Here is a 72,089-nt window from a genome sequence, read left to right on the forward strand (position 1 = left end):
TTGCCCCTAATAGAAGAGTACCATTGATTTCCATAGTTAGATGGGGACTCCAGTAATTTGTGAGAGAGGAGTTGATCACCAGCTGATACCCATGCATCCCGCAATGCATACACCCTCAAGAAGAGATGGCCCACCATTGTAAGGCTGTCCACCACTCGAATTTGGTGGCGTACAGTCTTGCTCCTCCAGGAGGGCACTGAGATGTTGTCACATGCTGGGGCTCATCTACAAAAAATCAAAAGGTTTCACTGCCACCTTACAGTCCCTTAACAGATCATGAATGGAGAAGACTGGAGGACTGAGTCTTGGGCTGTGCTAGAAGGAAGATGAAGCTAGTCCTTGGAGATCCCTGAAAGCTTGCAAGGACTGATCTATGATGTTGTGGGGGATTGGGATAGTGACATCTTCTTGGTTATCCTCTGGGGTGTGCATTCGGCATGGCCTTCTTCTGTGCATGGGTGACCACTATGGCTATTGGTGGTTCATCTGGGCAGATGGTGTGGGAGTAGGAGACACTCCAAGAGTGGGATAAGATGGGGTAGGTACAATGGAGGAAGTGGTTGGCAGAGTTCCCACCACCATGGGTGGCTGGGGCTCCTTGGAAAGTGAAGTGTGCTGAGGTGGATTCCTGTTGCTTGGGACAATCCCAGGTATAATGATGCTTGGATTCGGGGAAGTGCCAACATGGTGGTGTTCCTTTAGGTTGGGGAAACATTCTTTGGTAGTGACCAGACTCCCCGCATTTGTAACACATTACTGGCTGGTTGTGGGGTGGAGGGGGATGAGTAGAACTCTTGTAGTGTGCTGGGCAGCTGACCTTGCTACAGGTACCCTAAAATTTGACACACTGGGTGGGACGCCCAAACTTGGAAACGTGTTAGCTCACCCTTATCTTTGTGTCCCTCGTTATGCCCAATACATATTCTTGTGGTAGTTCGATTAGCCCATCCAAGAGTCCTCTCTCAATATGCTGCCACAGCTGGAAGTTAATTACATCCCACATAGGGATCCCCTTCCACACTTCCCTATGGCAGCCAACCTTGGTAACAATCCTGGAAGCTAAGCCAAATCTCTTGGTCTAATCCTCCTGGCACGGAACCCCTTTCCATGCTGTTGGGCCAGATTTCAAAGGATCCTCCACTGAAGATGTAGATGACCACATCTGGCAGTTCATCTCTATATGCAAGAGCTGAGGCCTTGAGCAGGAGGATGCCTTCTTGGTACTCATTCCATCCACTCTACAAGGCTCTGCAGACAGTGGTTCAGCCAATTTTCAACTGACCACTTTGCGGATTGGGCCACCCTAAAAAACACCTTCCGTCCTGGTAACTATGAGGATCACATTCTCTAGGAGCTAGGGAAGGTATAATTGCTACCAAGGGAGAGGGTGTTAGAACTTATGACATGGACCAGAGTGTTAGTGTGTCAGAACTTATGACATGGACCAGAGTGTTAGTGTGGTCCACCTACTAACTTACCCAATGATTTTATGGTGCGTTAGTGGTGGGTGACACAGGCATTACCTAGGACCACCCACAACAGAAGATCTTGGAAAGTAGGCCAACATCAACTACCTTGCTAGAGTTCTGAGAGAGCTTCTCAACTAGAGAAAATGCATGCCTAATGTTCGAATATGAGGTGAGCTCTTCACCTTCTCCAACCACATCACTGAATGACCCAGTGACTTAGCTGAAGAAAGAACTAGAGGCTCTGAGACTGAGTCAGAAGTCTCAAAATGAATAGAGAACCCTGGTCCAACTCAAAAAAGAGATTGAAGAATTGAAGACCCAACAACAAGAGGCTAAGAAGGGGCTATTTGGTGTGCCATATGCCAGTCTCCTAGACACAGTGCCCAAGGAGACAATACCTTCTGCGAGAAGGGTGGAAATGAAGATAAAGATTGTTACTGTCTGAAAGGATTCTGTCAACTTCATCACCAACAAACCCCAAATCCTGCTACAATAGCAGCGTCCAACCCTAGCCACTATGCCACTGCCGCTTCCTTCCAAGTTGTCACACCTTCCCAACCTTCTCCTCAGATGTCTTACCTTCCACCACTCATCCCTAATCCACTGGCACCTGCCACCATGGTAGGCTACTCCCACCAACAACCCGGTAGTTCTATAGTGGACAGTATGTCCCAGAGTCCTCAGCTCACACACAACACAAGAACACTTGAACAAACTTGAATAAAGAGATACGTCAAATGCGAAGAGGACTAAATCCCTTGTATCACTTTCACACGCTGTTACAACTCCTCACTGCACCATGCACACCGAGTAATGGCAACCCACAAGACATAATGACAGTCTACAGGATTCACTGAATGGACGACAATGACAATGACAATGACAAAGAGGATGAGCCAAAGATGTGTGGCATGAACAGTTGGATCCCTTAGTTCCTTTGATGTGTCTTTAAATGTTCTAGCAAGTCTCACCACCAGTGATGTTGGTGAGAATCCTCTACCTTTGGTTCAGAGGTGCATCTATGGAAGATGCCAATTAGCGGCATTAATGAGGAAGATGCCAATCAGTGTGTGGTGCCTTCAATGATACGCGAGCCTTCTACTTTTCGAGGTTCTTGGAATCCATTCCAATCTAGCTGGATGGTCTAGGTGCACTAGTCCAATGAGGATGTTCCAAGGAGGATGGTCCAGGCTGCAATAGTCACAGGTCACTTCCACATGCTGGTACAACTCCTCACTGCACCATGCACACCCAAAAGTGGTCATAGTGAGGTGGAAACCCACAAGACAAAATGATAGTAAAACTACCGGACTCAATGAATCGATGACAATGACAACGATGAAGAGGATGAGCCGAAGGTGTGTGGCAGGAACAATTGGATTCCCTGGTTCCTTTGGTGTGTCTTTAAATGCTCTGGTGAGTCTCACTGCCAGAGGATGTCGTTTACTGAGAATCCTCTATCTTTAGTCTAGAGGTATGTCGCTGGAAAGATGCTCCCTCCTCGCATGGTCCCTCTGGCTCTGACGGGGCAGTAACTTTGACATCCATCCACCTCCCGTTATCCTCGGCCTATACCTTGGCTCCTCCCATGGTCCCTCTGGCTCTGACAGCAGTAGCTTTGACATCCATGCACCTCCCTCGATGAGCTCTTGGCTAAGCCCAAGAAGGAGCTTGAAGATTTTAAGAGGTCTTATCCTGCTTGAAGATTTTAAGAGGTCTTAGTAGGAGAATGCTTGCGATGGCAGGACTGAGAAAAGAGATTGAAGAGCTCAAAGCCAAAGATCCCGAGTCCAATCCATCCACCTCCCCGGGATGAACTCTTGGCTAAGCTCAAGAAGGAGCTGGAAGATTTCAGTAGGAGAGGAAAGAGATTGAAGAGCTCAAAGCCAAAGATCCCAGGATGGATCTATGCTGCACACAATATGCAACTGACAAGGCCATCTCTGGGGTAACTGCAATCCCTCTAAGAAGTGCTGTTCTTTATGCTCAAAGGTCGGCCATGAGGACAAGGTTTACTATTACCTCAAGGGTTTTGGCTAATGCAGTAAAGATCTCAAAGACTGCATGAGCTGCACACCATGGGCCATGATCTTGGGAGCTTTGGCTTTAATCTCTACACAGTGTCGATGAACCTGGTGGCGGCACCCTTCTTGCAACATTTTGGCACAATATCTTTTAACATTCACCAATCGACCAATACCCCTGAGAGTTGGGCATGACACTATGTCAGAAACTAATACAAGGTCGACTCCCAAGCCCCAAGCACCTTCGGAGAGTCAAGTTTCCCTCTTAGCTCTCTTCATAATTTCCAAAAAAAAAAACCCTCGACCCCTCTCACCTGGCCTGCCACTCGCCCTCTTTCCCCCCTCCTGTTTGTTCTACCGTTAATCCTTTCTTAGTGGTTTTTGTTTAGGGTTTCTCAACAGTAGGGGAGTTTTGTCGCCGTTAAGACTTTATCATCCTCTGTTTTTAGGGTTTTACCCTTGAGTTTCTTTGTTTAGGGCTTTTCGTCATTAGTTTCATTACGACAACTATTTTTGCAAGGATACTCATCCTCAGCATCTGTCTGTGTGTGGCCGATTCACGTCCTGGGCGACTAAACGAGCCACAATCTCTCTTTGCTTCACAATTTCAATGCTACCCATAGCTGAGAGCAAGAGGTGGGATAGCATTGAAAGAGCCACAGGACTCTGTTCTAGCATTGTTCTAGAGTTTTACTACTACACAAAGGCTTCATAATCAGTGTGGCTTTAGAGAATATGAGTGCTTCTTGACGTTCTCGACAGAGGGCTATATGGCCATTCGCACTACCAAGTGATGTGTGCTTCCCGCTTCTTGGGGAACCAGATGCCTCATTAGGAAAGTTCCACCCTATCAATTGATAGTGGTAGGAATGCTTCTTAAGAAGGGACAAGAATGCATCATAGGATAAAACGTATTCATTAAGATAAATGAGTCATCATGCCATCTTTGATTGTCACAGGGTAGAGGATAATTTGGTAGGGACATAATAGCCTATAAGGTTCTCCAAGCTGGCCTATGGTAGGCCTGCACTCTTTGGAGATGTAGTTGAATTTGTCAGTGCTGCAAATGCCAAAGGTTTTCCATGGTCCAACAGAAGGATCGCATGCCCCTGACTTGGGTAATCTCAAAATGACTATTTAAAAATTTGAGCTTAGGCTTCATGGGTCCAGTTGCTCTGCTTCTGCCTGCTAAGGGAACCTAAGCATATGCTTTATCATAGCCTCCACTGCAACTATTTCACCAAGCGAGCTGAGGCCAAAGCTACACTAAAAGGTGGCGTGAGGTCTACTGACAAGTTCCTATATGAAAATGTGTTTACTCGCTTTGGTTGTGAACTAGAAATAGTGAGTACATATTTTATAAATGAAGTGGTGGAGTCCTTGCTCAAATAATTTCTTGTGGTGTATAGAAAGTTGACACCTTACTACCCACAAGTGAGCAGCTAAGGCGAGAGTACAAACAAAACAACATTCTCACCAAGATACTAGAGATATCTAGAAGTGATTAGGATTATAAATTTCTCTACTCACATTACGCACCCCATAAACATCACACCTTTCTAGCTTACATTTGGGCTTAATGTAGTCATGCTAATGGAACACTTGGTTTTGAGCTTTGAAATTACAGCATGACAAAATCTTAAAAGGAAACCCCCTCTCACTAGAGAAGTTAGCCAAAGAAGTTAGTTGCCTTAGAGAAACTAAGTGAGAAAATATTGTAATTTGATTTGATGATGTAAACACTAAAATGACCAACTTAAGGACAAATGCAGGAAAGGTAGGAAACATGGTACTCATGCACAACATTAAGAACACCAAATGAAAATTCAAGTGTAGAGGCAAGGAGTCACATAAATTGCTTATCAAGATGCATTGAAGGTATAGACCTTGGATGGAGTTGAGATGGAAGGATACTTCAATGCAAGCAAGCTGAAAATGCTACTATGGACGTCCCATCCAGGATATGCTCTATCAAATCCACAAGAAAAAGGATGAAAAATAAGAGGCTCACAACAAAAAATGGAGGACACACCTCGAGGCAATTACTTCACGATAGAAAAAGAACCAAGGGGGTGACAAGCCCACAAGTGTATAAATCTATATACACATAAAGTCAATCTTCATTATATGGGTAAAAAAGAAACAACAGTGGAACCTACTCACCTTTGAGCTAGAGTTCCCCAAGAAAGACCATGTAGCTTTGTGGCTAGCCTTGGTTGACACCAGGTCTAATCATAACATATTATCTTAGGAGACATGGACTTCAGCCTCCCTTCACACGATTCAATTCCCAATCCATAAAACATCGATTGTTTTAAAGAAAAAGTTTAGCTTGGAACTAAAACTTCATCTCTTACATGTATATGTAACCCTCATAGAGAGCATCATCCTTGGAAGGGTATGGATTATGACCATTGATTACATAGTTAATTGGTGAAGAAGAACCACTACACTCAAGATTCCCCATGGAGTGGTTATCGTACTTTGAAGAAGAAGGACACCCCAAACCTTTCAACATCGCAAGCCTCATCTGCTAATTATAGGCCATCACCTTCTGTAGAGCTAGCCCTTAACACCTTACACTCCTCTTGCCTCATCCTATCCACCATCCCCTAAGACCACCCTTATAGAGACCACCTCCCAAAAGCCTTAACCTGAACAATGCTTCAAGGAGGTCACTAAGTAAAGTGGATACGTAGACCATTTTAGCAAGCCAAGGAACCTATAATACTCGAGCAAAAATCTAGCTTATCTAGAAGGCTACCCATGAGAATAAATATGCAAAGTGGGAGCCTCAAGCAAATGAGTTTTACCCACAACCCGAGCCTCGTTGGATCCTCTTCAAGATGTAAGAAGCTCAAGGCTTCTACAAAGAAAACTATCCAGGTCATAAATAACTATGCAAAGCAAGAGCCTCGAGCAAATGAGTTTTACTCACAACCCGAGTCCTGTTGGATCCTCTTCAAGATGTTAGAAGCTCAAGGCTTCTACGAAGAAAACTGTCCGGGTCATAAAAACTATAGTGAGCCTTCTGCTTTTGGAGGTTCTTGGGATCCGTTCCAATCTAGTCGGATGGTCCAGTTGATTTAGTCTACTGAGGATGTTCCAAGGAGGATGTCTTGGAGTAGTCCAAGGAGGATGGTCCAAGTTGCAAGTCACACTGTGGGCACCCTTGGTGGCTACAGACATGTAGCCATGTGAGAAATTATTTATGGTTACAACCTTACTTGTAAAACTGACGATTATTTTTATAAAAGACAAGCTCAATTTTGTAAGGAAAGCTATTTATGATTCCTTGGGCTATTGTGAAATAAATACCTACGTGTGGAAAGTGGAGTTGCTCATGCCAGGGGAGGGATTTTGTACCCAATGCATTGTGTTATGTTAATTTCTTCATGCTTTTATGTGATTTCATATGATTTAAGCAAGGTTGATTCATTTACACATGTCGTTTAATTCTAGTTTGAAAAGTAAGTGAGTGGTGAGAGATTTCTCCTTATACCAAGATCTTGTTATGGCATCAGAGCCAAGGTATTTATCGAGGAGAAAAATAAAAAGCTTACAAATGGGGAACTAAAGTTCGAAGGAATTCTTATGAAGGATCCTTGGACAAAGAAAAAAGTAAAAGAAAGGACCTTTGGGCAAACTAGGTGCTAGCAAAGGCTTGTGTAGTTGAAACGTTTGAAGAAAACAGGGACGTCCACATGTATAACAACTCCTATCATTTATCTTAACAACTATGGTGCATCTCTTCAAGATCTAACTACACAAAAAGTTTAACAATGTCTTAAAGGTCCCAAATTTACAGAAATTTGATGTGGTGCATCTCTTTAAGATTTAACTACACAAGAAGGTTAGAAATGTCATAGAGGTCCCATAATAAAATTTGTTAAAGTGCATCTCTTTAACATCTAACTAGACAGGAAGTTTAGCAATGTCTTAGAGTTCCCATAAGGAAATTTTATATGATGCATCTTTTAAGATCTGATTCACAAGAAGTTTAGCAATGTCTTAGAGTTCCCAAATTTACAGAAATTTGCTATGGTGTAGGTCTTCAAGACCTAACTACACGAGAAGTTTTGCAAATTATTTCTATTAAAAAAAATTCTATGGTGCCTCTTCAAGATCTAACTACACAAGAAGTTTAGTAATGTCTTAGAGGTCCCAAAATTTGCTATGGTGCATCTCTTCACGATTCGACTACACAAAAAGTTTATTAATGTGTTAGAGGTCCCATAACAAAATTTGGTATGGTGCATCTCCTCAAGATTTTACTACACATGAAGTTTAGCAATGTCATAGAGGTCCCAAATTTGCTATGGTGCATCTCTTCAAGATCTGACTACGTAGGAAGTTTAGTAATGTCTTAGATGTCCCATAACGAAATTTGCAATGGTGCATCTCTTCAAGTTCCGACTACATATGAAGTTTAGTAATGCCTTAGAGGTCCCATAACAAAATTTGTTGTGGTGCATATCTTCAAGATTTTATTACACAAGAAGTTTATTAATGTCTTAGAGGTCCCCTTGAAGAGATACACCATAGCAAATTTTTGTAAATTTTGGACCTATAAGACATTAATAAACTTCTTGTGTAGTCAAATCTTGAAAAGATGTACCATATAAAATATCGTTGTGGGACCTCTAAGACATTGTTAAACTTCTTGTGTGGTCAAATCTTGAAGAGATGCACCATAGCAAATTTCGCTATGGGACCTCTAAGATATTGCTAAACTTCCTGTGTAGTTAGATCTTGAAGAGATGCACCATATCAAATTTCTATAAATTTAGGACCTCTAAGACATGGCTAAACTTCTTGTGTAGTTAGACCTTGAAGAGATGCACCATAGCAAATTTTGTTATGATGAAGAGATGCATCATTATATGTCTAGAATTTCCCAATTTTCTTCAAGCCTTTCAACTACATAAGCCTTTGCTTTAAGGTTTCTCCTTCCTTTGGCTTTCTTCTTTGTCTCAAATTTACAGAAACATTGCTACCTTATGTGGAGAGATTAAGAACCAATCCTTCAAGAAAAACAAGAAGTTTAGCAATGTCTTAGGGATCCCAAATTTATAGAAACATGACTACCTTGTGTGCAGAGATCAAGAACCAATCCTTTAAGCAAAAATTGTCAAGTATCATGAAATGTGATTACGTTTTTCTTAATCCATATAAGGTGATTAAGCTACCTTCATAGCTCTTGTACACATGAGCTTTCTCTCATTGTGATTACATTTTTCTTAATCCATATAAGGTGATTAAACTATCTTAATAGCTTTTGTACCATGAGGCTTTAAAAAATAGTCTTTCTTACACTCAGGCCCAAAGGTTGTGTCCTTCCATTGGGAGCCAACTATTAGAGGTTATTTTTCCACAATATTTTGCATAGTCTGGGTGCCTAACAAATAAGAGAAAACATCTCTAGAAGGCTACCAAATCATCTCAACTTCCAACGATGGCTTGAAGGCTAATTTTCCTGTACTATTGCAAGTGCCTTGAGAAAAAACTTGGCTTTTCTACCACTCGGATCAAATCACTTGAAGTTTTTGACACCCATCTTATCCTACAAACAAAGAGTGAAACTCAACTTTTTTGCGAGCAAATCAACTCAATGTGGGGTGACAACTCTTTATTCCATTATTCGAGTAAAAGATAAGGTCTTTATTTTCTTTATTTTTCTCTCCACAAAATCTATCGTTTATCTTCTATTTTTCCTTAAAATTTCTCTATCTTGGGAAAAAATCCACAACTTCCATCTATCCAAGAGAGACTTTACACTTTGCATATTCAAATAGATACTCAGAGCGAGTTGAGGAGGGAGCTAGAAGATAGATTATCCCAAAGAAAGAGAAGTAGAGGCACATATTCATCAGATTCTTGAGACTCCAAAAATCGTAGAGATTGTTGAGGTCACATTACATGCCTAAGAGAGGTCAGATTAGCTGTAACGCTTTTAGTTTTCAAATTTATGATGGCAAGAAAGATGCACATGCTATACTTTCTTCACTTAGCCAACTTCACAATTACTATTCAGGGGAGAAATTCCCTAGACCGGATAAATTTAAGTACGCTACTAACTATCTAGTGTATTACTTTATGGTGGAATGTCATAAGAAAAAGTTGTCACAAACCCCAAACTTGAAAATCTTTAAGAAGTTGATCAAAAAGAATTTTCACCACAATATAAGGCTAGGGTAAGGAAATAGTGGGACATCGTACACCAATTGAAGAAAGAGTCTATTTCCACCTATATTGATAGATTTTGGTAGACCCTTCTTCACAACCCATAGACAACGTCCATGAGAAGGAACAAACGATGAACTTTATAGTAGGACTTAGACCACTATTAGAGCGGAAGTAAATATGTTCCATCCACATTCCCTTAGCTCTGCAAGTTATGAGAGGAAAAATGGATTTCAAAAAGAGGCAAAGAAATTTAAACATCAAGTGACAAAACCCCAAAAGTCGGGATTCTTTCTACAAAACTTTGACAAACCCAAGGACAATACTAATGACAACAATGCCAAGAGGGTTGATGCTTCTAGCAAGCCTAACAAAGGGAACCCCTAGCCTCATGTCATTCGGTGTGTTACATGTGTATAGCAAAGAGGGTCGTATTGCAACAACAGAGTCCAAAGGAGAAGAAGAGCAACATGGCAAAGATGCACATGATCGAGGAGAGCAATGAGGACGGTTCACTCAAGCAAGAGGGTAACAACAATCATGAGTATTCTGAATATGAAGGTAAAAGTAAACCTCATTTAGAGAATAAACTAGTAATGGTAAAGATGTTACTATTCTACATGATGATGATAGCACACATGACTTCATTTTTGAAAGAATTATGAGATTGCTTAACCTAGAGTCTATTCCCTCACATTATAAGGTTAAAGCTGCTTTCACTAGCACAAAGTATAATTGCACTAAGATAGTGAAAGATATAGGTCTATGCACTATACAAGACTTACGACCATTCTTAGGATTATGTAGCTATTATAGGAAATTTGTTCAAAACTTTGCATGCATTGCACATCTGTTGAAAGATCTCTTAAAGAAGGCGAAACAATTTTATTGAACTAAAAGACATCATAAATCTTTTCAAGATTTTAAAGAAGCTCTTACTTATGCCCCTATGTTACAATTTCTTGACTTTTTTAGATCATTCTTTGTAGTTGTATAATTGATACAAGTGGCAATGGGATCGGACTTGCATGTCGATTAGATCTACCATCACACTAGTACATTCATAATTTTTTCCACACTAGTTTGTTGAAACCATTTAGAGGACCACTTTCTTCACATCCTACTTATGATTAATCACCTCTAAAATTGATGATCAAGAAAAAATGATTAAACCTGACACAATCATTGATCATCAACACACTACCACACACTCACATGAAACATGTACACTAAGTGTCTTTGACTTTCAAGAACCATCCTATAGAAGATGCTCGGTAGATGCTTGAGTGATACTTTTGCACTTATCTAGACCTCATATGCTCATATGAGCAAACACGCAATTTAGGACAATTGCAAACTCAAGAGAAATGTTAGCTAGATCTTTCTGATTGGAAACGCATGAAATACAATTGCACCATACTAGTAGTTGGTATCATGGATAATTCCATTATTAAATACTAATGGGCTGGTGTTATTGGTGTATGCACATTTGGACCATGCTAGTGTTACTTGATTCCATGTTAATTACGGAGCTAGTGTTATTGGTGTATATGTTTGTGCCTATCATATGTTATCATGCTGGGAATGTTTGTGAGAAGTTGTATATAACTAACATGGTTGGCATTGTTGAGTAATAGGTGATGAGCACTACAAGACAGAACCGATTGGTGTAGGGTTGGCATAGTGTATATTTATCGTTTGCGGTGTCATGCAGTTGCGTCATTTATTTGACTTGACATTTTGTTATTATGCTTGTCGCCCATTTTGTACAGTTGAAGCATGTAATATTTTGTGCACATGTGAGTGCAAAAAATATTATATTTTTGAAAGGCAAGCCTAATTTTGTCACGAGGAAAGTTATTTATAGCTCCAAGCAAGCCTATTTTTGTAAGGAAAGCAATTTATGGCTCTTTTGACTATTTTGAAAGAAATATAAAAAATATCCATGTGTGGAAAGTGGAGCCACTGGGGGCATTTCGCACAAATGCTTTGTATTGTGTTAATTTCTTCATGCTTTTATGTGCTTTCATATAACTTTAGTCATGGTTGATTTATTTGCATGTCATTCAATTCTAGTTTGAAAGGTTTGTAAATGGTGAGAGATTTCTCTTTGTACCAAGATCTTGTCACCTCACTCGGCATGAGATGACATAGATCTTGATTAGCTATACTCCCCCCCGCAAAGTTTCCCATTCCTCAAGGTTTCAGGGCATGGATTAATTGAGAAACCTAAGGGCAATTTCGGTGCAAAAACCGTTCCTCAAGGTTCCAAGCCATGTATTCATTGAGAAATCCAAGTATCTTAGCCAACACAAGTCGCATGCCATGTCAATAACAATTAGCCAATTGGTAGTGGCTTAACGTCATCTTTGGATAGAGACAAGGAGGACAAAGGACATCCCTAAGAAAGAACAAATATACAAAGTATGTACCATGAGGGAGACAGATGCAAAAAATCACCATTTATTCAAATGTCCAATATATTATCAGATAGAAGGCCAATTCCATTACTTCTTTCAAGAGGATTTCGGTCCACTCTCTTGAGTCACGGATTATCGATACCAGATATGTCCAAGCCTCTTATCTTCTAGAGCTATGCTGCCATAGGGATACTCTCCACATGTACCTTTGGGTTCACTAAGAGTAACACCATGATCCAACTCATACAATTGTCACAAATTTATAGATGGAACATTAAGGAGCCGCTTCAAAGCACTAGACCACATCAAATGGCGGCATTGGAGACGATGCCCCAATGCACCTGAGAATATCATTAGGTTTTGTGAGGAGGTGATACCTTTCTTCCATGAAAGTAAACACACAAATTTGTGCTACACACACATGAACAATCACCCACATTCATACAATTACTTAAAGAGCTCAAACTACACATCCTACAAAACAATCAACAAACCCATCCAAATACACATCCCTTAAAGCATTCTGTCTACAATACACAACAAAATAGCCAACACTATTTGATACCATGACATGGATTAACTTCTAAGACATTGCATCACAATAACACGACAACACAAGATGCAACTACAAGAGTCTAATCAGACCGTATAGTCTAGCCGGACCAGAAACTATCCTACATGGCATAGACTCCTTGCTTTGGCATCAATCAAATGTCTGTGTTAGGGGAGACATATACCTAGATGAATCTAGGAATGTGCCCAAATTCACCTTATAAAAAAGTGCAATTTATAACCTCATGATAGTCATCCACAAGACAATAAACCATCAACTCATGCATAGTATGGACGACATCCCCACTAACGTCATTAGTGCCCAATAGTGGGTGTAGCACTTGGTATCAATATATGCTCCCACATACCCCCTCCCTCCCCACACACACACACGCACACAGACATAAGAGCATACATTCATACAAAGATCTTGGTACTAAGTTTTTGTCGGAGCTCCAGAGATGCAAGGTAGACTCATCCATAATGAAGCCTAGCACTAATGATCATAACAAATAGAAAGAAGTATTACAACAAAAAGATAGTTGATAGGGCATATGCACCACTAAAGATAGAAAGAATTAACATAATATCAGCAGGCTTCAAAACTTCACAAAGTGAAATCTGCATGTCCGTTAATAAAGTATAAAGATATACCTAGATGAATCCAAGAATATGTCCAAATTCATCTTATAAGAAAGTGCAATTTATAACCTCATGGTAGTCATCCACAAGACAATAAACCATCAACTCCATCATGCGTAGTATGGACTAGATACTACGACATTCCCACTAACGTCATCAGTGCCCAATAGTGGGTGTAGAACTTGGTATCGATATATGCTCCCACATACACCCCCCACGTGCACACACACACACACACACACATAATAGCATACATTCACACAAAGATCTATGTATTGAGTTTTTGTCAGAGTTTCGGAAATGCAAGGCTAGCACTAAGGATCATAACGAATAGAAAGAATAGTTGATAGGACATATGCACCACTAAAGATGGAAAGAATTAACACAATATCAACTGGCTACAACTTGGACAAAAACTTTACAATGTGAAATTTGCATGTCTGCTAATACAGCATAAAGATATACCTAGATGAATCTAGGATCATGCCCAAATTCACCTTATAAGAAAGTGTAATTTTTGCCCAAATTCATGGTAGTCATCCGCAAGACAATAAACCATCAACTCCATCATGCATAGTATGGACTAGATACTACGACATCTCCACTAACGTCACCAGTGCCCAATAGTGGGTGTAGAACTTGGTATTAATATATGCTCCCACACACACACACCCCACACGCGCACGCGCAACACACACACACACACATAAGAGCATACATCCATACAAAGGTCTGTGTACTGAGTTTCTATCAGAGCTCCGGAGATGTTGATATATAAACTGATATATGTTGATGTATAAACTGATATATGTTGATGTTTGAACTTCCGATTCTCCAAACATTTGAGGCCAATCACAGCCAAGCATTGGTATACGTGCACAATGGCCCCATTTATGGCAATGGAAATCTCCTCTAATAGAGGTAGGTACTGCCAAAGGAACATATTTATAATTTCAGACCCTGGTTGTTATATACAAGGAACATACTTTGAAGAGCTTCAATTTCGCTCCATACAATATATGTAGTTTCGCCTAGCAGGCTCTAGCAGTAGCCCTCATACCTCCCAAATTGGAGATACGGAATGCTTTGAGGCATGTGTGCTTGGATGGGTTCAAATCTACCAAAGGGAATCTATTTTCAGTAACCATATTCACATTTAAAAAAAGAGATAAATGTATTTTCAAATGAAGCCCACTTGAAAAGTCAGGCATTGGTATTGTACAGATTATTTGACTTGATATAATCGATAACACTGGCTGGTGTCAAGTGCTCCACTGGTAAATCCTTTGCCAAGTTTTCCCTGTCCACAGAGGAAGAAGTGTATCCTTCATCAAATTGCTCAGCTGATTATTCAAGAAAGTGAAAGTTGTAGGACACACATGCCTTCATACATACTTACATGCATGCATGCTTACATACAACCAAAGTTTAGCAAATCAATCCACAAACCAGCTAGCTTCTCTTTTGTATACTTGATTTATTTGTCCCACTTAGAGCAATATTAAAGAACCCCTATAACATAACCTAAGGGAGTGATCTTGCGTGGTAGATTTGATTACCTCAGAGGTGCATAAGAAGAGTAATCAAGCCTCCTGGGCTTTAGCCCAATGGTTGTGCCCTTACCTCTCAAAAGAGAGAGAAAGGGTTCGAATAAAACCTTGTGGCATGTATTTCAGTACCCCCTCTCGCATCAAAAAAAAGGAAAAAAAGAGAGTAATCGACCATACATACAATATGCTTTATGTTTATATAGCCCATGTTGACCTGTCCTGTGTCATTTCCTAAGCCTTAACATTGGCATTCAAATTTAAGCTAGAACCTTGGTATGACTCTTTGGCCTTCAATTAGTGCTATTTTCGGCCCTCATTAAGTACTGGTTGCCTCCAATGTAACTTCTCATTGGTCACATTGATATTAAAATTAATGCTAAGATGTACTTTGTTTTTGTTATCTAATGCTAGGATAGCTGTACCTAACATTTCTTTTATCACAGAGTAGAACAAAAATGTAAAGCACTTGTTGATAGCACTTCATTATAATGCAATCTAGTAAAGGTTTGAACGTCCTCATAATTACACTTAATAATCAACCTCTTAGAGAACTTCTAGAATTGGTAGGGCTAAGGCATTCAAGATTATCAACGTGGATAATGGCACTTCATTCAAGGTGGCAGTGTGTCACCTTGATACTGAAATGTTCTCTCAGCAAAGATTAAGAAAAACTGCCTTGTGATATATATCATTAACTCTAAACAAGCCAATAGAAATGAAAGCCACAAACCTGACTCTAGTAGAGCTGATGTCACTTTCAAAATCGTCGACAATAATTATGTTTTCCTGCAAACAACACCGATGAAAACAGTTTGCATGTAATGGAGGGTTAGCCTTTTGAAAACATGAGTTGTCTTAACACCAAATATCATCCAAAACAATAAGTGGATGCACATAAGGGCTCAGCATTGTGCATCCACACAGCTACAATTGTGTGCAGCCTACTTAAGCCCATGGGATGCATGGATCTTATGAGGAAAATGGGGGAAACAACAAATTAATAGTTGATACAGCATCGCAAGTTCAGCAACTTGGATCAAAATTATGGTCACAGTAGCTTAATTTTTTTATATATAGATGGAAAGATGCTTTTACCCACCTTGTACTTCGATAATGGATCACTCTCTAATATCAACTTCATCAAGTCCCGCCCTCCTCTTCGAATGCAAACAAGACCGTAATCCCGACAAATAGTTTCCACCTGCAAGCCCAACATTCATGAAATGATCAGATTTATACAATTAACACTTCTTGCAAAGCTCCCACACAATTTTGGCCAAGTTTTGAACATAAATTTTTTTATCAAAAAAAAAAGTTAATAATGTCCCCACCTGATCAGGAAGCCAAACTCCTGGAACCGTAAAGGATTCTAATAGGTCAGCACCGCATAGTAGCAAAACCCGTATCATCCCTACAATTTGATGATCATAAAACATACTATAAGGATTTGCAGAAGGGCTTAAGAGATAGGTGTGCCTGATCTAAAACGTTTGGCAAGAAATCATGAAATAGCTGCATAGAACATACCTTAGGTTATCCATTCACTCTGCATATAAGTAATTTCTCTACATTCTAATGGACTTACATGAGCAATCAACACTTAAAACTGCACAAAAATTGTTCAAGAAATCGTTGCTTTTACCAGCGTTGATAGATTGCCCATTTTGTAGTGCATCTGCCACTCGAGCTAGCACCTTCAAGGTTCGTTGATAGGTTGGCTGCAAGGCCTGTATTAATCATCACTTCCATCAATAACCAAGAGTGCTTCTGTTACATGTTCTTGTGCTCGGACTGAAAAATCATCCTTGCTTCTATAACTGGTTTCTTTCTTTGTTGGGTGAGTTTTAAGTGTTTTTGTTCTCGCCGCATACCTCCCAAGTATCCACCATAATGAATGATGACCCCTCAACTGCAAGCTGGCACATTTTGATTCTGTGCTCTGCGTGAACCAAACCCTATCAAAATTGTAACGATCAGTGTAAATATATAAGCAAAAAATCAGATTCCAATCTTAATCTTCCTGTAAAACACAACTAACCAATAATTTGAAACAAACCAAGTTAAACTATGTAGCCAAACTCTTGGAAACCAAGAGCTGCCACACTGCCCATGATGTGTCATGGTTCACACACCAAGGAAGAAACTGACGGTTGGCTAACATATGTGCCCAACGGGCCCTTCCACTAGTACCCCTGGACTCGCATAGTTGTTTGCATTCGTCGCATTCGTGCATTCACATACGAGTTTACATAGTTTGCTAAAGAATGCTTCAACCTCGGAAAGAGTTGCATTCGTGACCTTATAATGCATGCATAAAATCATGAAACTTATGATTAGATTACTAGTTGTTTTCCCCTTTTGGCCAATATTTTCGTGACCTTATAATGTATGCATAAAATCATGAAACTTATGATTAGATTACTAGTTTTTTCCCCCTTTTGGCCATTTATTTGTCCCGATTTAGGTGTTTTCTCATTTTTCCCCACTCCATATTTTCCCCTATTTTTTCCAGGTGTGGGAGCCTGTCCTGTGGCTATTGGCTGATCCAGATGATGGCCGACTGACTTTGCTGCCCCCAAGCTATCCCCTATAGAGCTGGCCGACTTGATTTGCCACTGGCCGACTGACAGATGCTGGCCGACTGGAGGGCTGAGTAAGTCATGGACCTTTTGCCTGCTGTCGGCTGCTTTTCAGCAGGCCGACTGGTCATCAGGGGCCATATAATATGGCCTCTTGGCCCCCACACTGTGTATTCAGTATCCGGGATTTTCTTGTGTATATAGCAGAGTTATACGCTTCTCTCTCTCCCTCTCTATTTCTGTGTTTTTCTGCAATGCACTTGCTCTAGTGTTTTCAGATCTTGTCTTCATTTCCGTTGCATATTCTGACATGGTATCAAAGTTCTAGGCTTTTTGAAGATCTTGGGAATGTGTGAGCAAAAGGGTGGCTGTTTGTGTTGCTGATTGGAGGACTGTTTGGGCCGTACGGGAAGAGGAGAAGCAAGAGAAAGGTGGGCTGATTTGCTGGACAGCCACTTGCAGGTTTAGTTCTTCATTTTTTCCCACCCACCCTCCCTTTTCAATTACACCCCCGCAATGGCAGATTTACTTGAGATGGCTGAGAAGCACATGAAGATCCCGACACTCCCCACGTTCCCAATGGACCGTCAGTTGGACGGGAACAACTACGGCATATGGAAGGTAATGATGGAATTTGTTTTGGAGTCTTACGACCTTGCTGATTTCATTGTTGTTGGGGTTCCACGGCTGGAGTTAGAGGAAGGGGAGTTACCCTCTATTCGGAAGGAACGTGAGGCACAGGCACAGTTATGGGATCGTGTCAATGCCAGAGTCCGTTCTTTCATTTTTCTCAATTGCACACCACAGGTAATCAATCATATCAAGCATATGACGCTCGCCAGAGGTATATGGCAGCATTTGGCTTCTCTCTACAACAGGGTATCGCCCATGAAGAGGATCTCCTTGGAAGCTCAAATGCAGGTGATGAATCCTGCAAAGTTGTCGACAATGCGGGAGCACATCAACAAGCTGCAGGCTCTTCAGCAGGAAGTTCTCTAAGCTGGGAAAAAGATATCATCGGAGGATATGGCCATAACGTTGCTGTCACATTTTCCCTCTCAGTACTTAGCATTTTACTCTTCGTTGATTACCAATGGCAAGCTCAGCACCATCACATGGGAGGAGCTTGTGCCCATGGTCTTGGACTAGGAGGAAAGATTTACGAACCCTCCACAGGGCGGAGGTTCTGAGGCCTTAACTGGCCAATGGTCGAAAGGCCGGAATAACAACAACAAGGGCAAAGGGAAGGCTTCATCGGAGAAGTCTTCTGAGAAGAAGCCTAACTCAGACCGAGAGAAACTGAAGGCCGAGAGGACCTATAATGATTGTGGCGAGAAAGGCCACTATTGGAGGCATTGTCCCAAGCGGAGCACCGACAAGGGTGCAAAATCCTCAGCAGAACCGTGAAGACTCCAGCTTTTGTGCGCCTGGAGGTTATGGACACTGATGTTTCATTTTTTTCGTACTAGGAGGAGGTTGGAGGACTCTCTGCTATGGATACTCGGGAGTGGATTCTAGACAGTGGCACTTCCAGGCACATGACTCCTTCCCGCATGTCTTTACAGGATCTTTGCAGGTATTCTGGTCACATCCATATTGGGGATACATCCACTATCCCAGCTCATAGTTTAGTGAGGGCAGGTTGGAGATAGTTCCCGATGGCAGAGAGGGGAAGCATTCCTCGCAAGTGTTCTATGTTCCATCACTTGGTTTTTATCTGTTGTCAGTGCATCAGGTTTGCAAGGCTGGCATACGGGTGGAGTTTGATGAGCATTTTGTTGCTCTCCGGGACAAAGCAACAGGCCAGGTAGTTTGGGAAGGCGAAGTGGAGAATGGAGTTTACAAACTTTCAGCACTCTCTCTCCCAGGTCCTCAGTTTTGTGATGAATGGCAGTCTGGTAATGGCCACTTTAGTGTGGATACGCTGCAGGAGCAGGCTTTCCGGTCCAGATGGTGGATGGCTTGCCAGATGATGGCAGCAGTTGGCAGGAACTTTCCAACACGGACAAAGAAATTCCTGTAGTTGAGGAAGCTCTTTCCACGGGGACCTATTGGAAGGCCAAGCAGGTGGCAGTTGATTACTTGAGGCATTTTGTTCGTGAAAAGATTGTTGTTGATGACATCTTGCTAGAGTTCTGTTCAACAGAGGACAGTGCGGTGGACCTCTTCACGAAGTCTCTATCTCAAGCTATGCTCTAGCGGCACTCTAGCTCACTAGGGTTGGTTACACATCCAGGAGCTGAGAGGGGATGTTAGCAATCATCTCCTGTCTGTATATTTACACTAGGGCCTCTGTTGTGGGTGTGCCTGCCCGATTTAGGTGTTTTCTCATTTTTCCCCTCCTATTTTTTCCAAGTGTGGGAGGCTGTCTTGTGGCTGTTGGCTCATCCAGATGATGGCCGACTAACTCTGCTATTCCCTGTAGCTGGCCGACTTGATCTGCTACTGGCCGACTGACAATGCTGGCCGACTGGAGGGCTGAGCAAGTCGTGGACCTTTTGCCTACTGTCGACTGCTTTTCACTAGGCCGACTGGTCATCAGGGGCCATATAAAATGGCCCCTTGGCTCCCCACACTTTGTATTCAATATCCGGGATTTTCTTGTGTATATAGCAGAGTTATACGCTTCTCTCTCTCCCTCTCTATTTCTGTGTTTTTTCTGCAGTGCACTTGCTCTAGTGTTTTCAAATCTTGTCTTCATCTCCACTCCATATTCTGATAGAGGAGAGTCTGAGGAGCGGCCTAGCCTCTTTACAGTGTCTTCGGGAGAGTTCCCCGGACAGCCCGTGGATTGAGAGTTAGATCCCTGCTGCCCGCACGGAGATTCAGTCCATTGAGGAGAGGAGGGTGGAGTATAGATACCATGCCAGGGCCTCATTCTGGACTCAGGCCGGTGACACAGTTACTGGAGACTTTTTTGAGATAGTCGGCCCTCACAAGAGGAGAGACGGTATTCACAGGCTACATGGCCAGGATGGAGTTATTGTTTCCGATCCCTCGCAAGTGAGAGCCATCACCACGGATTTCTTCTGGTCTCTTCTCATTGGTGCCCCATTATCCCCCCAGGTGATGGATGTGCGCGAGAGAGTCTGGAGACACACAAGAGAGGTGGTTCCCCCCTCCCTTCGGTCTTTCTTATTGACTCCTTTCACTGCAGAGGAGCTGGCGGAGGCAGTGAAGGCATTACCCGAGGACGGATGGGCTTCCTGCTTCTTTCTTCCTTCGCCATTGGGACCTCATGGAAGGTGGCCTTCGCACTACCTTCAATGAGATTATGCTCACAGGTGCCATGCCAGAGAGGTTGTCACTAGCCTGGACATTTCCCTGTATGAAAGGGGTCTGGTGGACTCCAAGATGTCTAAATATTTGGAAAGTACAAGCTTTGGGAATGGGGGATTATCCTAGAATACAAAGGACTGCACTCCTAAAATTTAGGAGAGTGGCTATTTTTGGCCCAACTCCGATGGAAATTCTGTTCGCATCATTACATTTGGAATTGAGCAGATACCAAGAGTTGGCAAAGTACCTATGACAGAATGTCTACTAGTTGGGATATTTTTAGAGGTAAAGATTATGGGAGAAGCCATCTCTTAGATTGGGACATGTGGCAAGAAAGTGGATCAAAGTGAGACAAGTGGCCTCACACTTGTCACTCCAGCTATTGTGTGGCTCTCCACTTGTCATCATAGCCTTCTCTTTCCATTTTCACTCATGGGAGCCCCAAATCTATAAATTGGAGCCCTCTCTCTTCATTAATAGAGGCTCTCTTGCTACACACTAGCCTCTACCACCGTTACAAGCTGCCCTAATGATAGCTACTCTCTTTCTCTCTCTCTTGAAGGCTGCCCATGAAGAATACCGGCTGTTGGGGACTGTTTTGGAGGCTTCCATCGCGAAGAAATACTGAAGGCAAGGGTATTTAATCATTTATTATGATTTCTAGCCATTGTACTTGCTGTACCAGCCACTGTACTGGCTATACAAGCCCTTGTACCTACTATACCAACCACTGTACTGGCTGTACCAGCCCTTGTACTTTTGTACCTGCTGTACCAACCATTGTACCTGCTGTACCAGCCCTTGTACTGGCTGTACCAACCACTGTACCTACTGTACCAACCATTGTACCTATTGTACCGGCTGAATGGAGAGCTAAACCTGTTGTACCAGCTCTATTGCATGAAGACCTGTGGTTTTTGGGGAAGAATCACAACCCACACGGAGGTATATGGATTATATTGTTGGCTCGGCATTTCTACAGCCTGTGTTCCGGCTTGGTAGCCTCGTGTTGGGCTGTGTTATGGCATTTGTATATGGATAATCCTGCATCTCCCGTGGGGAGAGTAAGGCCCTCAAAGCTTGTACATGATATTATTCTCCTTGGGTAATAAAATACTCCAAGGGGGGGGGGGGGTTGGCCCATTCCGGCCTCTATGTGGTGTCACATGTGCAAGCTCCATTTTCAGCACTGTTGTACCAGCTGAATGGAGAGCTGAACCTGTTGTACCAGCTCTATTGCATGAAGACCTATGGTTTTTGGGAAAGAATCAGTACCCACACGGAGGTATATGGATTATATTGTTGGCTCGGCATTTCTACAGCCTGTGTTCCGGCTTGGTAGCCTCGTGTTGGGCTGTGTTATGGCATTTGTATATGGATAATCTGGCATCTCCCGTGGGGAGAGTAAGGCCCTCAAAGCTTGTACATGATATTATTCTCCTTGGGTAATAAAATACTCCAAGGAGAGGGTCGGCCCATTCTGACCTCTATGTGGTGTCACATGTGCAAGCTCCATTTTCAGCATTTGTGGATGTTTTGTCCAGCTTTTATGCTTTATGCAAAGTGATGATGGATATGTGTTAAGGCTATGGCCATGTTTAAGTGTTTTAATATGCATTGATGGTATCAACAAGTGTGTCAAAGGCCCTAGTCCCCCGAGCGCTACCGCGAGTTACATTGGTATCAGAGCATAGGCTTTCTTGTAAGCAAAGACTTCCTTCTATCAACAAGGAAGAGAAAAGATCTCAAGTGGGGACCACACTTACCATCATTGCTGTTAAGCATGGCCAGCCACTTCATAGCTTATGAAGCAAGAGCATGAGCAGTAGACAGCTTGTTGATCTAAGGATTTATGAATTCACAAAATTTTATCTTGGAAGTGTGGAGTTGGCTTTATGTGCACACGTTTAGCACTCTTTCCATATGGATATTGTGGATTATATTATCAAGCTTACAAGCAAGCTATATGGAGATATATCTCGGGATATCTTAATGATATCCTATGCAAGGAGAAAGGTGGTGTTGTTTGCCTTGAGATGGTTCCAGGGAAACATTGTTTATGGCTCCCTTTTTTGGGATGGATTATATATATGGAGATTTCTTTCTTGGACGAGATTTATATAGATATTGGGCTTCACAAGCAATTTCTATGGACGAATCTGTCCCAGTTTATAGAGAAGAAATATTTGGATATCTCATGGATATAATGCTTTTATGGATAAAAGTCCACCTCTACTCCAAGGTGTGTGGTTAGCACGAAGTATGTGGTAAGAGTTATGGTATACAAGGATTATGGTATACAGGTCTATGGATTACCGGACTTCTTTTCTAGGGATTTGGATCCATCCTCAGGTTTATGGATTATGTTTATGACTCCCTTTTACTGGGATGGATTATTATTTATGGCTCCCTTTATTTGGGATGCATTGGACTTATGGAACTCATGGTTCACATACCTTGTGTAGTGCTCTCTTGTCCTACGTGCTCTCTTGAAGATTGTTTCGACCATGTGTGGGTGGAATAATAGAGAGCAAATGGAAGGGAACATGGGCACTTCAAAGGGTAGTGACAAGCACAACATACCCTGTGTAGTGTTCTCTTGTCCTACGTGCTCTCTTGAAGATTGTTTCTACCATGTGTGGGTGGAACAATAGAGAGCAGATGGAAGGGAGCATGGGCACTTGAGAGGGTAGTGTGAGTTGGTGGCCGAAATGCCTACAAACTATTAGCGGCCGAAATGCCTATAAACTATGTGTAGCAGAAAAGGCTCAGCAGATTTGGCAACGGATTCTCCGCATCTTTGCTATGGACAAGGCATCGACCCGGATTATCGCTTGGGGTACTGTCGCTTGGGCCATCGAGGCTAGAGTGGTCAGGACTTACGAGGAGGATGGGGGAGGCCATGCCCTTCAAGTCTCCCACCATCCTATTGCAGTAGTACCAGTCACAGCCCCACCTGCAGGTGTTTGGCGTCCAGGCTCATGCCAGTGCTGGGAGATTTGCAATAGCGTAGCAGCGTGGCACATGTGGCGTGCTAGATGTAGCGAGGCCATCGAGGGTACCCACACTCCGCTGGCTGAGACCATCAGGAGCATATGGCGCGACATCATTCACACCCTCCGTAGTCAGTGAGGGAAGCTGCAGGGAGGTTCTGACCGCATGCGGAAGCGGCAGGAAGCCTTTTTGAGACTTTGGAGGCCTGGCCCTTTCCTCACAGATAGAGGCGGTGACCCCATTTGGCACTACAAACCACCTGTGTGGCTGTTTCCCCCCCCTCCCCCTGTATGTGATAGCCTTCTCCTCATAGAGCGGCCAGCAATTGCCCTCACTGTGAACTGGGATAGTGGATGTATCCCCAGTAAGAATGTGACCAGAATACTTGCAGAAGAGATAGTTCCCGATGGCAGAGGGGGGAAGCATTCCTCCTAGGTGTTGTATGTTCCATCACTTGGTTTTCATGTGTTGTCAGTGCATTAGGTTTGCAAGACTGGCGTACAGGTGGAGTTTGATGAGCATTTTGTTGCTCTCCGAGACAAAGCAACAGGCCAGGTAGTTTGGGAAGGCGGAGTGGAGAATGGAGTTTACAAGCTTTCAGCACTCTCTCTCCCAGTTCTTCAGGTTTGTGATGAGTGGCTGTCTGGTAATGGCCACTTAAGTGTGGATACGCTGCAGGTGCAGGCTTTCCGGGACCAGATGGTGGATAGCTTGCCAGTTGATGGCAGCAGTTGGCAGGAACTTTCCAGTACTGATGCTGGCAGTTCTTGTGTTCGTCAGTCAGAGGAAACTGAACAGGTAACTTATGCTCTGATGTCTCGTAGTATTCGAGACAGAAAAACTCCTGTAGATGAGGATGTTCTTTCCATGGGGACCTTTCGGAAAGCCAGGCAGGTGGCACTTGATTACTTGCAAAAGGAGGCAGTTTCTCCAGGCTTTGTGGTTCCGGATTCAAAGGGGGTGGTTGACAGGTTTCAGAAGGCCTTGCGTGGTCTTCAGCAGGTTTCCAAGACTTGGTTTTGCACCGTAACAAGTGTTGATCCTTGTGAGCAGTATGATGCCTCTTTGACTCAGAAGCAGAATGGTTCATTGATCTGGTTGATGGACACCAGATTGGACGGGAGCTTCCTGATGAGGTAGTGTTGCGGATGACTCTTTGGGAGGCACGATTGCATTTCCTGTGGTTTGTGCGGCATGCGAAGGATCATGGACTCTTGTACACAGGAGGGGGATTGATTGATGAAGTCCGACTCCACGGTTGGAGTGACTCAGTTTGGAGAGGAGATCCGGACATGAGGAGATCTACTTCAGGCCCAGGAGCAGTTTTATGGCGCAGTAATGAATGGGAGAGTTTTAGGGTTTCAGTTATTCATGTGGGAGACATACACAGAGAAAAGAGGGAGAGAGAGAGAGAGAGAGAGAGAGAGAGAGAGTTGTGGGGATAAGTCAACTCAATAGCATTGAGTGTGTGACTCCCCTATCACACATGTATATTGCACTAGTACACATAGTGCACTTAGTACATTAAAAGTACTAAGTGTACTATGTACTATAACTTATGGGCTTGTACACACTATAAGGGTGGGCATAACGCCTTTACCCCAACAACCTCCCACTTAAAGGCAAAGTGCCCTTAAATGAAGGAAAAGAAAAATCAGCATGTACATGATAATATACAAGGCCATATCAAGGCTGAAACTGGCCTCATCCAATGCCCATCAAGTGTCTGCAATGAGCGAACCGCTCCGGAGGCAAACTCTTTGTCAACAGATCAGCCGGGTTGTCATCCGTATTAATCTTAACAAGCTGAATTTGCTTGTTCTCTATCACCTCTCTGATGAAGTGATACTTCACATCCACATGCTTCGTCTTTGCATGAAAGACAGGGTTCTTTGCCAATTGAATGGCACTCTGACTATCACAATGCAACAATGGAATATCCCCTGTATAACCCAAATCAACCACTAACCGAGATAGCCATAATGCCTCCTTGCAAGCCTTTGTGGCTGCAATATACTCGGCCTCTGTAGTAGATAAGGCAGTGCACTTCTGCATCCTGGATATCCATGACACAGCACCTCCTGTGAATGTAAACACGTAACCGGTAGTAGACTTCCGGTTATCTGGATGACCAGCATAATCCGAATCCGTGTAACCATGCACTAATGCATCCTGTTTGCCAAAGCAAATGCACATATCCTGTGTGCCCTTCAGGTATCTCATGACACCTTTCACTGCTTCCCAATGCTTCTTGCCAGGGTTGGCCATGTATCTAGAAACCACTCCCACTGGAAATGCAATGTCCGGCCTAGTAGCAACCATGGCATACATGAGACTGCCATACGGAATCTTGGCCATATCAGCCCTGTCACTGTCCGACTGTGGGCTGTCCATAGCACTGAGTTTCACATATGGAGGCAAAGGAGTACTAGTCTTCTTCCCCCCGTCCATATTGAACCTCTGCAAAACTTTGCCAATGTATTCCTTCTGAGACAAATACAACACATGCTGATTTCTGTCCCGAAGTATCCGCATACCCAAAATGTGATTTGCATCACCCAAATCCTTCATATCAAAGGTTTCATGCAGCCTCTTCTTCAAGGCATCCATCTCTTTACGAGATTTCCCGGCAATCAACATATCATCAACATACAAGATGAGGATCAATAGACTGCCGTCCAAAGCTTTCTTGGTGTACAAGCAGTGATCTATGTCACTTCTCCTGAATTTCTGGGATTTCATGAATGTATCAAATTTATGATACCATTCCCTTGGTGCCTGTTTGAGCCCATAGACTCTTTTTCAGCTTGCATACAAGCTTCTCCTTTCCATTTACTGCATAACCCTCTGGCTATTGCATATATATCTCCTCATGGAGATCACCGTGAAAAAAAGCAGTCTTCACATCCATCTGAATCAAGTCCAGATCATCATGTGCAACCAAAGCTAACACAGCTCTAAGTGTGGTCATTTTGACCACTGGAGAGAAGATCTCCTCAAAGTCCACACCATATTCCTGCTTGAAGCCCTTAGCCACTAACCTGGCTTTGTATCTTGGCTTTGCATTTGGTGCAACTTTGAGCCTGTAAACCCATTTGCATGGCAAAACCTTCTTGCCTGCAGGCAAATGCACCAACTTCCATGTTCCATTTTTGTGCAGAGAATCCATCTCTGACTTCATGGCACGCTCCCAAAGAGCCTTGTCTGCCCTCTGTAAAGCCTCCTTATAACATGAGGGCTCCCCACAGTCAGTGAGCATCAAGTAGTCAACCCCTGGAACAAACCTGTCAGGGGCTCTGGAGGGTCTTGTGGACCTCCGAACCCAATGACCATCATTTGCAGGTTGCTGTCCAGCCTGCATATCACCTATTGGTGGCTCCTGTTCCATGCCATAAGGCTGAAAAATCATGCCCGGTATCTCCTCTAACTGTGGTATATCCATAGGGATATCTTCTGCCATGTCTGGCTGTCCATTTGGACCATTTTCAGCACCATTTAAGGGCTGGTTTTGCTGCTGTAATGGCTGATTTACAGCCCTTGGTTGTTGTCCATGATGTCCATCATCATCAAAGATGACTCTGCCAGGCTCCCGTTGCCTTGCAGGCTCCTTATACATGCATGTTTCATCAAAAATGACATCATTGCTGCGTATAATCTTTCTTTTCACGGGATCCCATTTCACCTCTGTCACCATATCCTAGGAATATGCATTTGTGAGACTTAGGATCAAGTTTGGTGCGCGTTTCCCTGCGTATGTGCACGTACGCAACGCAACCAAACACTCTCAAGTGCTTGTATGATGGAGGCTTCCCTGTCCATACTTCCTCTGGCACTTTCCCACCAAGTCTCGTGTTAGGTGACCTGTTTATAAGGTGAACGGCTGTCATAACAGCTTCAGCCCAAAAACCATGAGGTAATGCAGCATGTGACAACATAGAACGGACCTTCTCCTGAATGGTCCTGTTCATCCTCTCTGCTGTCCCGTTTTGTGGAGGATCATAAGGAGTAGAGAGCTCCCTCTTGATGCCTTTAGTATCACAAAAGTCCTGAAACTGTTTGGACATATACTCTCCACCATTGTCGGAACGCAAAGCCTTCAGTGTTTTGCCAGTTTGATTCTCAACAAGAGCAACAAACTTCTGAAACACTGAGAATGTATCACTCTTCAAACGAAGAGGATAGACCCACACCTTGCGTGTGGCATCATCAATAAAAGACACAAAGTATTTTGCCCCTCCCAAAGAAAGCTGAGGCATCTCACATATATCTGTATGCACAAGCTCTAGCTGAGTATCTTTCTGTCCAAGAGCTTTCTTGTGGGGACACTGCAGTTGCCTGCCATATATACAATGCTCACAAAACTGAAAACTTGAAAACTTTAGAGAAGGCAAGTAACCCAAACGAGACAATTGCTCCATTCCCTTGACACTCATGTGTCCCAACCGGCTATGCCACATAGAAATTTCCGGCAGCTCGGTTGCATTTACATTAGCATGGTGACAAACACCTGCATGCATGAAGTAAAGAGTGTCCACCTTAGAGCCTCTATCAACAACCAGTGAGCCCTTACTAATCTTCCACTTTCCACGACCAAATGTGGTAACATAATCAGCATCATCAAGCTGTCCAGTAGAAAGCAGGTTCTTCTTGATCTCAGGCACATGCCTGACATCATGGAGCATAAGCTGTGAGCCATCTGAAAACACAAGCCTCACATCACCTCTGCCAAGAATCTTGCATGCATGGTTATCACCCAAATAAACCACTCCTTCATTGCCAGCAGTATACCTGACAAACAAGTCTCTGCAACCTGTGACATAAAAGGAGGCACCTGAATCAATGATCCATGAGTGCATACCATGACCACCTGTAAGAAGTGAATGGGCATCAAGTGAAGACGTAAATAGGACCTCATCCTCACTGTCACCTGCATGTGACACATTGATTTCTTCAATCTTGACTCCACTTTTGCCCTTTGGCTTTACATCTTTGGCTTCACCTTTCTCTTTGTCTTTGCCTTTTCCTTTTTCCTTTTGATCATTTTTCCATTTGTAGCATTGCTTTTTAATGTGTCCCTTCTTGCCACAATAATGGCATTCCAAATCCTTTTTGGAGCGAGACTTGCTCCTTCCCCTTTCTTGGCTTTTACCCCTTTGCTGGGATCTCCCACGTGCATTCATTGCATTGGACTTTCCAACAGAGTTGTTTTTCCTGTTCATCTCTTCTTGAAGAAGAGCACCCTCAACATCTGCATATGACAGCATAGCATTCGAATTGCTAGTGGCTGTCCTGAATGTGTCCCAACTCTCTGGCAAAGTGCATAAGAGAAAAGTGGCTTTGAACTCATCGTCCATTGCCAACTTTTGATTTATAACTTGGCTGACAATACCATTAAACTCATTTAGATGCGCTGTCATAGAAGCCCCTTCCTTCATCTGAAGACCTATGAGTTTCTTCAACCAATACACTTTGCTTGAGGCACTTTGCTGGGCATACAAGTCTGCAATCTCTGCCACATTCCCCAAGCTTTATCTCCCACTGCGGAAGCACGAATGCAACTTTTCTCCCACTGTATGTGATGAAATCACCAAAATCTGGTTGCTGCAGATTTAGGACAGCACCTTAAATGTGCTCTGTTGCCCTTCCAAAGTACTGTACAGCAGTACTAAGTGCTCACCAATGATGTACCAAACCTGTACCGGCAAGTACAGCAGCTGAAAATGAACCTTTTCCTCACTCAAATCAATGTACAGCCATGCCAAAACTTGCACAAAGCTATGCCAAATCTGTACCAACAGGTACAGTAGCAATAAATGCTCTCCTGGCTGTCCAAATGAGTGAAAATCAGACTTTTACAGTCCCGAACACTGCATACAACAGTCCCGAACAGAAATTGGGCAAAAGCCCCTTGACTGCAAGTTGATTTTTGAGAATTCAAGACATAAAAGTCTTGCCTGCTGCTTTGCCAAGCTTAACAAGCATAAAATCTTGAAAAGCCCCTTGATTTAAGATCAATTGCTGATCATACATGGTACATTGACGCACATGAAGGCATCCAAAGTCTTCACGGTGCTTCCCCCTGGCCATATATACATCCAATACATGAAAGCCCCTTGATTTACAGGCACATTGAGTGCTTGACAGGCATCAACACGTTGCCCAAGGCATCAAATGCGAGTGCCTGCATGCAAATCAACCAAATCGGCACAAAAGCCCCTTGATTTGCACTGCAATTTGCTGCAATTTTGCCCGAATGTGCGATTTCTCACATCATACAGCATGTATGAATGCTTAATTGCACAAATAATCAAAAGCCCCAAATTTTGACATCCAATTTCCTGCAAATCGATCCTGATTGTGACCAATGTCACCCAATTTTGCCAATTTTGCTCAGAAATTGAGCAATTCGGCACCTGTACCTGCTCAATTGATTGAATTGATAAGAAATTCCCAAAATTGAAGGCAAATACCTCTTAATTTTTGAATTTCTATGAGATTTGCAGGCTGAATTTCTGTTGATGCTGTTGCAGAAATTTGATGCAGAAAGGGGGGAGGGGGGGGGGGGGGGGGGGGGGGGGCAAAACTTGCTGATGTTGATGCTGATTCTGTTGCTGCTGCAAAAGGGTGAGCTTCTTCTGTCGTATTGAACGATGAAGGCTGCCCGTGCCCGGACACCCACACCTTACACGCCACCATCGATCCTCTCCGCCTTCTAGAGCGCGAGACGCACAGCAACGTGGGAGATCCAGAAGGTGATGGCGGGCGAGACCAGGAGGAGGTGATCGGGGGCCGAGAGGTGGGCGAAGAAGAACTCGATAAGGCGGTCGTTCAAGAAGTCACGGCAGCGCAGCGCCTCCACATCCGAGCTCCACAACACCACGTCGCAACAGCTGAACACCTTCCTGTCAGCAGCCGTTCGACTCATCAGTTGCGAGCGCTGGTGTTCTTCTTCGCTCGCCTACCTACCAGCTGCCGCCGACTCAACGTTGCCGCCTCCGCCTAGTGGCTTGCGCTACACGCGTTGTGTGTTCGCCCGACTACGCTCACGTATTGCTGCCTTCGCCGGTCAATTTTTACCCCGTCTAACGCCCAGCGGGTTCGCTACGCATAGCTCTGATCGTCAACCCCTAGTCGACCTGCTGTGCAGCGCTTTGCTGCGCTGCCTGTCAGGTGACACCTGCAAGCTACTCAAGTCCGGCTGTGGGAAATCCTTTGCACCTTTTCCTCCTGGTTGCTACTTCTCCAGCAACATGGGCCTGCGAAGCTATGAGCACCCTTGAGAACAAAACCCTAAAACCCGGGCTCTGATACCAGTTGAATGGGAGAGTTTTAGGGTTTCAGTTATTCATGTGGGAGCATACACAGAGAAAGAGGGAGAGAGAGAGAGAGAGAGAGTTGTGGGGATAAGTCAACTCAATAGCATTGAGTGTGTGACTCCCCTATCACACATGTATATTGCACTAGTACACATAGTGCACTTAGTACATTAAAAGTACTGAGTGTACTATGTACTATAACTTATGGGCTTGTACACACTATAAGGGTGGACATAACGCCTTTACCCCAACAAGTAAGAGGCTGTCATCTTTTGCCTTGTCAACGACAGAGGCAGAGTACCGAGCTGCTTGTGATGCTGCTTGTGAGGTGGTGAGGTTGCAGAGGTTGCATTGCAGGATTGGGCTTCCACTGGAGGATCCCATGGTCATTTAGAGGCACTTTGTTCATGAACAGATCGTATTGCTGATGACATCTTGCTAGAGTTTTATTCGACGAGAACAGTACAGTGGACCTCTAGACGAAGTCGCTATCTCAGGATTTGCTCAGGCGGCACCCCGGCTCCCTGTGGTTGGTTTCAGGGTCAGGAGCTGAGAGGGGGTGTTAGAAGTCATCTCCTGTCTATACATATACACCAAGGCCTATGTTGTGGGTGTGCCCGCCCTTATTAGGTGTTTTCTCATTTTTCCCCACTCTCCGTATTTTTCCCCCATTTTTTCCTATTTTTCTGTGGCATGGGAGGCAGTCTTGTAGTAGCGGGAGGACCTTGAACTTGGCCAACTGCATCTGTGGAGACACTGGAGGTGGCCGACTGCTCTACACAGGTCGTGGACCTTCTTGATGCTGGCCGACCCCCCCTGCTGCTGCTGGCTGACTGGGCATTTCAACAATCGTGGGGTTTTGTGGTCTTGTCAACTGCCCTACAGCAGGCCGACTACTGTTGGGGGGCCATATAAAATGGCCCCCAGCCCCCTTGTCACTATTGTATCATTTCCAGGATTCTTTTGTGTATATAGAGCAGAGTTACACGCCTCTACCTCTCTATCTCTTGTGCTGTTATTTTCTGCATTGCGTTTTGCTCTTGTGTTCCCAGATCTGGTCATCATCTCCGCTGCGTATTCTGACAGTACTTAGCCCTTTGTGGGTGTTTCTCTTTAACTAATTGAAGGACCTTTTTCCGAAAAAAAAAAAGGAGCCTCGACACCCATACCCCCCCCTCCCCTCCATCGACCATCACTGAGCACCCTTTCTAGTTCATGCTTCGATTATCTCCCTTGAGGAGTTAACACACCACTCTTGTGCGTTATATGAAATGCAAGAACGGAAGGTAGAGCTTCAAACAAAGGCACCTGCCCACGCTGCTGCACTCGACGCCCAACGATGACACGTGGAGCACGAGCAATACCTTGCACTTCTCGACGCAAGGTCTATACCCGTGACTTCATTGACTCATCTTCACGAGAAGGTGAACTTCAATAAGCATAACGGTAAACTTGATCCTACAACTCTTCACTCCTAGATTCATTAGTTTGAAGCCTACTTTGTTGCTGGTAGGAAGTCAGACATAGAGAAGGTGGTGTTAGTTAGTTGCTATATCGAAGGGAAAGCCATATCATGGTGGACTAACTAGGCCCAAGTCAATTCCAACTACAGAGTTGCTCACTACAACTGGGACAGTTTGTCACTAACCTCAAGAAACAATTTCTACCGACTCATTATCTTGAGCGACTCGAGGACGAGTTTCGGGGTTTGCGCCAGAATGCACTATCTATCCTTCAATTTGCAAACAAAGTCACTCACCTAGCTTTACAGTTTTGCAGAAGTCGGACGCAAACAAAAGAGGACAATTCCTCTACAGTTTGGACACGCAGATCCCATGGGATGTGCGCATGTTCAAACCAAAAACTTTTGATCGGGCTTTCGCTTGCTCAAAGTGCCAAGATGAAGTATAACAATGGGAAACCGAAGACCTCCCAGCTCGGAGCAGCCAAGGCAGCCACTACCTCTGGCAAGGGCAAAAACCAAACCCAATCAAGGTCTACCCTGGGAGCCTCTGGCAAGGGCAAAAACCAGACCCAATCAAGGTCTACCCTGGGAGCCTCTGGCTCCAAGAACTCGAACACCGAACCTCACCTTACTCCAGACCAGAAGGCTTTGGCCGGCAAGACAGGTGGTAAGATTAGTCTTGAGGAACAAGAACAGTACAAGAAGGAGGGATGGTGTTTCTTTTGTCATACAAAAGATCACACTTCTAGGGCTTTCCCTAAGAAGACCCTTGCTCAAACCACCACCCTAGCCTCGACAGCCGTTGTGGTGAGCACAAACCCTCTAGGTTGTCGCTGATCATCCAGCTCCCACAACTTCGGTTGGTGCCATTGTCAGCCGAGAGCTTGAAGATAAGGGCAACCATGACCAAGAGTATGAGTATAACGAATTGCTCGAGACCTTTGGCTACATAGGTGGCCAGAGGGTCATTGTCTTGTTTCACGGCGGTAGTACAGAGGATGTGGTCATGGAACAGGTCGCTCAGCGAGCCCGGTTTTCATTGACCTCGCTAGACAAAAAAGTCGAGAGATTTAGCACGCGCATGACAATGAGCATTAAGTTTGAAGCTCGTCGGGCTAAATTAGTCGTACAGAGCACAGAATTTGTGCGAGATTCATGGTTGCCCCTCTTGTAGGAGCAAACATAATCCTAGGAATCCAGTATTTTCATAATGTTACATACGGAAGCTCTGGGAATCTTCTTTCATCCCTAAACACCATCCTTGAACATGCTTGATGCAAAGCGCATACAAAAGAAGAATAGAAGAGAGAGAGAGAGAAAGAAAGAAAGAAAGATATATTAAGCGTCTACTAAAGACCCAATGGGCCTATGAGACCAAAGTGGTACAATAATGTCCATGGCATATCTCATCATGGAATGGAAAATAAAACAAAATGAAAACATAAATATAGCTATCTCACTGGGGTGATACAAAACTATCCATGGAAACTCGTCATGGAAAACTAAGAACATAAAAACACGGTAGCAACATCAACTCCGAGTAGATGGTATACCACTCTCCAAAATGTCAAGCATGGGGTTGACAAGTATGGCCAAGAGGTCTCCCTCAGCTATGTCACGTGGAAAGGTACCTCGATGGCGGTGGAGCATGTCCTGGATCTAGAGCGCATGAGGTGATTGTGGCCGCGGGGGGGGGGGGGGGGGGTCGAGGGCGTCGGGCACGCTGGAGTGCAGAGGCTCGGTCCGAGGTAACCCCTCTCGGGCGAGGTAGGTCCAGAGCAGCTCGTGAAGGGTCCACAAGATCCACTATGTCGGTTTCCTCCACCTCCTAGGTCCGGAAGAAACTAGTGATGGTTGGCTGCCAAGGGAGGGGGCGGGGTGGCTGGGGCCTGTCTCAAGAAGCTGTCCCTGTGTCTGCGGAGCTCAAGCAGGAAGAGGCCCAGGCAACGCTGGTCCTAGAAGTCAATGATCCTGGAGAGTGGACCGAATCCCTCACGAAATAGACAGTGAAACCTCCCACGGATCTCATAGCATACTTGGCAGCAGCATATGTAATGCTCCTCCGTCTCAACCTCTCTGTGGCATAGTCGGCAGATCCTCTCCTCTCTGGGTGTCCGTACGAGCTTCCCAGCTCTGAAGATGCGCTCAGCTCTACCTGCCTCCACTCTGAGGCGGTGGGAAGAAACCCGTATCTGGCCAATCGCAATCCGCATGGCATGGGACATGTGAACACTCAAGTAACCCGGCTGCTAGATGAATCCTTCCTCAGTGAGTGTGAGGAAGTGGTCTCTATAAAAGTGCATCTTCATGTGGTAGAGGCTAAGAAGATCTGACCGGATAACCCAGTTGGTATCCTCGTGAGACAGCCGGAAAAAAGGGGAGTCCAAACTGTACTGAAGGGGGGGTAGGCGGTCCATGCAAGGTGTGCCACTTCGTCCTCAAAAACGTCCAACCCTTGCGTCACGCCAAATCTAGAACAATAGGTGCTCTACGCTCTACTTGTATGGTCCACCTTATGGTGCTCTACGCTCTACTTGTATGGTCCACCTTATCTAGACAGAGACACCAAAAAAGCTGCATGTTCAACATCTGATTGCCTGCTCATCCATGCAAGCCACTTGTTTGTCCATGGCCGTCTTCATGCAGAGAAGCAAATCAGAGAGTTGTGACTCCATGACAAGTGGTCAGGATTCCACTAAGCATAGAACCCAAATAGAGACTTTCCCCAAACCCAACCTTGTGCACTCCTAGATGCTAGGGGTTCTACCCTAACCCAGCAATCAACGCACACGGAAACTAGAAAAGAAAAAATTTGCAAGTTCCCTAGGCTCTAATACCAGCTGTAGAGCTCTTTGCCTATGTGCTAGGGTTCTGAGAGTAGAGAGAGAAGAGATCAATGAGATTCAAACATAGTATACAAGAAAAGGTGTTACAACTGAATTTCAAGTACAAAAAACGACTGTGTATATTGACCACAATTCTCAGCCCAATGCTTTGCTGTAGTTTCTTTCCTTGGCCAGCCCACACTTCAGAGAATCACTCTGTAGGCTCCGCTTGAGAGAATGCACATGAGAATGATGATTTCCAAACGCATGTATATACAGCACCGGCTAGTGTAGCCTTACCGGATCTCAGTAAACCATTCATGGTCGAGACTAATGCAAGTGATTATACAATAGGGACAGCTTTGTTCCAGGAGGGTAAACCTACTGCTTTTGAGAGCAAGAAGCTCAATGAAGAGGTTAGGTACCCTACTCAAGAGAAAGAGCTTTATGCTCTGATACCAACTGTAAGGGCTGTCTCGCAATCAAACCCTCTCCAAGATCCCCTACACACAAGACATAAGAATTATTAAACCAAATTAGGTTCCACGAGCTCACGCTTGAGTTCACCACCAACCGTAGATCCAATGCATGGGATCAGAGTTAGTTCCGTACGTCGTACGACTGAAACCGTACGTACCTGCCGTACGGTACGGTACCATACGGATTCGTACGATACCGTACGATTTTAATTTTTTTTGGGTGGTGGTGGTGTTGTTGCGTGGAGCAATTTCAGTCTTCTAGAGAGCCATTCATCGCCCTTTGCAGCCTATAGGGAGCTATTTGTCAGGAGCGTGTGCACTTGCCATTGCCATATTAGGCAAGCGATCATATTGCCTGATGAGGAGGAGGAGGCAATCTTCATGGAGCTCTATAGTGAGCTTGTGGCAGCAGATACTCGCAGCACCAGGAGTCAGCATGGACGGGGCCGAGCAGTTGGAGTTCATAGGCCTCCACCTTCGGCATCGGCAAAGGGTGGCCTTCGCACATATGTGAGGCGGGGATCCTCGAGCTCCAATCCCTGCCTTCATGATGATATTCCATTGCCCCCTCATGATGATACCCCACTGCCTAGAGAGCCCTTGTTTGATGATGATGGCAACCTACTTAGCGAGAATGATCCCCATAGTGTCTCATCCACCTTCGAAGAGTCCTCTTCAGAGAACTCTCTTGATGGACACTCTAGTAGTGATCATGTTGATGATCATGCAGATGTTGGTGATGATGTAGACTTTTGATATGTTATAGCTCTCTAGGCATTGGGCATCTATCTCCTTCTAGCCCATCGATGATGTATTGTAGTATGTAGTATCATGTATGTACGCATGTTGGCGGTCGCCCATGCCATGAGTTTTTGGCCTATCCTTTTGTAACAATTTTGTACTCTAATGGCATGATGACATTATGTTCGTGGTTCTACTATTTTGTAACTTCTTGTCTACAATTTTTAAGTTTAGGAAGTATTTTTTTTTAAAAAAACGTACTAATATCGTACCGTACCTCAAAAAATTTTAAGGTACCAATTAGTACCGTATTTTATCGTACCGTACCGTACCGTACTAACTAACCATGCATGGGATCACCCCCGAGTGTAGGGGTCAAGGCTCCCGTCCATACAAACTCACACCAATTAGTCAAGGTGTCTTATATCACCAAGACCTGCCCTGCCCTAAGGAGCCATCGGTAGACTATCTGCAACCAACTATGGATTGGCAATAGTGGTTTATCACTTAACCCGGATATAATAACCCACTCATCACACAACCCTCATTTATACAGCTTTTGCCAATAAAACCTATACTTATGGAAATATCACTTATAAGCCTTGACCCTTATAATCAGCATGATTTTCCTAATCCTTGGCCCCCATAGGCCCCAGATTAGGTCACCTACCCCTATGGTTAGCATCAGGTACATAACATACTTCCCCTCCTCATACATTTACATCCTCGGAAATGAAGTCGAAAAATCTTTACTTCAAACTTGCCCCAGTCTCCCAAGTTGAGTCCTCCTCTTGGCCCTATCTTATCTAATAGCAACTAGCCTCACATGTCCCTAGAGGGGCACAGTGCACATCACTAACCCAAATATAGCCCATATAATATTAGTATGCCAAGTGCACCCAAGTGCAAGGTGCACATCACAATTTCATCCTAATGGATTTTGAACAATTCAAACAGAAAAGCCTTGTATGAGCAGTATAAGGCTTTCCAACGAATGTGAAGTCATCCACTTGGGCACATTCATGGAGCTCCAATCGTGTACATAGATAGCGGGCCTCTACCAATAAAGGCCTCATCCATTGTGCATGCTTCAGAGCATCTATCATTCCATCATGCCAAAATAAGACACCAGGCGATTTTTAAAAAAAACGCTTACTTGCTTTCCATATGCGTTATTTACTGGAGACATATAGCCACCTGCAAAATGGTAGCCGCAGGAGACAAGTGCTTCCCTTCCCAAATCTGAGAAATGAGTAAAAAAAGCAAATGAATAGAAAGTAGCATCAAAGCGAATGCCTTACATGGCTTCACACTTCAACAAGCTATGTTAAGTGCCATTCACGTAATCAGAATTCGAGCGATCATTGTTTAACATTAGCCACGCCAGTCACAGTAGCAAGTGACGCTGGGATTTGGGCTAAGAGGAGCATCCCCTTTCGCTCCTCATCACTAGGAGTCTAGGAACCAGGAATTCAATGAGTCCAGGAGTCAGAGTGAAATATAATCAGTAACCTTGCTGTATGACAGATTTGGTGGGCGAAATGGACTGAGACCACGCACTTGTAACCCCACACAGGCAAGGGTGAATGCATCTGAGATTCTGAGTGGACCTAGCCCACCCTCGTATGGTGCTAAGATCAAATCCAAGAGTGCTCCCTGAGTGCATAATACCTTCCTTCAGATCTGTTCTTTCATTAAAGCCAAAGAAGTGGGTGCCTTCTATAAATCCATCTTATTACCTCATGGCCAAGGAGACCTTCACTGACGGTAAAGACACCCCCAGCCCCCCCCCTCCCCCCCCCCCCCCCCCCCGCATACAATCCATGGAGGGAGATCCTTCTTCACTATGCTTTCAGGCTTGCAGACTAATGGCAAGCAAATATCATGAACAAAGTCAAGGAGGAAAAACTAGCCAAAAATGCTCAACAGTTGGAATGTGGGATTGCATATCTTACCGAACATACGCAAATGCATGTATGTGGGTGGATTGAAGCTTCCAGTTTCCACCAACACTATTTGGATTTTCTTTTCACTGCAATGAACAAGCCAACAAGTCATTCGAATCATGAGCATCCCTATGACTCCACATCAGGGTCTAAACCACCTATATGTGTCCATGGGACACTGAAAATGCACTATGACAAACCAAACAAGCTGACATGCCATTTGTGTGTGCAAATACCAAGAAAGCCATGGTGAAGAAGCATGGGTTTAGTACTAATAGTAGATAAGGTTAGAGTAAAAGAGAAGATGGTTCCTTCAGCCAATGAGGAGAAGGGCCCATGTTTGAAGGGTAATCTAAAACATGCATGTTAGCCACACGTTAAAGTTCGAGATAACATATTTAAAATCTTAACGTTTCAGATTAGCTGAATTTTTAGAAACTTTGAAAAGAGAACCAACTTTGCATGGACCAGTCAAATAGAAGCGTTGACCAAAAGGCATTTGACCTCTCAAAATGAGGAGGTAACACTAGGTCCTGGCAGGACCAAAAATTATGTTCATATCATTTTGCAAAATCAGGTCATGCATGACTCCAATCTATGTGTGCACATAACACTACCGTGGTGGCTTTACAGGTGGGCTGCAGCAGACAGCTTGCTAAATAGATCTGCACCGATTGGTTGTGCCAACCCAGAAATCTACTGTCCCCATCCCCATGGGTGGAAGAAAATGCTTCTGCCTAGCCTTTGAGATCCTAGCTTGTGTGAGAAAAGAAGTCATTAAAAACAGGGCATGCCCTCACCTGCTCACATGTGAACATGGCCAGGGAAGCTAGATAAAATGCAGCAGATCATCATAAATGGCAGATAGACAGCACACCAGGCAGAGACCATGCGTACTTGGCAATACATAGAAAGGGGCCGGTTGCACTGCTCTCATCAGACTTTTGGCATCATTATATTGGCAGATATGCAGCGATTAGAGAGACTGGAAGAATATGCTTACTCTTGAGTGCTTGTAAACCTCAATTTGCCAATGGGTAATGGAATGTCGGGACCTGTCAAAACCAGAATCATGCGCACCATCTACAATATGAGCACCAAGTAATGCATTCTTGGGCTTGAGCCAACACTGATCCAATTTGCAATAAACAAAGGATGATGCATTCCAATACAAACCATCACGGTCATCCTTCGCATGTTCTACCCCTTCCATATAACGATCCGTTGATCTGCAGCATCACCAGGCAATTCCATTATACTAGTCGACGTGGATTCCACTTTCAAAATGTTTTTTTCTCAAAAACACAACTTACATCTCAATCCACCTCTGCCAAGTGACTTGGTAGAACACTAGGGTTTCATTGCCAGGACCTAGGTTCGATGCCATCAAGCTACGGGGGTGTGTGTGGCAAAAGTGGTTAGTTCATGGATGGATATTCAGCACGTCACGTGTTCAAATCTTACTTCTCGTCAGATAGATCAATATCAATCTCTTGGGATTGTTCGTATGACGTAAAAAAAACTTCTCTTATCAGGTGTGTGGGTAAATAAACAAAATGGGTTAACCCTTCTGCCCAAATGTGGTAGAAGTGGTTAGTTCAGAGTAAATAAACAAAATGGGTTAACCCTTCTGACTAAAGGTGGTAGAACTGGTTAGTTCATGGAATTGATATTCAACACATCTTGTGTTCTAATCTCACTTCTCGTCGGAAAGATCAATATCGGCTACGGGGGTGTGTGTGGCAAAAGTGGTTAGTTCATGGATGGATATTCAGCACGTCACGTGTTCAAATCTTACTTCTCGTCAGATAGATCAATATCAATCTCTTGGGATTGTTCGTATGACGTAAAAAAAACTTCTCTTATCAGGTGTGTGGGTAAATAAACAAAATGGGTTAACCCTTCTGCCCAAATGTGGTAGAAGTGGTTAGTTCAGAGTAAATAAACAAAATGGGTTAACCCTTCTGACCAAAGGTGGTAGAACTGGTTAGTTCATGGAATTGATATTCAACACATCTTGTGTTCTAATCTCACTTCTCGTCGGAAAGATCAATATCGGCCTATTAGTAACGTTACTAATCTCTCTCTCTCTCTCTCACACACACACACGCACGCGCGCGTGCGCGTGCGCGTGCGCGTTGTGCCCTCCTATGCACCCCTACCCTCCTTCATCGACCCTTCTGCCTTCTGCCCGTATGCCCTCTTTCGTGCCCCTCTCTCGCCTTTCCTTGCCTACTCTCCTTTATGCCCCTGGCCTCCTCTTCCCCCTTTTCCCCCCACCCTCCTTTGCTCAAATGTCTCCAGTTCTTTTATAGGCTATGCTCTTCTACTATCGAGGCTGATATAATGTGGTTGCTAAACTCAAACTAATGGTTGAACCATCAAGCAAAAGCCACTCCCACCCCCCTTACTTCATCGTGTCGACTCCCGTCTTCACCCTTGTCCTTAAGCCTAACTTGATTCCCAAGCCAAAATGACTAGATCGAGTAGGTGGTATGGATTGCAAGGGGAATTGAAAGTAGTTCTCAACAAGATTGATATAGCCAAGTCAATGTAAGTACATAACCAAATAAACATGGTATGCTTACTAGAGACTACCTACGATTACTAAAAGAAATTTTGGCTATCCAAGAAGATAACTGCGAATGGGAGATGGCAAAAATACAAGAGGAGATGACAAAGATGAAGGAACAACATGCTAGACAGTTAGATTGAATGGAGAAAGACATTGCCATACTAGAGAAATACATGATTGAAGAAGGAAGAAGGAGAAATTAATCCCTCCATCCTCTCTGAAGTTGGAGACCTCAAGGTGAAGCTCTACGATCACATTGTGGAGACCAAAAGGGAGATTGAACAAGGGGAGCTATAGTAGTGAAGAAAGAAGTTTAGAAGGAGTGGAGAGAGGGCACACCAAGAGACTCAGGACACCACACATTAGTCATGATACGATTGAGGAGAACAAAATGAGGAAGATTTGGGCATTACATGTGCATGTGGTTGGGGTGCAAGAAGGGGATTATACCAAGGCATTACATGTGCATGTGGTTGGGGTGCAAGAAGGGGATTATACCAAGGCAGACACCACCATATTATGTTAAAAAAAGGGCATAGAAGGCACACCATATATGGATGCATGGAGAGCAAGTAAGGACACCACATGTGCCCGCCGATTGGGCAGTTCCTAATTGAGTTGGGAATCCCAACCACAACCATCTTGATTGGATTGAGTTGGGAATCCCAACCACAACCATCTTGATTGGATTTATTCTTCTACCTCGTTAGTAGAGGAGGCTGGGGAAATTATTGATGTAAATACCATTTCTTCTAAATCTAGCTTTCTCCTCTCTTATCTTTGCTTCTTTTAGTGCCTGTTCATTTCCAATTCTCCTTTGTTTCACAAAATGGATTTCTCTTAACATATTCTTAGTTAAGGGCTCGTGATATTTTCTCTGTTTGCTCCCATTCACATAGAAGTCAAATGATGTTTCAAGTCTTGCTATGCCAGAGTGTGTGAACTCTCAAATTTTAAAAGGTCCTAAACCTGACAATTTCAACTTCCATTTTTTTTCTTGATGGCGCACATGATCACTAGGTCACCCTTGTTGAATTCTTGTTTGACCCCATGGTGATCAAACCATTTCTTTTTGCAAAGCTTCTCGACATACAACCCCCCTAAAGTTGGTGGCAACTTTTGTTCCCAATCATTTTGTTTCTCGTTTACTATTTTTATCAAAATAGTGCACATGATCTTATTGGTGCTTTCAGTGTGTCCATTCACCTATGGGTAATATGGAGAGAAGATTTCCTATGGATTACTATGAAGTCAGCCAAAAGGAGCCCCTTTCGCTTACTCTCGACATAAAGAGACTTAGCTATACTCCACTTTAATAAGGGCCTTTGCCTCTGCCCATTAGAACAATAGCAAGTAGCTACAATGATATACCTTACACAGGTAGATTTATCTTTCAAGGAATTCTAAACCTCATTTAAAAAAAACTACTTATAAGGGCACTATGTTGGCTAGAGGCATGCAATTCTAATTATTAGTGACATTGAATCGTTGGCGCTCATCACATCTTTTAACAAATTCAGCAACATCTCCAATAGGGACACATCTATGAAGGACTCCATCCTTTCTTCATTTATAAAGTTGTTTGGAGATTAGTTAAAATGGGGCAGCTAGCCAAATAAGCTTTTGGACTTTATCCATGGGTAAATTAGGACTAGTGAGTAGATTGAACAATATCCAAGCTCCATTTAGGATTTAAGTCAACTTGAAAAAGAGGAGCATCAGAAAGATCACTGGAGGTTCATCATTATAACTCTTGTGCATGCACATGGGTAACCCCTTTTCAAACTATAATAACAAGGAACCTTAATTTAGATCGTAAAGGTGCCTTAGCTGAATCAAAGATGAGGGCTATGTCATTTGCATAATATAAGAAAATGGCCACTAATGTCTTGGGTAGTCACTTAATAAACTTTAAAATCTCATCAATGTATAGTCTAAAAAGACAATACCCCTATTTGACCCAAATGTTTTTCTAATCTCTCTAAATTAGCCCTTTGGTACTTGGACCCACCCATTCAATGACGTATACAAGGTCATGACTCCCTAGATAACCTATGAATGAAGCTCCTCGAGGTGCTTGAAGGGGCATGCCCTAAGTATTGGGTCAAAATCCATGATTTAGCAATAGATGCTTCAAGAGTGAAAAATGTGGTTCAATAACGAGTAAGTCTTGTGGAAACCTGCTTGTCCTTTGGCCCTTTGACTCTTGTCCTTTGCGAATGTGATACTGTGAGGCTTGGAAAATGGTCCATATACCAAGGTTAATGTATGGCCAATCATGATGCTCTTACATTCTAGGGGATCATGTGCTCTATGGATCATGACAATCATATTAGTAGAATAAGAGGGTGGTAAGTCTTCACAAGTAACCCTATTAAATATGCTAGTGAGGATGAGGGCTAGAACATTCCATCCATGAGCAAAATGCTCAATTTCAAGGTGGTCTTGCCAAAAGCGTTTCAATCTATGGGCAGCATTCTAAGGCCCCAAGCTACCACCTCTTGGTCATAGAGATTACCTTTAAATTCCAAGGCATGTTACATTGCTACAATGCTCAACATATATATGAAAGTCATTGCCTTGCCATCTACCATGGCATATCTTGTGCTATTCTCATTGGGAGGATGTCCATGGTTGCAAGGATCACATATCGCAATTGTTAGAAGATCATGCATGCTACATGAAAACTCTAGTCATTTATGATGTAACCAAACATGAAACATTGGGTTCCTCATGATAGCTAATGCACTCTAGCTATCAATGAAAATGGAGATGGAGGATTGCTGTCCAACACTAAGATCTGCCAAAAGAAGGCATCTGAGCCATACACACTCCACAATCATTGTAAAAGCTATTATGTACTCAACTTCACCGCTTGCATGATATACATGAATCACCCAGGTGTGAAAGAAAAAGCCACTAGTGGACACTCACGTATCATAGCATGCAGCCTAATCAAAATCATTGAAACATGCAGTTGAGCATCACTCCCCTTAGCATATAATAAGTCAAGGGACGGAGTGTCCTGTGAGTATCTGAATACTTGCTTGGTAGCCTACCAATGCTTACTTCTAGGATTGTGCATAAACTTGATCAATTGGGAGAGACCCCAAATTGAATCTTTGGTCTCAAATTACATAGATAAATGAGGCACCCAACATCATGCTAATAAAGTGATGCATCAAATGGTTCACCTGCATCCTAAAGAGACTAAGCCTAGCACCTATCTCTCTACTGGTGTAGTAACATGCTTACAGTCTTCAAGACCAAACCATGTAGATAGCCTCTTGACTGTAACATCACAATACCATCATCACGATGCATAAACTCGATGCCCAAATAATAATACAATGAGCCCAAATCTATCATCTCAAATGACATGTGTAATTTAGCCTTGAAGGCTGATATCTTCTCCTCATTAGGGCATGTGTGAGTAGCATGTCATCATCATATAAAACGATGACCAAAAGACAATCTTTACTCCTCTTTACATAGAGGGTACTCTTAGTTTGATTGTTACAAAAACCATTTGCAAACCAAGTATGCGTTTATCTTCTTATACCATACTCTCGGAGCCTGTTAAGACCATATAAAGCTTTTCTTGAATACTTTAGATTCTTGCCCTTTTCAACAAAAGCATGAGGCTGAGATACATAGATCTCCTCATGCAAGTCGCCATTTAAGAAGGCAGTCTTAATATCCAATTGATGTACATTCTAATCATGATACACTACTAATACAATAATACACCTGATCGTAGTCATACGAGATGTGGATGCAAAGGCCTTGTCGTAATTTATGCCCCTCTCTTGAGCATAACCCTTTGTAATAACAAGCCTTGCCTTGAAGGCGATCAATGTTACCATCAACTTTACGCTTTACCTTATAAACCCACTTTGTACCAATGGCCTTTTTACCATAAAGTGAATTCACTAAATATACCAAGTGTAATTTTTAAGGATTGAGTCATACTCATCTTATATGGCCCGCATCCAATGATCATTTTCTCAAAGAAAATCGGTTTCTCTTCATTACATATATTAGCAATGAGGACATAATCTACAAAAGAATAAGATGCATGATGAGAACTTGCATGTGTCTTGCTAGGTAAAAGATTAGCTAATTTATTGTCCCGCACATGACAATACTAGCCATTTCGCATACTCTTGGATACTTACATGGCTACCCTTTCCTCATCATCCATAATTGCCTCATTAATAGGCTGATTTGTGGGCTGAAACTTGAGCTCATATTTAGCTAGTATGGGCTGATTTGTAGCACCTTTTTGAGCAAACAGTTGGATAAGTATTTTGCACCCAAAATCACCTTAGTCGACGCGGGATGTTTCCACGTGAAACTGTAGGAAAATCGTTCACGACGTGAACCGTTTTCTGTAACTTCATGCCGTGAACCGCTCCCACAATTAACGTCGCAATTCACAGGATTACCTTGCCAAAATAGGTAGAATTATCGTGACACCACACGAGGTCTGATAAAATTAAGATTCGTGAACATGCAAAAAATCATTCACGATATGAACTATTTTAGAGCACTTTATGGCGTGAAACATTTTCATTTCACGACGTGAATCATTTTAGAACCCTTCACGGCGTGAACCATTTTTTGTTCACAACGTGAACCAATTTCTTTTCACGACGTGAAACCTTTTCTCTTCACGGCATGAACTTTTTCTACAATTTCATGCTTTAATCAATTCCAACTTATGAACTTGGTATTGTCAGATTAAGGCTAAGGAAGTCTTGAGACCATTAAAAATCATAACAAGGTAACGTGGAATTCTAAGTCCAAAGCAAAAAATTTAAACACGTGAAAGTGCAGAAAATAGTTCATGAAGTGAATCGTTTCCTAACACTTCACGCCGTGAACTATTCTCTGCAATCTCATGCCATCAGAAATAAGTTGGCAAAATCTGACCAAAATTTAATTGGGGTAGCAAAATAGCTTATCAAATCATAGTCACATGCACTTGAGGTCTAGAAAGCTCCTTGGAGAGACGACCTCACTCTTGAGATGATAGCGTATCAAATCATCCAAGATCTTCCTATCAAAAGAGTGTGGGTTCAGGCCACTCAGTAAGCACTCACAATTGAGTGTCTTAAGGAATCTGACCACCATTGAAACTAGTATTGAAGAATCCATAAAAGAAGGGCGGCGATGCTCTGCGTTTGGGGAAGAGGAGAAACCACCCTCCCCTACCACATCCAATGGTATCATTTGATATAGCCTGGGGATTTTTTGGTCTCCAAACTAGCAATGACGAAGAAGCGCAATCTGCGGGCATGGGTCCGTCAACCAACGCTAGACTTAGTCCAAGGCAAGAAGTGCCTATCCAAACTTCAAATTTGAGGCTCTCAAACACTGGCACCCCCCGAATTGAGAAGAGACATGGAAGTGCGCGGCCAGGACGGGTCAAGTATTCTTCTTAACCTCAGAGGAAGTAGACTTAGATCTGAAAAGGATCGAGGTGGAACGACATCTACGAGAATTAAGCTCAAGGAAACAAGAGCTCGATACTCAAAGGCTAGAGCCGAACACAAAAAGGGATGGGAAGTGTAAACTTACTCCAATCACGGGGTAAAGAGCCGAAAATAGTCATGGGAAGAAGCGAGGGAGAAACTCCAAACTTAGAACCCATTAATGAAGAGCCGAGAGCGGAGGAAGGATTTGTAACCCTAGACGAAGAGGATCTACCAAGAGTGGCGGGCGAAGTGGAAGATTGCATGTACACTAAAAAGGACATTGAGTAGATGATCAATCATCCCATGTTCCTACAGGACATGGAACTCTTAATTCTACAAAGGTGTACAGAGGCGGCTAATGATGAGCCAATTTAGAATGAGGTGGTCGGACCATCCCATAGGTAGGAGATTCCTAAAAGAGCCAACATAGGAAGAGGATGAGGTCTAGGTAGGGGGGGAGCGATTCCTCAAAGACCTAGGGTGGGACCAACCATCAATTTTAATGCAGCCACAAGGACCGATCTGTTGAATATGGCCATGGAAATGGGCCGAGGAATGGTTAGGGAACTAGGCACTACTCTAGAATCCTGACCCTCCCAAATGAAGCCACACATCATTTCCAAGCTCATTCAAAAAATCTCTAGGGATGGGGATCCTATTCAACATGTAGAGATTTTTGAATCCACATGCAAAACCTATGGGCTTGTCAGTGATGTAACAATGATTCATGCTTTCTCACTGACCCTAGAAGGGAAAGCGCATCACTGGCTCCGAATCCTCAAACCCGAGGATAAGCTTAACTTCACATGACTCAAGAATGTGTTTGTGCCCAGCTTTGCCAGAGGTGGCGACAGATGGAGTCCTGTGGCATAGGTGCACAATATCAAATAAAAGGAAATGGAGTCGATGAGAGACTATGTCTCGACTAAAGCACTTAAATTCAAGGTGAAAACTACGTGAAAGGCTGACTGAGGATCAGTTATTACCTTGCTTCCGAAGAGGAGTTAGAGACCACAAGATGCATGATTATCTAGTATTAGCCTCCCGACCGGCTACTCTAAATGCATGTTACAAACTAGCAATTGAATATGAAGATAATATACTGGAATTACAAAAACCAAAAGATGTCAGAATATCTTTGGCAATGACTTCGCGTGTTTCAAGTCACCAAGAGATTGGAAAGCAAGTCGGAAACATGACTGTGGAAAAGCTTAGTAATGCAATACTGGAGAAATTGAAGGTAAAGGAGGGAAGAGAAACATCTGAGCATGTGCATACCCATATTTACCCCCATAAGGAATTGGTGTGGTGCTCTATGTGCAGATTGAATCACACTACCACCGAATGTTCACAATTAAGAGCAAGACTACTACTCTATTGTGCATACTGTGCAAAATTAGGGAATCATGACACTTCCATGTGCAGATATCCAAGGTTCAAAACAGTTGCATAGCTACTACTAGCACCTGGAGCTCCATTGGCCTTACCAACACCACCTCTGCAAATCACTGCAGCTGCTGCAGGAGGACATCCCAACTCTTCCTATTTACCTAGGGGGATGTTTCGGATATAAGATACTTCACCTTTACCAAACCACGGGCTAAAATCAACCAAGTGTTGAATAAAGAGCCATCTGAAGATATTGATATGATGCGTGAAGTAGAACTTAGTGGAGAGTATTATGAGGAGGAAGCTGTGGAGATCGCACCAGAATTCTATGTCCTACACAGAATAACACGCCAGTACCGGTGTTTCAAACCACGGTACAATGGAAGGGTAAGGACATAAACTCTAAGATGAGGAGAGGACCACTGCAATGTTTTGGTTGTGGTGGGCCGCATCGAATCGCTAAGTGTCCAAACAAGAATGTGGTTCTGATGCACCAACCCCAACAATTGACAGATCCACCCAATGACATGCCAATACTTACTTGTACTAAATGTGGCTTTGACCATTTGATCAAGGATTGTCCATACCGTGCAAGTGGTTTGACTTCCACTTATAACCAGGCCACCGTTCGGACCATTAGTGTGCAGCCTCAAAATATATCACTACTCAATGTCCTGACACACGAGCCCAGGCCCAATGTCAACGGCTTTATGAAGCCAAGATAAGGGCTAATCCGGTCAAGGATACAATGTATCCAAGAAACGAGCCAACAAGGGAAAGAGAATTGGACGTACCTACTCCAATTCTAGAAGAGACGGAAGAGGAATCTCAAGCAAACACAATGTCAAGAATGTTTGAGAAAGATACGTAGGGTGAGTGCATCCATTCATTCCCTAGGGATGGATACGAGACACACACATGGAAGAAACCCTCAATCGCCAGAAAACCTAGAGACATAGGTAGCCTCACCACGCGCGCGGCGGCTGTAATGTCCACTTCTGTGCAAATACCATTGGGACAACTACTACGCAGTTCACCAACATTATGGACAGACATAAAGGAATGGGTAGAAGGCGGACTAAGGCCGACCAACACTCCAGAGGATGTTCTGTCACCTCTGGGGCAGAAAGAACCTTAAAACACACAAGGGAAGGAACAACCAGAGTCGTTAAAATACCGGTTAATCAATTGGGACGTTATTACAAAAGTGACAACACTAATGCTACAATCCTAATCCATCGTAAATGGGTACCAGGCATTGGCTATCCTGGATGGTGGAGCGGTGATTAGCATCAAAACAAAACTGTGTTGGGAAAATTGGGAAAAACCCAATCTAATAAGAGCAGATCTAATCGTTAAAATGGTAGACAAAACATCTTCAAGGCCCATTGGGCTTTTGGAGAATGTGAAAATCAAACTCTTTACGTTTTGCTACCATCATACATTTGTAGTAATGGACCTTTTACGCCAACTGGACTCATATGACATAATATTGTGGAGACCCTTCATGAGGGAAACCAGATTGGTGCACGATTGGGCATTAGATCATGTGTATGTGTGTAGGGATTCGCAAATTTTAAAGATAGATCTGAGAATGTGGAGAGCACATCCCATGGAAGGGCAACTGTTCGTCCGGTAATGATTCGGTCACAATCGAGCGGACCACATCTATACAAATATGTCAACCATGGTGGAAAATTCCAAAGAGGAAGAGGAAGAGGAAGAGAAAATGTATGCATCACTTCCTCCTCTAGATTTCAATGAAAATTGGATGCATGTGCTAGCTACCATAGATGTGCTAGCTACCATAGATGTGATGCAACCCAGAGGAACCCAGTATGTGGAATATGAAACTGTTCCCACTACCTTTGTTTGTATGGTCAATTGGCAAACCATTGATGAGGAATCAGAAGAGGAGGCCTCTAGCATAGAAGGGATTGGATCACAAGGCCGTACCAATGCCCAATGCCTTAGAAGATGGCAAAAGCAGAAACGATATATTGCTTGACGAAATGCCCTCTTACGAAGAAAACCCATGGATGCCCAGTGGTTGAGATACCTCAAATCCACTAAGGTAAACAATGAGTTTTCTAAGGATTGGGGTGAGGAATTGAGTAAGATATCACTTGAAGGGAAACATAAGGAGAAAGTCATCCTTTAAGAACCAGAAACGCCTAAGCTTACAAAATTTGGGCATTGAAAACGAAACAAAGCTTTGCCAAAAGCCGAGCGAGAGGCCAGGAAAGTCATGGCTAAAATAATAAGTGAAAATGAGGATAAACCAGACTTGCTTTCAGTACTAAACCACTTTAAAACCTATATTGTTGAGACGAACGAAAAGTGGTCTGACTAATGACAAAAAGGGTTAAGGAAGATGGGATGTCCACATCATACGATGGCCCTGTTGAAGTCAAGGAAGTTGATATTGTGGGACCAAGGGACGAAGCCAAACCTGTTTATATTGCTAAGGACTTGACTTTGGCTAAAGAAAATGAGCTCGTTACTCTCCTTAAGGAATTTAAGGATTGTTTCACTTGGAACTACAAGGAGATGAAGGGTGTACCACATGAGGTGGTGCAACATACGATCCCAATCATGGAAGTATCAAGACCAACCAAGAAAAAAACCATACCATATGAATCCTAAATATGCGACAAAGGAGAAAATCAATAAACTCATTGATGCGGATTTCATCTATGAGACAGAACATACGGATTGGTTGTCACCAATTGTAATAGTGCCAAAAAAGAATGGGAAACTTGGGATATGTGTCGATCTTAAAAAGGTCAACGCAGCTACTAGGAAAGACCATTATCCATTACACTATACGGAACATGTTGGAGAGAGTGGCTGGTGAAGAAGCTTACAGTTTTTTGGATGGATTTTCAGGCTATAATCAAGTGTCTATAGCACCGGAAGACCAGCATAGGACAACTTTCAATACAATGTGGAACATGTTTACATACAAAGTCATGCCTTTTGGTCTCACCAATGCCCCAGCAACATTCCAACGATTGATGTGCATAGCCTTCAAAGACTACTTACAGAAGTGGTTGGAGGTATTCATTTTGATGATATGTGTGTACCCTCTTGATGGGTAGACCATCTGGCTTGCTTAAGGAAGGTTTTTGAGCGATGTCGAGATTATATCGTATATCCCTAAACCCTTTAAAGTGCCAATTTTGGGTCAAACATGGTGTGATATTGGGACACATTGTCTCTAAGAACGGTATATCCCCATGGATGACAGTAAGGTCAATTTGATCTTGGAACTGCCACCACCCACTAATTATAAGGGTGTGCAAAGATGTATGGGCCACGTTGGGTATTACCGCCGCTTCATAATCTTCTATGCTGAAATTGCTAGGCCATTGTACAAGCTACTCATTGTTGTCTTTGAATGGACTAAGGAATGCCATGAAGCATATGATTGATTGAAGCAGGCATTGGCTAGCACACCAATTCTAAGACCCCCCAATTAGGACCTATAATTTCATGTGCATATCGATACATCAAAATTTGCTATTGGATGCGTACTAGCACAACCCGGCGAGTTCAAATTGGACTATCCAGTTTGCTTTGCTAGTCGTCATCAATTGAATGATGTAGAAGTGAATTACACCACCACAAAGCAAGAAGGGTTGGCCATGGTTTATGCAGTCAAGAATTATCGACATTACCTATTGGCCAACAAATTCGTATTCTTCGTGGACCATTAGGCCTTATTATATTTGGTGAACAAACCTTGCAGCATGGGAAGAACCACACGATGGTTGCTATTACTATTGGAATTTAACTTTACAATTACGGTAATAAAGGGGACACAGCATGTGTTGGCCGATCAAATGTCAAGAATTCCAAATGGGGAACCAACAATTGGTGTTGATGATGACCTCCCTGATGCTTTTTTGTTCAAACTGGACATGGTGCCTGAATGGAGCGAGGAGATATCAAATTATCTAGCTTATGGTTTTCCACAAAAGAAACACCCTTAAATAAAGATAAAATGCGACGGCTTATCAAGCTTACTGCACCTTATCAATTAATTGCGAGAGAACTATATAAGCTAGGTAAGGACAATGTCCTAAGAAGATGTGTGAGAGAAGATGAGCTCGTCATCACGATATTGGATGAAGCTCATTCAGGGATAGCCAGAGGGCATTTTGCTGGAGAGATTACGGCTCGCAAGGTACTTCAAGCAGGACTATGGTGGCCTACATTATTCGGGGACGCCATAGAATTTGTTAAAAGGTGTGAAGAATGTCAGCGATTTGCTATTCCACAACTAAGGGACAAGATGTCGCTCACCCCTATTATTGTAAGACAACCCTTCGAGAAATGGGGGATAGATTTTGTTGGACCTATTAGTCTAGTGGCACATCCATCACAAGCCCGATATGTAATCGTGGCCACATACTATTTCACCAAATGGAGAGAAGCCAGAGCCTCAAAAGCGAGCTGATGCACGAACGAATCAGAAATGGCCTTCACAAGCAGGTTGGCTTATCTACTACTATGTGCTACCTTGCATTGCTTAGCCTCTCAAGTTAGCCTTGCTCACACTCACACCATACTGCACTAACAACTCATCGAAGCGAGGAGAGACAAGAAACATGATATTCATTAGGCTATGAGTTTGTACAATGCTCATCTTCCTCATAGCTCAAATAGGAGAGGTCACTCAAGATGCTCATTAATTAACCTATCTCACACGGAAGTAACCTAACTTGAGAGGCTTCAAGCTTCCATAGCTCTCACATGAGCTAAAATTTTTTTCTCACTAATTGCTCAAATTTAAAACTTAATGGAGCTCACATTAGCTAAACCAAGACAAGGGGGATGCATTTAGGGCAAGGATATATTGTATTATGCAAATATAATCACTCTCCTAGTCCATGCACAAGCATGATTCTAGCTCCACCAATGTTCGGGAAATATTTTTTATTGAACCGGATATTAATCCTCCTCGGTGTAGATTGAACATGCAATATGTGAATCTAAACAAGCATTGTATATACAAATTCATCCAATTATAACTATTTTTTTAATTTTTAAGAAGGCTAAATTTCCTTTTCCTCCAATTTGAGAAGGTTTGTTCCCAAGTTGAATCGGTTGTAGGTTAAAGCGAACTTATCTTTTCCCGAACCCTAAGCTCCATCTCTTCTTCTCTTTAACTATCTCCAATTTCATCAACTCACATAAGGACAAGATCACACATACAAGGTGCCCACACACTAATGTCCATACTAGTTGGCCATTATTGCTACCTACATGCACGCACCTATTCATAGCGACTAGCACTTGCTTATAAAATCATGGCAGACGCTCCACCGTTATGCCACCTTATCCGAGATTATCCACATCCCTTTAGCATGCAACTACAACCACCTAGAGCTAAATCTCAAGCTATTCCCACTTAATCTCACTCTAATCGAACAAAATTTCCCTTACATAAATTCAATGGTACTAGCAAATCATCGAGTTAGAGTTCACCATTAGAGCGTTGTGGATGTCCATATTAATGTGTACTACATTATGAAATCTCCCTAAGCAGTCAACCCTTTGTAAGATAGCGCCCATGTGCACAAAATACTATAATTTGCCCCGAGTTGGTCCATATCTTATTCATGAGACCACTACATTGTCACTAATAACCTTCTCAACCACACTTACTGGTCTTGAAAAATTTTAATGATTGTAAGGTAGGTTTACCGAAAATGGAACAAAAATTAAAGAGCAATCCCTAAGTAAGGCAAATTTTCTATGTATAGCTATAACTATTATTCATGGCCAAAAAAATTCTTGTACCCCAAAATGAACAGATCAACCCTTTGACTACATTGACCATAGCTCAAAATAAAGCAGGAATAGGGTGTGGAGATTACAAGCTCTAGAGAGCAGGGATAGGGTGTGGAGATTACAAGCTCTGAAGTAGAGTTGTCTTGACACAAAGATATGTGGAAGTGGGTTGTTGGGGTTGCAACAATGAAAGCGCTATGCACATCCACTACACTTCTCCCCCCCTGGTGGGACATCATTATTATGATAAACTACCCTAACTATTAATTAGGGATAACCCTTGGTTAGCATAACCTCAACGTTCTGTCTCTTCAGAGAGGATATGAAATCTCCCACCTCAAGATCCCTATACTTTGCCTCCATCCAAGTATGCTTTATGCCTCAACAAGTCCTGTGAGGACATTCCTTTTCTCTCCTCCTCACTACCTTTGTGTTCTTTGCACCCCTCTATCTGTGGCTCGGATCCATCCCTTTAACTGCCCTTGAATTATCCTTCTAGATGCCTTCACCACAAAAGTTACACCTACACGGCTACATTCATTGGAGATCACTTGCTCAACCTCACCCCATTTTTCATCCTAATGTCTCAGTGCTTGTATTTTAAAGGCCTCTGATTTTCTAGGTAAGCAGCTCACCATTCGATATGATTCTTCTTCCATGGCCCATTCCCCACTCCCCCACAATTGCTGCCTCTCCATATTTGAGGTGACACAGCCTCGCCTTCATGCCAGTTCTTGCAAAAGCCGGGTGATCACAATTTGTCCACATAAATCCTAAGCTGACATACCATATTGTTTGCTGGCAGCAGTGTGTCTGGATTGATGTATTGGGCACTCCAATACAACATCACAGCCTTCAAACACAAACTCAGCATGCCTTACCTTCTTCCCTGCAATTGTTGAGGATTCATGCCATGCTTACAGGAGAGAGATTAGGTTACATAGCCAGATCTTTGTTATCCAAATAAGATAATTTTACAACCCCAAGAGGGATAACCACTTGTTCACAATTTTTATATGGTTGACAAAGCACATTAGTTGATGAAGATAGTTTGAAACACAGGCTTGACAATTGCACGTGTCCCTTTTTCCTTCCCCTAAAGAAAGCAATTTTGTCCCCTTTGAATATGCTTGTTTAAATATTAGTGAGAAATGAAGAGAGAAACTTATCATCAATACAAGCTCAACCTTGAAACGCCATGTAATATGAGTAGTGGTGGTTTGAACTGACCAAAGTTGAGAAGCAAGACATAAAAATTAATAGCCCTTCCTGTAAGTCTGATTATTTCGTGGAGTACTGGCATTCACAATATCTTGCCATTTTCCATTTCAACTGTGCTACCCTGTAAACTCTCTTGTGAATTCCAAGTCCAATCACTTCATCAATTTCTTATATCAACATACTAAGCACATGGTCGATGGTGGTTTTAAAATGATACAAGAAAAAAAGTTAAACAAAGTAAAAGACGGAAGAATGTCAAGCTGTAGAAGTTTTTTCCAGCAATGGAATGCAAGAGACCCTATTTGCTAGCTATTGGTTTGGAAACAGACAGAGAGACACAGAGATAGAGAGGAAGAGAGAAGTTATGGTCAAAAAGCCACATATGTCACAAGTTTCAAGGTCATATGATTCTGCTCCTTCATTATCTATGAGTTGGCTAAGCTTGTGTTTGCCACCAATTGTAATCAAGATGCACACACTCAATTATCACAAGGCAATTGTTAGCAAGCTGCTAACACTTAATATCACAAATTTTTCTGACAGTGAATGCCTTTAATACATGACATTGTGCATTGGATAGAAAACATCCGTCATCAATCTGTTGAAAGTGGCAGGGGGCATCACCTTATATTCATAATGTCTGTAGCGATGAGGACCTGTATTTCCTTGTACCTGATGATGGCATAAAAGTTTAGCTTACTTCTTCCTTATTGAAAAAAGGAAGTAATCATCTTTGCTGCTGGTACAGCTTCCAAATGATTACAAGGCAAGACTTGATATGTGTGCTTCCAATACATATACAAAATAAACACGAGGCAAGAGACTTGATAAGTTGATATGTTGATTGCTAGTACAGCTTCCGGGTGATCACAAAGAAAGAGACTTGATTGGCAACCTCTCTATAACAAAAGAAGATTTAACTTGCTACCAGAATATCAAAAAAATCATGGGCATGGAGGTAGTGTAAAGTTTTTCTCCTGCAAGAGTTCTACCAGATGTGTGTAGTATATTAATGTAAAAGCAATTCCGGATGCCTCTCACAAATTACAAAGTAAAATGGGATAATAATATGGGATATGATAGAATGCTAACATTGCTAGACTGTGAGAAAACCTCCTGAACTGGACTCTCGCTCTAGTTTCTCAACTAGTTCAGGATACATGGCGAGCCTAAGACCCCCATAAGCAGGTTTCTCCCAAGGTCTGTCAGCGAACTTGGCAGCTTCTCTGAGTGTTTCTACAAAAGTAGAAGAGGAGTCCTCCTGCAGCGAATCAACTAGACCTGCTTCATGTGCCATAATGCCAGTATACTTGACACCTTGAAGCACCATGTCCTTGAAGACCTTCGGGGTCACCTTTGCTCGCATCAGTGCAACAGAACCAGGTGGTAGAACAAAGTTGATATCCACAGCACTGGAGTAAAGAAACCCTCGATCTTTTCTCATGATCCGGTGGTCATGTGCCATGGCAAAGAGGAGTCCACCTGCTGCAGCGTGACCACAAATGGCCGCATAAGTGGGCATGTTGAGCTTGAGGAGTTCCAAGACTACACGCTCGAGCTCACGGAGGATGTATGGGACTCGTGTTTCAGGCTCCGCCTTTGTCCACTCAAGATCAAGACCATTGGAGAAGAATTTCCCATCATTGGTGGTGACAAGAGCCCGCGCATCAGATGCCGCCGCAAAAGCCAGGTGTTGGCGAATTTGGGAGCACAGCGATGGCGAGAAGCGGTGCTCTGTTTCGCCTGTCAAGCGAAGCACCAAGATGCTACCAGTTCTTTCAAGCGAGCACATCCTGAAGAAAAAGAAGACAAAGCTAGAAAGTCAATCTACACAAGATGCTTTCTGATGCAGATCCTAAACCTGATCCATAGCCTGACTCCTTGTCAGCCCTTCCCCAACCCCCACCATTGCTTTCTGTCAGCACTCTGAGAATAATTGATGGGCATCAGCTTGTGAACCAAAGCACCTTACCCCTCAGATTTACTGCCGTTCTTGTCCAAAAACATCTAATTTGAGCTTCGTATAACAAAAAAACAAGGACAGTACTCGGATGGCATTCAACCCTTGCCTTGTTGGGCTCATAGACTAACCCTCACATCTACTTTTCTTAAAGCAGCTTAACTAGGCATCAATGTTTGCCTGATACAAAACATTATTGACAAAACATTAGGCCTGGAGCATGCCTGGTGTGGTACCAATTGTCCAAGGCCCACCCCAGTGCCGTCATGTGTCGCAAGTCATCCAACACAGGTGATGGCTTGGGTGCCCCTCAGTGTGCACATTGACAACCCTTGATGGGGTCCTCCGGCTTGCGGCTCTCTTAGCTGCCATGTGATCCACAGCATTGCACCCAAGCGAGCCGTGTGTGAATTTTAAAGGCATGCCACATCACACTCAGACACCCTTGTGGAGGCCTGCCTGTGGGTAGGAGGCGCCCTTTGTGAAGCAGGGCATAGATCCCGTGCAGGTGGTAAATCTAACCCTAGTTTTTTTTCCCTCGTCGACTCGTCTGGCGATCGTGTGCTAACCCTAGAATGTGTCCCTAATACTAACCCTTAAATTTAACCCGAGCCCTATATTTAACCCTAACCCCAATTTTAGCCATAACCTCGCTTCTGATCATGCGAAAACGGGTGCCAGCAGAAGGTGGAGAGGCTTACTTAGCTCGTTTGATGAAGACCCGGCCGCTGACTGCTTGACGACGAGCTTGCAGGACACACCCTTTGCTATGCTAGTCTCTCCTCAGAGAGACATAAAGTAAAATAGAAACGTTAAGTATTTACCACGTCTCTTTTATTATCTTTTAATGCAACGAGTAACCTCAAGTAGTCCAAAGACAAATCTCCAAACTGCATGCCCGAGCCTCGAGAAATTTTGGCCCAATTCTTATCATGCTGTCACGTAACAGCCCGCCCTGTGAAACTCGACATGTTACGGTTTTGCTTGTATGCATGTATGATCGTGTAAGTATATGTATGAGTATGCATCTATGCATATGCATACATGTGCACGCGCATGCGAGTGAGTGAGTGTGCATGTGTGTTTTTATGTGTGGTATGTGTTTGTATATGCCTGTGTACACGTGTGTATGCACGTGTGCATGTGTGCATGTGTCTATGTGTACACCTGTGTATGCACGTGTGCATGTGTGCATGTGTCTATGTGCCACTCTCTCATATAGACTTATATCTATGTGTCTCTCTCACACGCATGTCTTTGTCACGTACAGACACAACCCTCTCTCTCACACATACGTACACATGCACTCACACATAGAAACTCTCTCTCTCTCTCTCTCTCTCTCTCTCTCTCACACACACACACACACAGACGTACACACCCTCCACACTTATGTGTGTGGCCGTGTGTACGTATACATATGTGTGTGTGAATGTGCTTATATATAATAGTATTAATATAATACTGTTATATATTCACTATATGTATAATTACCATAATACATTAGTATATATTTACTATATATATATATGTCTTTAATTTTTTTATTTAAATTCATGTATTATATATATAACATTATATTATAATATATTAGTATAGATTTAATGTATATATTTATTTAATATACTTACTTATTATATGTTTACATATTGTTATTATATATATATTTGTATTCTATATATTTTGTACTTATACACTATATATCTGTATAGTTTTGTATTGTATTATTTATGTAAATCTTGTTGCCCCCCCCCCTCTCTCCCCTTCCCTACACTCCTCTGCACTTCTCTTAACATACCCCTACACTTCTCTCTCTCTCCCCTTCCCTACACTCCTCTGCACTTCTCTTAACATACCCCTACACTCCTCTCTCTCTCTCTCTCTCCCTTTGCCTAATGTATGGTGTCCACTCCTCTCCCCCCTTTCCTAATATGTGCCCCCACTCCTCTCCCCCCTTTCCTAATATGTGGCCTCCACACCATCACTCCTCTCCCTTTTCCTAACATGTGCCCTCCAGTCCTCTCTCCCCCGTCTCTTAAATTAATATATCTTATATCCACTGCCTTTTGTCTTTTCTTTAGGGGGGGGGGCAGGGGAGCCTATTTTTTGTCTCAAGAAAATCATTATGTAAGCTCTCCTTTCAAAATTTGAAATGACATGAGATGAGAAAATTCAAATTTGAGAAAGGGAAGCATTAATCTCTCCCCTTTCTCCCTTGTCTCTATCCCTCCTCTCCTTTGGCCACATGCCTTTAAGGGAGATGGCTAGAGAGAGTGACGTGTGCTAGGGGGGAGAAACTTGTCCTTAATAGAACAAGTAGCTTGACCCATCTTCGATGGGTTGCAAGATGGGTTGCAAGGGCCAAAACGTGATACACCTCTAATAAATTCTCTCTCTCTCTCTCTCTCTCTCTCTCTATACACACACACACACACACACACACACACATACATATACATATATATACATACATACATACATACATACATATATATATTATGTACACACACACACACACACACACACACACACACACACATATTGTTACTAAATATATGAAGGAAACTATTTTACATCCTTTTGTGCCATGTGGGAAGGGGCAAAGTAGTCTCCTTTATATACGTATAGATAGATATAGAGATAAAGAGGATGGGTATAGAAATTGCATGCCACTAAGGTAGATTTGAAATCATGCACCCTATGGGAGCCATGGGTGCTACTGTTAAACTATAGCCTAGGAGGTGATAGCCCCCCAAATTTGAAGGGTGACCATTCGTTGAAGGGCTTAGATTAAACTTCTATTTCCTTCCAAAGAGATTCGAAATGTATTCCACTATTTTTTTCCGAAATTGTGCCCTTCAAAGGAGGGTACTTTTTTCTTACCCTTTTTATTTAAAATAAGAAGAACCCCCTTGGAAGGGTAATGAAGCCTTCAAATTTTACACTTGATCATCAATAATGTAATGAAAATAAGTTGATAAATGAAAATATTTGTGTGTGTGTGTGTGTGTGTGAGAGAGAGAGAGAGAGAGAGAGAGAGAGAGAGAGATAAATATATAAATATACATATACATATATGTGCACCATTAGGAACTCAGGACAAATGGTTAGCCAAAACATGTCGAGAACCCTTCCTAAGCATGATCGTAAAGCCAAATTCCAATAAGATAAACATCCATTAGGTAATATGGCCAGTGGCATAGCGTTTGTTCACCAAATATAAGAGGGCTTAGTGATCCACAAAGAACATAAGTTTGTTGGCATGAAGGTAGTGTCTAAATTTCTTGATTGTGTAGACCATAGCTAAACCTTCTCTCTCCATGGCCATGTAATTCTTCTCAGCTTGCATACATAAAATTCCATATTGCTCTCACCTAGTTGTGCCAAGATATAGCCAATGGCAAATGCAGAGGCATCAATGTGCACATGAAAAATCACATCCCATCTTAGTGGCCTGAGAATAGGAGCTTGATGATAATGTTTTATTTAGTTATTCAAATGATCTCGCATTTATCAATAGCAACCTGTAAAGAGGTCTTGCTAACTCAGCAGCATACATGAAGATGGACCTTTTATAGTATCCATAGTGACCCATAAATCTCTAGACACCCTTGAAGTTAAGGGGGCTTGGAAGCTCACGAATGACCTTAATCTTACTCTCATCAATGGATATGTCATTCCTAGAGATAATGTGTCCAAGAAATAACTACACTATGGCGCACCATGAACTGACACTTTTTGGGATTAAGAGAAATCCGATACAAACTTCATAGCTCAAGGACTCTCTTTCGGCAATCTATATGTTCTTTTCGAGAGGAATTCACATAGATAATCCATGAACACTTGCAAGAATTTTTGGAGAAGTTCCTTAAAATCTGTGCTCATAAGTCTTTGGAAAGTGGCTGGAGCAAAGTCCAAAGGACATGATTTTGTAAAGCAAAAATACCTCAGTGTTGAGCAGCAAAGAATGTCTTATGTTGGTCCTTGGGATCAATCATCAATTGATTGTATCTTGAGAAACCATCGAGAAAGTTGTAGGTCTCTTTCCCTGCTTTTACTCTTTCTAATACAGGCTTAATGTAGGGAAATGGATAGCTATCTTTCACTGTGACAACATTTATCTTCTTAAGATTGATGTAGAACCTTAACTATTATAATTGGGGACACCCATTATGTGTGTTCAATCTCATAGATGAATCCCATATCCAAGAGTTTCTAGATTTCCTCTTTGATGAGCTCAGCATATTTTGGATACATTTTGCATGGCTGTTTCTTGATAGGTCTCAACTGAGCCATAATCAAAATCATATGCATGACAATAGAGCGGTGCACTCCTTTGAGGTCAAAGTATGACTATGCAAACACGTCCCGATATTCTTTAAGAAGATCAATGAGGTTTTTTGCTTTCCATTGGTGCCGCCACCAAGGAGCACAATTAGTGTTTGTGTAGACTGTTGTGTAGGGCTTATTTTCATTGTTTTAATTAGGTGAAAGATTCGGTATTAGTTCCTTTCCTTGTTGCATTCGTTTTGAAAGATTCGGTGTGGGATCAATCGGTTGAAAGAAAGATTTGATTTGCACTAGGATAAGGCTTGTGTGATGTTTAGTTGTTTGTGGTGTATTAATAGGGTTTTAATTTTTTTCATTAGTTAGTGTTTTCAAGTTTAGGGTTAGCATTTAGTGAGTTAGTATTAGGATTATTGTTAGTTAGTTAGAATTATTAATATTAATATTAATTAGTGTTAGTAATAAGTTAATATTAAGATTATTATTAGTTAGTTAGTTACTATTAATAACAAGTTAGTATTAAGATTCTTGTTAGTTAGTTAGTTAATTAATAATAATATTATTATTATTAAGTAGTGTTAGTAATAAGTTAGTGTTAATAGTTAGTTAGTTTTTTTTTTTTCAATAAAGGCATTTTTAATATTGAAGAAAAACGAGACAAGTTACAAAAGCTGGCATCACAAAGCCAATTACAGGCCGAGATTACTCACTATCCTAGGCAATCAGCAAAGAGCAATGATCCTCTGGGTCTCTATCCTAGAATCTACAGGTATTGGAGCTTCAGCACATAGCTTAGATCCACGTTTATAAGATATTCTCTCTTCTCTTGAAGCTGAAGAATCTTGACCTTATCTGAGACATTCTTAGGAGTGCTTCCAATAGGGCCTACCAGTTTTGAAATTTTGGCCTCAATGTCAGTGATCTTCCTCAAGTAGAACCTCTCCCCTGCAATAATAAGGAGACTTTTGAGGGAGGAGGTATTGCGGGTATCACTGTTGTGTAGGGCCGCTAGTCTTTCAATCCAGAAGAACCAGAGGATCTCTGTTCTTAAAACTGTCCATAGTTCAGTAGAGCAGCCAATGGTTTCCCCAATGAGCAGATGCTTCCAGGATAAGCAAGTTTTCCCCCAACTGGCCACATACTCATTGAGTTTCTTTACCATTGGTTCTATGTTAGGGCACAGTAGAAAAATGTGAACATCATCTTCTTCTTTGAGGCATCTGGCACATGATCCATTTCCCTTGCCAAAGACTAGAGCTTTTTTCTGTGTCCAAATGGCCCTGTACATGATAAGCCAAGCAAGACAAGCTTTCTTAGGTTCCACATGTATGCCCCAAAGTGATTTGAAGAGGAAATACCACTGGCTCCTGTCTTTGAGGATATTCCATCTTTGATTTAGAATACAATGGATTGGAGGGGTATTCCACCTGGGAGGAATAGGCCAGATACTTGTTTGGTTAATCCACTGGAAAGCCTTCAGCTTAGGGGGGTCTTCAATTGTCATTAACCACCAGTCTTCTCGATGCCATAGCATCAGCCTTTTGCCAATAATGTCTAGTTGAGAATCTGAGAGGTTGTACTTAGCAATGAGATCAGCCCTTGATAGCCAGGTTTTCTTATCCCAGTCCCAAAGGTTACTCCATGTCTTAATGCCACCTAAATGAAGCTTCAGTGCCTCTTCCACATCTTGAGTATCAACTTGAGGCAAGTCAAGAGCAGGCCACCAGATGGAATCGATGGGGTGGATGCCCAGCGTGTCCTTGTAGTCTGGGGATGGCATCAGCTGGGCTTTTACTTTAAACCAAGCCTTCCATAGAGAGATCAATAGCTCTGATCCTTTAGGGGTTATCTGATACTTGCTTCCCAAAATGGTTAGAAAAGGGAGCTGTTTCCATCTGTAATGACCTTTAAGAGCAAACAGATGGTTTTTCCTATTAAGAAGCCAAGCCCAATTCTCATCCGGGGACATTAAGCCTCTCAGAATCCATTTGGCTGCCATTCTGTCAGCCATATTTTCAATGTCCAGGATACCCAGCCCTCCAAGCTCAGTGGGAAGGCAGCAGAATTCCCATTTTACTTTGGCCACTTTCTTCACCCACGGGTCTCCTCCCCAGAGAAAGTTCCTGCAACAGGAGATGAAGCTTTTCAAATCTTCTTCAGGAGGTCTCCAATAGCTCAGGAAGTAGATAATTGTGGGGATAATAAAATGGTTCAGCACCATCTTCCTCCCTGCCATGTTAAGTTGCCTATTCTGCCATTTTTTTAACTTGATCTCTATTTTTTGCATGATCCATTGCCATTTTTTCTTAAGGGAAACTCTGAACCCCATGGGTATACCTAAGATCCTAACTATTTCCCCATCTTGGATGACCTTGCAACCCTCTAGAAGCAGCCAGTTAGGCGGGGGCTGTATGCTAGTTCTGATACCAGTCTTGTTATGGTTGATAACTGAACCTGAGGCCTTACAATAGGTTTGCAGACAATCCCAGAAGGCCCCTATACTGCTCTCCTCATTATCAACAAGTGCATTGGTGTCATCCGCAAACATTTCAGTGCAAACCTGCTTACTATTGCCAAGCAGAATACCTTTCATTTCTCCTTTGTTGATTCTGTCTTGGACAAGCCAATTAAGTCCATCCGCAGCTATGGCATAAAGGAGGGGGGCCAAAGGACATCCTTGTCTGATTGATCTAGTCAGATGAAAAGCTTGAGTGAGGTCCCCATTGACGCATACCCGAGCAGTTGCATTACCAAGCAGTGTCTTTACCATACTGCAGAACCTTGAGCCACAGCCCATGTGTCTCAATGCATCTATCATATATCCCCAGTTCAGTCTGTCATAAGCTTTGTCAAAGTCAATTTTGAAGAAGATGTAATCTTGTTCTGATTCTTCAGCGAATTCCATAGCTTCCCAGAGCGTAATGATAGTGTCTAGGATATATCTACCCTTGATAAATCCTTTCTGTTCCTTACAAATCCAATCATTCATGTGATCTTTCAGCCTTAGAGCCAACACTTTGGCAAAAATTTTATATGCACAGTTTAGGAGCGTAATTGGTCTCCAATTGGTGATAACATCCTTATCATCCTTCTTATGTATCAGCTTAATGATGCCAGCATTGATGGTTCGGGGGAGGGCTTCAAAGAGAAGGGCTTCTTTCCAAATTTCTGACAGAGGCTCTATCAAAGTGTTTTTGAAGGCTTTGAAAAATTCCGCTGGAAGACCATCATTTCCAGGGGATTTTTTGTCTTTAAGCATGTCAATAGCCCTGGATATCTCTTCTTTTGTGATTGGTTGGTCAAGCCACTGAGCTTGTTGTTCTGGCACTGTTTTAATTCTACACTGCTCTATGAGCTTAGTTGAGGCAGTTTGCTCCGCTTGATTTGACGTAGATTCCGAAAAGAGACTTTGGAAGTGTTGGGCTATCCAAGCTTTATTCTCCTCATTGGAGCGCAATTGGATGCCTGAACTGTCTTTCAAAAGGAGAATGGTCTCTGCTGCATGTTTCACTTTTAGCATTTGAAACATTTCTTTGGATGGTCTGTCAGCTTTACCAGCCCACCACTCTCTGAAAAACAAGGCACTGTCCTCTAGTTCTTTGTCTTCTATTTTATGGAGGTGAGCTCTTGTGTCCCTCAGGGCAGTCTGAGCAGAGACATCACCAAGGTTGACCCTGTTCTCAAGTTTTTCAATCTCATCTAGACACTCTTTTTTCTTCTTCTCTCTTATCTTTTTGACTCCTTTCCTAGCACAAATGAGCAAGGATTGTGTGGACTTCACTGCCAAAGACCATGCCTTAGCGGGGGTCAATCCTAAGCTAAAGAAATGATCCCATATTCTCTTCACTTCTGCTTGTACCATGGGGAGTTTAAAGAGGGAAGGGTCCGTATGGAACCACTTGCAGCACTTTTTCTCATCAACTTTCTCCAGAGACGCTAGAATGGGATAGTGATCTGACAGGCAAGTGTCAAAAATGGCTTTGCATTCCACAGTAACAAACATTTTGCACACTTCCTGACTGACATAGCATCTATCAATTCTAGCCTTCCTTAATAGATCACCTGTTCCATAGTTTTGCCAAGTAAATTGTCCTGGTATTCCTATGTCAACTAGGTTGAGCTATTCCTTGCATTTGCTCCAAGCAAGTTTTTCCGCACCTGAGATAAGCTTCCCCAATTTATTGAATCTATCTTCCTCTAGTTCTACCATATTCAGATCTCCTATCAGAATGACAGGTCCATCATACTCCTGCATGACTGAATTCCAGATGCGAGCTCTTTGAGTCTGCGGGCAGTTTGCATACATGCCTATCAGAACAAAATCCTCAAGTTCAAACGCCACCCATTGGTCAAGAGGGTCGACTTGGATATCCCTGATCTGGTTCTCCCATCTAGGGTGCAACCCACAAGCTACCCCTCCAGAGCCTTGAGGGTGAGCGGTATAAATCCATATGAGATTTTTATCTATTGCATTCAGTCTTTGGATGAGATTATCTCCACTGACTTTAATCTCCGTCAGCACTACAGCATCGACATCACCATGTTGTTTCAACCATGCCTTAACTTTTTTCCCTTTATTAGGGTCTGTAAGACCTTTGACATTCAAAGACAATATCTTCATGGAGGGGGGGCTTGGTTTTGTTTCCTCTGTCTTCTATTCTTATTTGCATCTTTGGGGGAACCCTCCATTTGTACATGGTTTCTTTTGAGATCTATGGATATGTCCATGGCATTGTCTGAGGTAGAGGTTTGTCTTTGTTGCTGCTCCTTCGTTTTCTCTTGCATGGAGTCATCCTCTTCTTGATTTTGGGTATCTTCCAGATTAGCCATCTCAGAGGCCAAACGGTCCAGATTGAGCTGATTAACTGGAATTGAATCAATAAATTCCTCATCTGAGTCTGAAAGATCAGGTTTGTCCAGAAGGGAATAGAAGTTAGCTTTGGGATTTGATGAGTTGTTCTTCTTCTGTTTGAAGGTCTTTCGTTTAGGGGGTGGAATAAATCCATCGTTCTTACCCTTCCCTATCTGGGAGTCACTACCGGAAGGGTTTTCAAAGGTGGACAGGTTACCAGTTGAAGTAGAGGCTGCGTTAGCTTGCACATCCTCCATAGCTGAGACCTTTTGTAAGGCAACTCCGAGGTTGGACTGTTTTTCCTTCTGAACTACATTTCTTTGTGGAGCATTGCTCTTAGATGGAGCTTTTGAGGGACATTCTTTGATGACATGCCCTTTCATTCCACAATGGAAGCATGCATTCGGGAGATGCTTATAAAGAACTTTTTGCTCTATACTGAATTCTCCACAATTGATAGAGATGGACTCCTTTAAGGGCTTGTCCAGGTCTATCTCAACCAGCACTTGAGGGTGCCAAGATGGGTTGATAAATGACTTCGGTCTGTGACCAAGAACCCTTCCAAGGGAGCCTGCAATTCTGTCAGTCCATGGGTACATGTGGTAAGGCAGATCCGGAAGCTCAATCCAAACCGGGCAAGTGGAGAGCTTAGGCCCACTTGCTGAGAACTCTTTTGTCCACCTGAAAAAGCAAAAGGGTGCATTCCTGTACATCCATTGGCCTGCTCCCAGAATTTTGAGAGCCATTGATCTATTTTTGAATAGGAAAAGGTAGTACCCTTTAGGTAGGATTTGGACAGCTTCAATTTCTATGTCCAATGGCCTCCACGTATCTTCCATCCATTTTTTAAAGTGGTCCACCGGAGGTCTAGGGCCGAATAGTAGGCCAATAAGACATCTTCCTGAGTAGTCCGCCTCCACATCCCGAAGTAGATCTAGAGGGAGATCAACTTTTACAGTAGTGGAGCCTACGTTGGTGAGGTGATTGGTATCTTGCTCCATGATATCCTCAGGGAGTATTTGAGTTTCCTTGTGAACATTTGCTTCTCCTAGCTGGCTGTTGAGGACGTGTATTTGGCGATGGGCTTCCTCTAGCTGGAGTCTCAGATCCATTTCAGTGACATTCGTCCATGGCCCTTTATCTTTGGAGCTGAGCGGGGGCCACGACCCTATTGGTTTCCTTAAATATTCTCCAGATGAGAAGGCTTGGACCAGCCCTGCTACTGAGCCTTCCATGTCTCTGAGAGTCAGAGTGGGTCTCGGCCCCGTCTGATCCTTGATCAACGACATATGGGACTCCTTATCCACTTCCAGCCCGAGCTAGACCCAAATGAAAGAAACATGCAATAAAAGCAGACACAGCAAAGGATAGGGAAAACCGCAGTTTGCAAAAACCTCGTTCTTTGCCGCACACGTCTTGATTGCTGCACAGCGGTCGTACCAAAGGAGAACTCCTTTGAGCCAGACACCTTTGAGCTCAGCGATCGATCCAATCTCCCTAAACCTGCTTGACGGCTTGCATAAAGAGGGCGTCTCCTCAGAGAACTTCAGCAGCTTGAGGGCGTCTCCTCAGAGAGCTTGAGGGCGTCGAGTGAGCTCCCCTACCTTCCCTCTCCTCTTGCCAATGAAGGCAGACCGCCCACCAAGCTTAGCGATGCCCACAGCAACGTTTGCTGGCGCTCCACCGGGGGCCTTCTTGAAGTCCGGAGCAGCCGCAAGAGAAAGCCCACCAATCGTCGGAACAAAATCAAACAGCAGCTCCCCAAACGATGCCACCAACGGATCTCTCCCCTCCGGCAGATCGCGATCGAAGAGCTTGCTTTTCAATTAAAGCTAACATCATTACACATATAATCACCAATAGTTAGTTAGTTTTAATCGCTAGCCAAGTTAAACTAACTTAGTTGGATGGACAAGGCATAGCAGCGACATTTTTCTTCACATTATCAGCGGCGCCCTCAACATAAATGCACCTTAATTAAGGAGTAATTGCCGCAGCAACTCAAAGCTGAAGACCATCTCTAGCTCCGCTACATAGCTTCAGCACGAACACTCGATCTCCTCAGAACCTGCAGCAGCAGATGATTGCAGCCCGTGTTTATTGGGCGGCGCTTCACGGGGACACCCGTGTGAACTGTGCCAATTGGCACATATTATTTTGATACCCGTTAAATGATCAGTGGCCCAGTTTGTAGTGTAATTTTCCCCGTTGAAATTGAAAATTCCTAGTTAGAATGAGGCATTGTCTTTAATTTTAAGGGATGAAATTTACATGTTTTAGTTATCAATCCCAGAATAAGTATGGTTTTTAGAGATTTTTAGGTCTAAATCTTGGTTAGGTTTTAGCATTGCCTTTAATTTTAAGGGTTGAAAAAAAACAATTTTTTCGAGCACTCATCAGTGGTGGATGGATTTTTGTGCGTGGGTGGACTCCCATGTATGTGTTGGACTCCCATGTTCGTGTTTATGATCCTAACATTTTGATTATATATTTTTTGTGCTGTACATATAAAGGGGATGTCCCATCAATTTAGATTTAAACAAAGTTTGTATAAATATACACACACACATATATACATACATATATACTTAATGTCCCATCAATATTTTCATCTTATTCCCCATGCAAGTAAACGGCTTTCTCTTCATAGACTTGGAGAAGAAAGATTAAACTTAGATGAGTTTTTTTTTTTGGAAATATATATTATATTACATAAAGGCTATTACATCATGACCATCCTTTTCTCTCTCAAAAGTGTTTTGGACACCTTGGGGTTTTACCCTTTCCCTTTTTACTTTAAAGAGACCAATATGTATGCTGAATGGCAAGGTGGTATGGGGGTTTGATGTGAATAGGTCAGTTAGTCAGGGCTGACCCCTTGCACCTTTATTGTTTGCTATTGCTTCTCATCCTCTGGCATATGCTTTTGCTAAAGGGAAAGTAACTGGGTTGAAGTTGGGCAATGGGAAATAGGTGGTAATACAATGCTTTGCTTATGATTCCCTTCTTTTCTTGAAAGTTGACAATGATAATGTGAGAATGGCCTTAGGTATTATTCGGGATTTTGTTGATGCCTCAGGATCCAAATGTAACATACATAAGTCCAAAATTATAAGTCTCTCTGAGGACAATGATTTTGATCTTGAGAGATGTGACTGTGAGGTCATCAGAAGAGGGAAAATAGTCAGACACCTAGGGGTCCCTTTTGGGGTGGATGTGAGTAATAAACAACCTATTGATTGGGCCCTAGACAGGTTTCATCTGAAGTTAAAGAAGTGGGAAGGCATCAGAGTCCCATTCCATGATAGAGTGTCCATATGCAACACAGTGCTGAATGCTTACATTATGTTTTTATGCCCAATATTGGATTTTGGGAAAGGTCACTGGGGCAGAGAATTGTAAAGCCCATAAGAGAATTCTTATGGAGAAATGACAGCTCTAATAAGAAGGTTTTAGCTTGGCTTAGATGGGAATTGGTATCTTATATCTTTACCCAAGGAAGAGGGAGGCATTGGTATCTTATATCTTCCTTCTCATAAAATGGCTAGGATGGCATTACTGCTTCCTAAGTGTCTTCACCAAAAGGAGATCTGGACAAAGACGATGAAGGAACTGGTAGAAGGTTCTTATGTCTACTTTAAAGGCATGTGGCAAGACCTAGGATGGAAAGATAAGATATTCTCCTATGCCTCCCTTAAGATTACAGGCTCATCTCTTGCCAGAATGTTATGTAGTAAATGGAAAGAGACTTTGGGGTTGATGCTATGGGAGGGATGTCCTAGAGCTTCAGGAAACTCTTTGTTATGCCTAGGGATTTGGTGGGCACATAAATTCACCCCCTAGCTCTCCAAGGTCCTAAAACTGTAAAAAAAATGAATAATAAAGGCCTCAAAAAGTTATCTGACTATTGGGACAGGGCCTTGGTGGGGTGGAAGGATCCTAAACAGCTTGATGAGGAGTTTAGCCTGAATTATAGGGAATGACAACTGGTCAGATTAGTGTTGGAAGAGGTGTAAAAAGGATGGTCCTCTACTGCCTATGATGAATCTTGTTGGATAAAAGACTGGGTCTGGCACAATGAGTTCAAGCTGGATAGAGGGACCACTAAAAACTTGTATAAGGAATTGAGAAGGATTGAGGAGAACGTGGTTTACTGCAACAAAATTTGAAGGACAAGATGGGGTCCTAATAGTTGGAGAAAAAGATGAAAGACAATTTGGGAATTGGATATTCCTACTAAGTTCCAAGTCTTTCTTTGGAGAGTATGTATGGGAGCTCTTCCTCTTGGGATCAAACTGGTGCAGAGAAATAATACTAGTGGGTGTTGTCCTAGATGTAAAACTGCTCTTGAAGATGGGAAACATACCTTTTGGGATAGCCCAGCTATAAGAAGCACCTTCTTATAGCCCAGCTATAAGAAGCACCTCGTCTAGAATTGGCAGATGGGTTTATAGCTATACTGGATGCATGGACAATGCGAGGACTGGCTGCTTGGAAGATGGGCATCCAGTGAGGAACATGCTGATTCTATTTTTAACATAATTAGATATTTATGCCTTTGGGAAATCTGGAACATGCTGATTCTATTTTTAACATAATTAGATATTTATGCCTTTGGGAAATCTGGAACACCAGGAACTCCATTGTATTTCGAAAAGAAGTTGAAATCAAGAACACCAAGAATTGCATTGTATTTCAAAAAGTAGTTGATGCAGGGATTGATGTGACAGGGCTGATGTATAAATGTGTTCATATGTGTTGGTCTATACACTTGGTTAATAAACTGAATAAGGATGAGACTGTGCCGATGATTCAGGCATTGCAAGCAGCCATATCTTGACTCTCTTTATGGAAGGGGAAACTTTCAGGCATACTGGGTTGAGCCTAACTAGTTGTTGTTTTTGTATTCAGGTAATAACAAATCTGAAGCCAAGGGTAATACCAGTAAAATTTCGCCCAAGGACTGAAAGATGGTACAAAAAAGTGAAGCCATACTTTTGTGGGTTTTATTGAGAATCCAGTTGGTACCAGACCAGTTGTCAAAGTTTGGTCCAAAAAGGGGAATGTCTTGGAGGAACAATCACCTAAAGGATGCACTTCTGAGCTCTTGATTGAAGCTTGTATCCAGCTTGGATATCAAATATCATGGGAAAAGTCTTCTTTTGTATTTGAGGATGATAGATGGACTTTGATTTGTAACTTGTTGAATAGGGCCTGAAGTATGTTAAATCGGGGATAAAGATGTAAAAGCAGCCTTTTGGTTTATAAATCTATATCTATTGGTCCCAAAAAAATGTAAGATTTATACAAAGGTTATCGGAGGTTTTAAAAGACAGAACAAAAGATTAATAAAAGCCTTTGATAAAGTTTACCAAAGCTTTAAATAAAGGCTTGATTGAAGCCTTTAAAAATGCAAATTTTCAAAAGCCTTTGAAAAATGCGTCTTATAATAAAGGCTATGAAAGCCTTACAAAAAAAAAGTTTTTCTCCAACACTAAACAGATTGATTTTTTCCTTTTTTTTAAAAAAGAAAAAAGGTTACCTCAAAGAGACTCTTTTATACCCTCTCAAACCTTTTTTCTTCCCTTGGCTCTTTCACACCTTAAACCCAAGAGCAAGAGGAAGTTTTATGCAGGCCTTGCAAAGAGCTTATTAGCTTGTTCTAAAAGCCATGTTTGACCATGTTCATCATCAAATTTTAATCGAGTCTCAAGAACTACATTTTCTCACTTTTTGTGCTAGATTCCCGACTCTCATAAATTTGAGCTATCATAGGTCTTTTGACTAAAATATGACTTTTACTATTTTTGGAGATTTTAGTAGTACCATGTAGTTTGAAAAATATAACGTGTATAATTTTTGTTTTTCTTGCTCCTTTGTAGCATATTATTTTATTTTTGGAAAAAGTGTGAATTTTGGCTTGGGATATATGTTTTCTTTTGTGTATCAAGCTAGTTTGACAGGCATTTTGGACCAAGTGTACTTTTTCGATAAGATGTTATTCCAAACAAGATATGTAAATCCTTCCACTTCTCCTATTTTAATGTAAGATCCTTTTAATG

The 72,089-nt window shown here is 42.7% G+C and overlaps 1 protein-coding gene and 1 pseudogene across 2 annotated transcripts; both read right to left on the reverse strand.

Moving 5' to 3' along the window:
- Nucleotides 1-14,079: 14,079 nt before the first annotated feature.
- Nucleotides 14,080-39,898, reverse strand: LOC147636946 (nicotinamide/nicotinic acid mononucleotide adenylyltransferase-like). Its single transcript, XM_086800536.1, has 11 exons — nucleotides 39,778-39,898; nucleotides 39,641-39,693; nucleotides 39,468-39,519; nucleotides 38,474-38,550; nucleotides 37,675-37,760; nucleotides 16,712-16,795; nucleotides 16,483-16,567; nucleotides 16,172-16,251; nucleotides 15,940-16,041; nucleotides 15,571-15,626; nucleotides 14,080-14,590 (listed from the first exon to the last, which is right to left on the reverse strand). The coding sequence occupies exons 1-11, from the start codon at nucleotides 39,849-39,851 to the stop codon at nucleotides 14,494-14,496; spliced, it is 846 nt and encodes a 281-aa protein (XP_086656662.1). The 5' UTR covers nucleotides 39,852-39,898; the 3' UTR covers nucleotides 14,080-14,493.
- A 16,016-nt stretch (nucleotides 39,899-55,914) lies between these two features.
- On the reverse strand, nucleotides 55,915-57,775 carry LOC147636947 (enoyl-CoA delta isomerase 2, peroxisomal pseudogene; annotated as a pseudogene). The gene is made up of 2 exons (XR_015266303.1): nucleotides 57,590-57,775; nucleotides 55,915-56,721 (listed from the first exon to the last, which is right to left on the reverse strand). The product of XR_015266303.1 is annotated as an enoyl-CoA delta isomerase 2, peroxisomal pseudogene (transcript).
- Between the last annotated feature and the right edge of the window lie 14,314 nt (nucleotides 57,776-72,089).

The sequence above is a fragment of the Cibotium barometz genome, chromosome 7 (assembly GCF_041138505.1).
Source record: "Cibotium barometz isolate CiBa-2024 chromosome 7, ASM4113850v1, whole genome shotgun sequence".
NCBI lineage: Eukaryota > Viridiplantae > Streptophyta > Polypodiopsida > Cyatheales > Cibotiaceae > Cibotium > Cibotium barometz.

Bases quoted from the DNA above. Each gene is read 5' to 3' on its own strand.
- LOC147636946 (XM_086800536.1), bottom strand. From the start codon at position 39,851: ATGGCATCGAACCTAGGTCCTGGCAATGAAACCCTAGTGTTCTACCAA. The intron at 38,551-39,467 runs GTAAGCATATTC...TGTTCATTGCAG, and splicing joins AGGTTTACAAGCACTCAAGA to TGAAAAGAAAATCCAAATAG. The intron at 16,252-16,482 runs GTAAAAGCAACG...ATCAAATTGTAG, and splicing joins TGGGCAATCTATCAACGCTG to GGATGATACGGGTTTTGCTA.